At 37.8% G+C, this 72,089-nt stretch overlaps 4 protein-coding genes across 9 annotated transcripts in view; 1 reads left to right on the top strand and 3 right to left on the bottom strand.

The window, feature by feature from the left end:
- Nucleotides 1-786, bottom strand: part of LOC121809874 (WD repeat-containing protein PCN-like) — a 5,976-nt gene extending 5,190 nt beyond the window's left edge. For all 6 annotated transcript variants that reach the window (XR_006052318.1, XR_006052320.1, XR_006052317.1 and 3 more), the window contains exons 1-2: nucleotides 541-786; nucleotides 307-450 (exon numbers count right to left, since the gene is read on the bottom strand). Coding sequence is in view for 2 of the 6 variants with exons in the window: in XM_042210706.1 (XP_042066640.1) it covers nucleotides 307-450; nucleotides 541-702 (306 nt within the window). In the remaining 4 variants the exon portion in view is untranslated. The remainder of the gene's footprint in view (nucleotides 1-306; nucleotides 451-540) is intronic.
- Nucleotides 787-20,624: 19,838 nt separating this feature from the next.
- On the bottom strand, nucleotides 20,625-21,457 carry LOC121806815. The gene has a single exon (XM_042206967.1). The coding sequence runs from the start codon at nucleotides 21,234-21,236 to the stop codon at nucleotides 20,721-20,723; it is 516 nt and encodes a 171-aa protein (XP_042062901.1). The 5' UTR covers nucleotides 21,237-21,457; the 3' UTR covers nucleotides 20,625-20,720.
- Nucleotides 21,458-55,411: 33,954 nt separating this feature from the next.
- Nucleotides 55,412-58,352, top strand: LOC121809141. Its single transcript, XM_042209682.1, has 4 exons — nucleotides 55,412-55,451; nucleotides 55,707-55,993; nucleotides 57,595-57,715; nucleotides 57,783-58,352. The coding sequence occupies exons 1-4, from the start codon at nucleotides 55,412-55,414 to the stop codon at nucleotides 58,079-58,081; spliced, it is 747 nt and encodes a 248-aa protein (XP_042065616.1). The 3' UTR covers nucleotides 58,082-58,352.
- Nucleotides 58,353-58,483: 131 nt separating this feature from the next.
- LOC121808025 (pre-mRNA-processing protein 40A-like) lies at nucleotides 58,484-71,257 on the bottom strand. The gene is made up of 29 exons (XM_042208364.1): nucleotides 71,132-71,257; nucleotides 70,916-70,974; nucleotides 70,615-70,683; nucleotides 70,223-70,504; nucleotides 69,944-70,138; nucleotides 69,228-69,301; nucleotides 68,889-68,958; nucleotides 66,810-66,862; nucleotides 66,618-66,675; nucleotides 66,208-66,545; nucleotides 66,050-66,122; nucleotides 65,633-65,731; nucleotides 65,490-65,558; nucleotides 65,336-65,413; nucleotides 65,159-65,245; nucleotides 64,643-64,677; nucleotides 64,451-64,556; nucleotides 63,741-63,821; nucleotides 63,582-63,674; nucleotides 63,348-63,401; nucleotides 63,153-63,269; nucleotides 62,905-63,003; nucleotides 62,046-62,093; nucleotides 61,867-61,959; nucleotides 60,382-60,489; nucleotides 60,199-60,263; nucleotides 60,003-60,105; nucleotides 58,984-59,292; nucleotides 58,484-58,879 (listed from the first exon to the last, which is right to left on the bottom strand). The coding sequence occupies exons 2-29, from the start codon at nucleotides 70,946-70,948 to the stop codon at nucleotides 58,745-58,747; spliced, it is 3,024 nt and encodes a 1,007-aa protein (XP_042064298.1). The 5' UTR covers nucleotides 70,949-70,974; nucleotides 71,132-71,257; the 3' UTR covers nucleotides 58,484-58,744.
- Nucleotides 71,258-72,089: the final 832 nt, after the last annotated feature.

Here is a 72,089-nt window from a genome sequence, read left to right as displayed (position 1 = left end):
TGCACTAGGAATCCGGGATAGAATAAACTAAGCTATTTGGAGTTGTTAGCAGAATCCAAAATCCTAGCCATTAGCTCTCTATAGGAACAATCATGCTACTTTATAGTATCGTGCAATTGTTCGATAAAAATGGTAGTAAATGCATCCTAATAGCAAACATTAGCACTTTTTCATGTTATACATGCATCTAATTCTCCCAATTTGTAAAACTAAGCTCCTAAACAAGGCAGCTGATACATGTATTTCCTTATTTGAGAGGATAAATCAAATGAAGAAGAATAGCATAATTTTAGGTGCGGCACAAACCATTTGTCTCAAATCGAACAAATCCCACTCGGAAATGGACCCGTCAATGCTGGAAGACAGCAATCGGCCCAACGGTCCACCCCTCGGCCCGGACTGACACCAAACCAGCGAAGACACTCTAGAATTAGGGTCCCCGTGTATTGTCTACACCATACCCAAAAAACAAAATTTTCATAAAAATATGATTGATCAAAACAGAAACAAGAAAAATCATAGGGGTATGGTGTGGCATACGAGCTGACAGTGCCAGCCGACGGAACCCGGAGAGACAAGCCAAATCTCGAGCGAGCCGTCGGCACGAGCGGCGGCGACCTGTGAGCTATCAGCGCTGGTAGCTAGAGCTACAACCGGCGACGGGGTCCACTCCACCGAATTGATTCGGTGAACTTTTAGCATCTTCACAGAATCCTCCAGATTTAGGGAAATTTTAGGAAAAATGTGCGACGACTGAAGAGAAGCATCAGAAAGAAAATGAAGCGGGGACGAAGTAGGGTTTAAGAGCCTATCATATATCCCGGGTCGGATTCCATTCGATTTATTTCCGGGTCTGCATCAGTCCACTTAGGCCTATCTTATGAAAATCCATTTGTTTGTGTTTTAGGCCCAATCATACATTTTTCTAACTAGCAATAGTAATAATGCTAAATTTTAATATTCTAATATATTCTTCCTTTGTCCCATAATAGGAGTCACTCCCTTATTATGGGCACGGATTTTAAGACATACAAATAATTGTGGATTGGAAAAATTAGTGTTATATGTGACCCACTTTTGTATATTAGTTTTATAATAAAATGTGAGTGAAGTGAGTTAATGGAATGTGAGACCTACTTAACATTTATGGTAAAAATGAAGTATGACTCTTATTATGTGACGGATCAAAACTGCAAAGTGTGACTCTTAATGTGGGACAAAAGGGAGTAGATATTTAGATTTATTATATTGCTTGAAACAAAGTATTACTCGTTCAGACTAATTGTACTAAAGTATAGTCAAGAATCCGAAGCTACTTGCAATTTTTCCTAGAATCCCAAAGAAAATTGTGGATCATTGACGAAGATTACCGAAATAAGTAGTCCATGTGGTCTCATGATTTAATTTATTTATAATTCAACCGATTTTTTTAATGAATATCAATTCTCATTGCAATGAAATGAGCTAACTTGATCAACAGATTAACAATCACCTATATTAAAATTTTCTTCCGAGATGATAAGGCAATCACACCACAAAGTCCATCGTAATTCTATCTCATTTCCACTTGAGTATACTATTGGTTGCAACAAACCTGATGGGATTTGATGTTGATTTTAACTTAAAGAATTGTTAAGCATTTTTATGCAAATTCTATGACATATCTCTTCATACTAAACTACCAATAAAATTCCATTGTCACAATATATTTTAGTACTTCCGTGAAGTGTTGAATATGCATTATTGTGAACTTCATGTAGTATTTCATTTTTCAGCTCTTTATCATCTAACACACAAATTTCTTTTAGATATAAGTATCCATTGAGACTTTGTTCAAATCTTCTCCTGTAAACTTTGTTCTAAATTAATCCTTAGATTATCACAAGCCTTCTGAGAATGTTTAATCCGCTAAGTAAAAGTTGACCTCACTCTTAAGCAGCCATCATTTGATAATTGATATTTCCAATCATGCATTCATCGCTCTCAAATATGTAATGGTTTTTTTGTTGATGGACAAAAGCAAACAAAACAAAATTTAAGTGCAATATGCAAATGAGGAATCTATGTATTATGTTCTCCTAGGGATGTCAATCTAGCCCGAAACTCATGGGTCGACCCGAATAACTCGATTAAATCATAGGGTGATACGATCTCATATCTTAGGAAATCACAATTATTTAGTTATCTTTTATTTCACTAAATCTTTTCCATATCTTAGTTTTCTTATTCAATAAGTTAGGGTAGTATTCTACTATTATAAATAGGAGAGCTTGTTATCATATTTAAGCATCCAACAATGAATCAATGAATATATTATTTTGGCCAAATGCCTCGAGTTATGCTTTGAATCCGTAATTCCCTACGCTACCCGCTGCCCGACAGAAGGTCTCCGCGCACAGCCGGAACGTATATCTGATCTGTAGCCATTGCCCGACGGGTTGGAACCCGCGCACAGCCGCCCAGATCTTTATCTCCGCCGACCCTCACGGGCGCCGGATTATCTTTATCTCGTTATTGTCCGTTTTATCGGATCGTTAGGGATTTAGGTCCTTAACAACTGGTGCTTTCATCCAGTACTCATGAGACGATACAACAACAGCGGTAGGCAAGGTTGGGGCGCAAACCGACCCGACTACTTTCCGAATGGCTCGTCGCGCCGTGATAACGCAATTGGCCTCCGAGACAACGTCGGTTTCAACCGACAGCAGACCGACGAGGGGGACCGTGAGGGTCGCCCAACGGAGGATGCGGACCACGATGATTCCGTGGGTTATAAATTGGATCGCTTGATAGATAGACTCGACAGATGGGATTCTTGGAGGGATGAAATGGATCGCCGGTTCGATAATCTTGAATCAAACCCCTACCGCAGGTATGATCAGCGAACATGGTATGACGACGACGATTCTGATGGTGACGGGGCACGACGGAGACGTAATTGGGAGAGGGGGCCTCGCCCCAGAAACCCTAATTTTGGCACGTGTGACAGCCCGCAGAGAGATCGATATCGTCGCGATGGGAGAAATCACTGGGGTTCATGTTGGGACCCACCAAGATATCAACAACAGCGTCAACAAATAGGCGGGTATGATCAGCAGTTTAGTCGGCCAGCCACTTGTTACGACCCATCACAGTCGTGGCAGCCCTCTTGTTGGGAACCATCGCGAGGATATTCGGATTATGATCAGCCACCACTGGGTCCGCCTGGTCGTTGGGATCCGCCCGACTATCGCTGCCCGCAGACCTTGCAGCCTACGAAGTATGACCGACCGCTGAGTCACCGCACAACTCCGTTGTCTACCGTTGCCACGCACCTGCCTCAACAGTCCAGCAGGTTTATTGATTCGGGGAAGCAGCGTGGTCTGCCCAATATTCCCAGCCTCAAGGTTTGTTCTCCTTACCCAGCCCACCTAGCTACAGTAAGTGATTACAAAGAGAAGTTGTGTATTTATAGATTGAAGCATTCCTCCCTCCTCGCTGAGTTGAATGCAGCGTTTGAGGAAAATATAGATGACGAAAATCTAGTTGAGGATGTTCCCAACAACACCGCTCACAATGGGGACGCTAATCCTGATGTTGATTTTCCAATCGACGAGTCCCTAGAAGAGATCGTCAAGACCGGCAATACGCCGCGGCAAGTGCTCGTCGGGGCATATGATGAGAAGATTGATGATCTTAGTGTTCCAACACATAAGGAATTGGAGATGAGAGAAGATACAGAGACTTTGCTAGAGAAAGAAAATAAAGCCGACGCCCTTCGATCTAGTTTAGAGCCGAAAGAGAAAGATTTTAGTGTGTTGATGGAGAAGCCGAGCGAGAGAGAGAGAGAGAGAGCATGGAGAATCAGAGCCTTGTTAATGACATCCTGACTGGATTTGATATGAAAAAACATGACAATCAAGAGGAAATGCAGGAGAAGCGAAGGTTGTGTGAGGATGAGCTTAAATTAAACGCCCACTCCGGTTCGCATGCACTTGCTTGTGTCTATGTGGATTTGAATGTCGGTGATGTTCCAAGTATGAATCATCGATCAACATCGCTCGACACCGATGCAAGGTTGATCCCTCCGCGGAATGACACGCCATGTTTGAGCATTGTTGGAGGTGTGAACAGGTTTTCATTTTGGCACGGAATTTTGGTGGCCACATTAGGTCTCCTTGGTTGATTTTTTATGGAAGTGATCGAGGGATACATTCAACTATTCAGTATGTGTTTGATCCAGGAGGAGACTCCTCACCAAAGCTTTTGCTTACGGCTATCGTCGTTGCTTCATAGTTTCCACCTTGAGGACAAGGCGGATTTCAACTGTGGGGAGTTGATACGATCCCATATCTTAGGAAATCACAATTATTTAGTTATCTTTTATTTCACTAAATCTTTTCCATATCTTAGTTTTCTTATTCAATAAGTTAGGGTAGTATTCTACTATTATAAATAGGAGGGCTTGTTATCATATTTAAGCATCCAACAATGAATCAATGAATATATTATTTTGGCCAAATGCCTCGAGTTATGCTTTGAATCCGTAATTCCCTACGCTATCTGCTGCCCGACGGAAGGTCTCCGCGCACAGCCGAAACGTATATCTGATCTGTAGCCGTTGCCCGACGGGTTGGAACCCGCGCACAGCCGCCCAGATCTTTATCTCCGCCGACCCTCACGGGCGCCGGATTATCTTTATCTCGTTATTGTCCGTTTTATCGGATCGTTGGGGATTTAGGTCCTTAACATAGGGTTAGGGTTAGAAAATCGTAACCCAAATGCAGAACCGGGTTACACTGGTTGACCCGTTTGGGTCGACAGGTTATGCGGGCCGACCCAAGTGGATTGCGGGTTAGTCCATGGGTTGAGCATTTAAAATAGAAATATAATTAAAATTTTTGGTTATATACTTATATGAATGAAGTATGAATGGTAATATCAATTTTGAACGCAACATTGATATAAAATATATATGATAATTATGTCTTCTCTTTCAAATTGAAAGTTAGGGTTATATGGAATGCATGATTTCCACTTAACTGCACTCAGATTCACGTGTGGAACTAATTAAGTAATATTTTTATGTATTTTGTTTCAAGTTTCAATTGCTATTATTTTCTTTCTCTTGATCACTTTGATAATACTTTACTATTTGTGACAATCTATTTTTTTTATAACTTAGAATATTGGATTGGAGAGAAAATAACACATAGATCACTTTTGATCCGAATAGCCCGTGGGTTAGCTCGAAACTTGAAGATTTAGGGTTAGGGCTAAAAATTTATAGCCCGAGAAATTCACAACCCGAATAACCCACACCCAAATAGCCTAACAACCCAAGTGGATTGGCCCGAACCCGAGCAGGTTAGCCCAAATTAAGTAACGCAATAGTGGTATATGTGAGGTGTAAATTAAGTAACGCAATAGTGGTATATCACGTGCAAATTTACAATTTCTCTAATACATGTAATGTAATTTTTTTTGGAGTATGCAAATCAACTTTTCTAATTACCTCAAATTGGAAATTTTTTGGGATAACTTCTTGCAACTCTAGGCTAAAACTACATATTTTATGTAGTATGAACATTCAAAATTTTCAACATTGAGCATCCTTCATTTTTAAAGATTTATCAAAACCCTTGTGATTACATTTAATCTTTGTCAGGCTAAAATTAAATGTTAAGGTATGATATACTAGTCCAACTAGATAGGCGTACCGATGCATTATTAATTGCGTAATAAATATGTTTCCTTTATTTAGAAATTATAATTATAACAGTATTTAATATTTTGCTTTTAAAATTAAAGTATATCCGAAATAATACTTTGCTTTTAAAACTAAAGTATATTCAATTTATTTCATGAAAGGGAAATAGAGCTATATTTAGGGAGGGGGATAGTAATATTAAAAAAATACTACTATGAGGTATTGTTGAGTAAAATTATTTGTTTAAATAAATACCCATGTATGATACACACAAAAAACATGATTTCTTGATTTGAGATTTGGATAGAGATGGCCAAGGTTTACGGTACGGGCTGTTAGCCGTGAAATCGTAAGCGGCGGCTACAGTTCCGAACCGGAACCATGAGATTTAAAAAGAATAGTGGATCGATTTAGGTTCCAAATTTTCGGAACGGAAACCGTGTTAGAACTTTAGGCATGTCTAGATTTGGATACTATGAGAGAGAAAGAGAGAGGAGGCAAGTTGGCGGGGAACTAGTGATGGTGGCAGTACACCTAATCATACGGTGGTTGTGATACATTAATGAAATATTTTTTTCACGTATTTTGAGAAGTTTCATCTACATTATTATCTCTCTTACTTTACTTGTTCTTCACTTTTACTATTTACTCCATCCATCCCTCTGTAGTAGAGGCGTTTCATTTTCAGCACCAGTTTTGGAAAAATGATAATATATAATTAAAATAGAGAAAATGTAAAATAAGAGAAAGATTAATATAGAGAAGACTCTTAATTATATTATTCTCTTTTTTTACCTTACTTTCTTTGCACTTTAACTATTTATTATATTTTTTTCAAAATGAATGCTCAAAATGAAACGCCTCTACTACAGAGGGATGAAATGAGTATATTATTTTAAAAATACGTGCAAAAATAAATGTTTCATTTCTAATTGGACACATGGAGTATATAATAAATATAAGAGAAAACATCTTTTTAGGTCCACGAACTTTGCCAAAGTATCATTTTAGGTCCGCAAACTTTGAAAATATCATTTTAGGTCCATCAACTACAATTTAATATCATTTGAGGTATTTTGAACTTTTTTCGGACGAAAATACCCTTAAGACCTTCAAAGGTCAATTTGTACAATTCTTTCGCCACTCATCCTGAGTCAGAGACCTAGAGTCCAACAATTTATAACGGCAAATTTCTATATTTAAATTCAATTTGGATGTTAATTGATCTCCACTCTGAAACTCATACAAATAATACTCCGAATGACAATCCAAATTAATAGCTATCTAATTTCAAAACAAATAAACTAAATATAATTCACAAATCAGCTATAGTAAGTTGTTAAAATGCAGTTTACATTGAAAAAATAAATAAAGTATCAAGTCTCAATTCACTATCCCTAAATAATTGGTCATCTAATAATTGAAAAATTAACATATTTTTCACGGCAATATTTAATTATATTTAAATTCAATTTGGATGGTAATTGAATTAAATAGTAGTAAAAAATATTATTGGACTCTAGGTCTTTGACGCAAGATGAGTGACGAAAGAATCGTCCAAAGTGCCCTTTGAAGGCGTTAAGGGCATTTTTCGTTCGAAAAAAGTTTAAAATACTTCAAATGATATTAACTTGTAGTTGACGGACCTAAAATGATATTTTCAAAGTTCACAGACCTAAAATGATACTTTGCCAAAGTTCGTGGACTTAAAAAGATGTTCCCCTAAATATAATATATTAGGTACAAACAAAGAAAGTATATACCTATTCATGTTTGTGAAATTCGCAATAGTTGCTAATTGTTTTAATTTAGTTAGGTTTATGTTTTATTATCTCACTCTATTATTGAAAAGAATAGTACTCCATCTGCTCTAATAGTAATAGTGTTTGACACTTTTTTTTCGCATTCATTTTGAAAAAATGATAATAAATAATTAAAGTGGAGAGAGAGTAGAGTAAGAGAGAGAATAATGTAGTGAAGACTCTTCTCAACGTTATTATGTCTCTTACTTTACTCTCTCTCCACTTTAACTATATATTATAATTATTTCAAAAGGAGTGCGAAAAATAAATGTGTCAACACTAATGGAACGAATGAAGTTTTTTTTATTGATATGTGTTGCAATCGATATGTAGTGGATGGTAGCTACTTGCCTCCGGTTAAAATGGTGCTTCACGATGGATCATGAGGTCTTTTATCTATTATGGACAATATTTGCAATGATTTCATCCTAATATTTTTCTTTGATTATGTGGACGAAAATCTGCATATCATATTGTGGGCAATCACATGAAGATTGCAACCAAGTACGTCATTTATTGGTTGGCTCTAGATATCATTTCACAATCGCTACTAATAGTTATTTGGTTTATTTCACCGATGACTCTAAATGAATATGCCTTCATCTTGATTCGTCTGTGGCGTCTCAAATGAATTTTGAACATGTTTAACAAGTAAAACCCCAATTTGTTATCTCATAATACAAAATACATGTATTGTATGGCTTGTTTTATTTATATCAGATTAAACTATAATTGGCTGAGGTGTGCCAAATTTGTATCAATAAGTATATTACTATAATTTACAAACTCATGATTAGTTTATTGATTAAAAATAATTTAATGATTGAATCATTTGGTGTTGTGTACAACTTGGTATTTATATTGTTAATCGTGTTGCATGCTTCTTTTGTATGCTTTACAACGATGATCCAAACAATACTTCGACCAGTCAAGTTATGCCTCTAGTGGTTGATTTTCACCAACAAAATCTTTGGTCTCCATACATTATATGGATGTACTAGTCCATCACGGCACTTTCCACCAATTGGGTCTGGGGATTTGCATCTCATCAATTCAAAGATAAAGGTGGCGTGCATTATTTATAAGTTCTTGAACTTCGGAGCCACATCATATGTGATTGGTAATATCACATAATTGATCAGTTGATCAATGTAATTATGAAAATCAAAAAATATGTAAGTAGTATATCAAGTTTGTTTTTATAAATAATTTTTTGATTCAATAATAAAGAGAAACGATTCAATCTTCTATGAGTTTTGCACTAAGAAACTGATTGTCTTATCATCTTGAAAAATAGATTTATCGCATCTGACTTAAAACTTTTCAAGATTTATCGTATCTGACTTTAAACTTTAGAACCAATTTGGAGGGGCTGCAACTACAAGTGATACTCGATTCACTTTCTAATGTCATTAAGATGGGTATCTCACACCATCTATTTCACTAACTGATTGACAATATTTATTTGTTTCATGGAGTCTCAAACGAGTTACTCTTCCAGCTGGTAAGTCAAAATAACTAACATTTTTTTCCCTGTTACCACGTTCCGTCAATCACATGTATCACACTATTGTGCAAGTTCGTGTGATGAGGGAAGAGTATTTCTCTCTCAACAAAGACGTGATCTTGCAAAATAAAAAATCAACCGTTTTTTATATTATTGTCTCTAGGGCAGTGGTGAAATCTGGACCCTAAACCTTCTTCCATCTCTTTCATCAATATAAACTATGTTGAGTTTTCTAATGTATTAAATGCTTTGGTTTTTTATGAGCTATTGCTTATGAAAAATAAGCTCAAGTGGCAAGTTTATTTCGTATACATCTTTTAGAGGACTAATGTTTATAGCTAGGGATGTCAGTGTAGCTCACAACCCATACACTGATCCAAATAGCCCACTAAAGTTAGAGTGGTTAAGGTTGAAAATTTCCAAATCCGATAAAAGGACAACCGGATTAGCCCGCATCCGGTTAGCTTGTAAACCAAGTAGGCAAGACTCAAAACCCGATGGGTTGCCCCGGAGGATTGACCTGGTGGGTTGGGCCGGTGGATTGGACCTAGGTACAACTATTGTTTGTTATCGTTCCATACTTAACCTCTAATTCACACTTCATTAATTATTTTTATAATATAAATAACTATTAAAATTTTGTTAATTTTATATTTATATCAAATTAATATAGTTATATGTATTTAGAGTTTTGAGATATTTTTTGAAGTTAGTTATAACTAATTTGTTGTTAATTGACATAAAAATCCTAATTAACATTTTTTTCACTGTATTGATATTTGGAGTTATGATCATGGGTGACGATTGATTTGAAGATCTACAGTATATCATTTAGTTGTAGTTAGCAATTTAAGGGTATTAGCAATATAACGCACCCCTATAAACAAATAAAATGAGAAGAAAAAAAATCGATATTCCTTAAATTAATTAACGTAATAATTAATGATAAAAAGATATTATCAGTTAATAAATTTCTTCACCAATAATTTATTACTCCCCCCTCCCACTGCAGAGGAGGATCGTCTGTTGTGTTAAAAATCACAGCAGTGGTTGCTGTGGTTGAAACGACAAGCATTTACAAATGAAATGCAGAGTAAAGGGATAAGAGAGAGAATATATAACACATACTTCTAATTCTGCTTGTGTACTCTTTTTTACCCATTTCTTTATTTTATTGAAAATGCAATCGGACAGGTTAACTTTTTTTTTCAGTAGCTATTAAAAAATATTATGGAAGACTTTTTTAGTATTTTGTTTTACAATCATGATATACCAATGCCACTTTTACGTACCTATTAAAAAATAAAAATATTAAGTACTATGTTGCAGATTTGCATTTTTTTTGTTATTGATGCATCAATGTTCAGCACACAATTTTTTTGTTATTGATGCATCAATGTTCAGCACACAATTACTAATGGAATATCAATTAATTGATCTAACGACAACTTAATTCATTAATGGTAGGATCTAGTTATCTACCAGATATATTGTAGGTGGGGTTCAATTTCCTAGATAAAATAGTATCAAGATATAATTTAGGATTGAGTTGTGAGATTATTTTAGTTGGAGGGGTTTAGCTAAGACTAATTATTTCATGATTATTCATCCAGAATTGAGCTGTGAGATCGAATCTCATGAATCAAACACATTATATATTTACATCTTGCAAATCGAACACCGTCGTAATAAATTATTTGTATATCTTCTAAAATAAATGATGAGCTTTGAATAAGTAAAGAATAAAAAGTTTAAATGTAATCCTCCCTCCATTTCTTAAAAATATAAAATATTTTCCTTTTAAGTTTATTCCTTAAAATTATATTCCCTCCGTTCATAAAAAATAAACAACTTTGTAACAAGAAATTTAATGCGCAATTAATAAAATAGAAAAGAAGGAGAAAAAATATGGTGAAAATAGTGTTAGTGGATTGTGAGGTCTATTAATAGGTACGTAAAAGTGGCATTGTTATGATTGTAAAACAAAATACTAACAAAATCTTCCACAATATTTTTAATAGCTACTCAATGAAAAAAAAGTTAACTTGCCGATCACATTTTTAATTAAATAAAGAAATGGGTAAAAAAGAGTGTAAAAGAGATTTGTATGTGTTTTATATTCTTCCACCCACAATTTCTCTCTCTTATACCTCTCCTTTGTGTTTCATCGGTAAATGCTTGTCGTTTCAATCACAGTAGCCCCTGCTGTAATTTTTAACACAGCAGTGGATCCTCCCTCCATTACATTTGACATATTTCTCTTGGGCACAAATTTTTAGGTAATCGTGTTTAGTAGTTAATGAAAAGAGAATAAAGTAGAAGTGAGAAAAAAGTAGAGAGAAAAACTAGGAGTAAGATAAAGTAAGAGAAAGATATATTGTTGATTTTTGTCATAAAAGGAAATATCTCATTCATACGAGACTGATCCAAAAAGGAATAAGCCTGTTTACAATCAGGAGTAATGGAGTATCAATGTTTTAAAAATATCTTAATCATGTTTAATACTGATTTTTTAAATATTAAAAACATTTTTAGTAAGAACTAAATAAATTCAATGTCTCTCTCTCATCTGGATTTTACGTTTCATGCGTTTTCCCCCCTCTTCTCTTGCTTACTTAACCTAACGAAATTAGGCTGTTTTCGAGCACTATCTCATCGGAGGAACGGTTGATCACAATTTGAATAAAAATACTGGAGCAGCAATGGAAGATCCATATGCCATATCATTCGTCGAGGTTGAGTTTATTGATGCTGGATCATCTTAATTAGCTTCTTGCTGCTGTTGATTTTTCTTTAAAACCATTGTATATGTTAAAAAATCTTAAATCTTGTCCCACCTCAACTTGGAGTGATGATCCTAGCTCATCTATATAAGTGTGAATAACCCTCATTCTTATAAAACTTTTTAAGGGATGAGTGACCCATTTCTAATATGGTATCAGAGCGGGCCAAAGTCGATGATAGATTTTATCTCTTCTCTTGCCTACCCACATGATGGAAGTCCGATGTGTCATTCCGAGGTGTTAAAAACTCTAGATTTTATCTCTTCTCTTGCCTACCTGATGGAAGTCCGATGTGTCATTCCGAAGTGTTAAAAACTCTTAAATCTTGTCGGGCTTTTAAGGGGTGAGTGACCCATTTCTAATAGTATACTCGTTCCCCTCTCAGATTAATTAAGCAATGCAGACTAGTGTAGTGGAATGCAGTTTAAGTTTCGGATATGAAATTGTTTATTTATTTTGAAGTTTTACCAATCTTCACAATTAGTGTGAATTGAATCCGTTTCGTCTGTTTTCTGCTATTCATTGAGAATTTGAGATGATGGTGGGATTGTTTGAACAGGTTTTGGATTAATTTTTTCTGTGTACCCAACCACAGGCTTGACGGACTTCCAGGTAACACTTTCTTTGTAACTACTATAGCATGATATGATCGATGTAATATTACATAGAATATGCTGTTCTACAAAATCGAGAAGATATGTGATTCACTCTTTGATGTATTCGGTGTTATGGGGAGTTGTCTACCTGGATGAATTAGGCATTAGAGGGATCTGAGTGGAAACAGAAAATGTGGTTGCATGCTAGTGAAATTATCAAATGACTCAGAGCTGTATGCCTTCTCAACATGGGGCTTCCACGCAATCGGATTTTAGCCTTTTGTTTATCAAGCAACATTGTTGAATTCTCTAGATAATAACTTTGATGAGTGATATGGAATTTTGGGCAGGGGATGGATGTAGGGACTACTAAGTTAGGTGGTGATGCTGGGGAGAAGATAAGAAGATCATGTGATATATGAGAATATCTGGATTCATTTTTGAGTGATGAGTATAACCAATCACTCCTGTCTGTAACTTAATAGCATTAATGTTAGGTGTATACATACACACACACCGGAACTTTATTCTGCTCCGCACCTAATTGAGTTGATATGTTTAAGCCATGTTGCATATTGTTTGTTTGCTTCTTAAAGCTAGCCTATAAGAATGCTGAATCTATAATATCTTCCTTTTTGATAGCTCTCTTCCTCTTTTATGAGCATAGTAACCCAAACATGCTCTAGCAACCACTAGAGTGCTCAAGAACTGCGTGCCAGAAACCTTTTTGATCGACAGATTTGCTTCTGCTAGTGACTGTTTCCGTAATCAGTCACTAAAAAAATGTACAGAAGGAAACATTTGTAGAGATATATACATAGAGGTAAAAGGGAGATCATTACAATACTATTTAAAATAATGAAAATTTTTGTTTCTATTTTGATACAAATTTTTGTTTATTACATTTTGTGGGATTTAATTCATATTTTTTTCTGCAATTCTAATGACTCTTGAACATATGTATTAATCAACTCATTGGAGTATTTGTTTAGATTAGTACTCCTTATAAATTATCTTAATTATATCATTACATAAATTATCTTAATTTGATGAGCAATATATAACGTTATTAAATTACCTTAAATCAGAAACTGGTTTAAATTAGATATTCACAGTTACATATACAATTACAAAGAAAAGGACAAATAACCATTTAAATAACGAAATTTGTCCTATTTTCAAATCACAAAGTTTCAAAGCTTTTTAAATGGATTGCTTAATTTCAAGTTGTCATTATATGATTCAAACATTCTCCGTCAGATCAATCTATTAACTATACAACTACAACATTAATACTAGATAGTATAATCATTAACAACGATTTAATTTGGAATTAAGGAATTCATTCATACTCCTACCGAAAAACACAAATCTAACACACACTAATATTGCAACCTACCTATATTATTTCCATAAATGAAAAAAAGACGACCATATATGTAGACATGCACAAACCGAACCGGACCGCCGGTTCATGAACCGGCACCGGCATCGGCGGTTCGACGGTTCAAGCGGGCCGGTTCAGGTTCGGGAATATCGTGAACCGTGCCGGTTCAAACCGGCGGTTCAACGGTACCAACGGTGGGATTCCGGCTAGGTGTGCAGAAAAACCGGCGGTTTCTGACGGTTCATGTGCTTTTTCAGGTGGCAGTGTATAGGCCTGAAAACCGGTCAGAAACCGCCGGTTTCCGTCAGAAACTGTGGACTGAACCGCCGGTTTAGGCGGTAAACCGGCCGAATTTGAAATTGATTTTTTTTTATTTCATCCAATTTTACTCCTATAAATACCCTACTTCCCCCATCATTTTTACTCACCCCATTCTTGTGTTAACAAGGATTTCCTTCTCTCAATCTCAATTTCTCTATTCTCTCCTCATTCCCTCTAATGGCTCAAGTTATTTACCAGTTACTACTTACTACTATATTTGTTGTTGTGTTCGTAATTTACCATTTATTCAATACTTCATATTCCATACTACTTTCATTTTGCACTATGTCTTTTTCTTGTGGTGGACCGGGATGTGGTGGTCGGGGCAAAGGAATTTTCCAAGATCAAAGTAGTCGTCCCTCAAAATCAAGGCGACCTAGTCGTCGAGAAGTTATGGAAGAGGTTTCCCGAGTGGCGGCTGAATGCATGCAACTAAGTTCTAAAAAATAAAATTATTTTTACAATTCATAATTTCATAAGATTGAGTTTTTTTATTTTTTTTTTGTGTTTCTAATTAAACTTCAACTTATATAATATTTATAGATAGAAGAAGATCATAGGACCGCCATGCTACTCGCTGAAATGCATCAAGGTGGGGCGGGGGCGTGGTTCCTAACAAGATGCCGAGTACGACGTGTCTATATCGTCGGACTCGGACAACAATGATGATAGATCTCATTCTCGTATTCCGTCTAGCACCGGCGGAAATGAGGACATGCATCCTCCCCCTCCACTCACTAACACTACAAAAGCTTTGAAATCTGATATTTTTGTTAAACACTATAAGAAGGTCCTGGTGGTGACTCCAAGCCCTCATGATCCGCACTCTCAAGAAGAGACATCGGCGTTTCATGCATATTGTAACTATTGTGATAAAGTCTACAAATTTGCGAGTGGTGGGGGATATGGCACCCTCCATCGTCATTTGGTGACAAAGCATCCGGGAGAATGTGGCACTACCTCTACCCAAACCTGTTAGAAATCAGCAAGAATTATGGGAAGATTATGAGAAGATTGTGGAATCAATTTAGAATGATACTTTCCAGATTTAAAGCTAGGGTAAATCATTGTGAAATCTTACCATATGTACATAACATCCTAGCCTATTTAGGCATATATCTTCAGTTCATTGTATAGACACATTGAAATAAATCAAAGAGCTTTCTTCAACATGGCATCAGAGCCAAATAATCAAAGGCTCAGGCTCAGGCTCAAAATATAACCTCATCATCGCCCGAATACCTGTCCCGACCAGAAGGCGGCGACGGACGACCAAACCTGAAAATGGCAGAAGAAGATGATATCAAAACCGGTGATCTCAGACTCAAAGCAAGCAAGAATGTTACAATAGCATTCAAGCTAAATGGAAGGAATTATGCACTATGGGCACAACTCATGAGAGTAGCCATCGGAAGCCGAAGGGCATTGCGGCACATCACAGGAGTGCCAACACCCCCAAAACCAACCGACAAAGAGTATCTGGAGTGGGAGGAGACCGATTTAGTGGTCTTCTCCAGGATTGTGGACAACATGGAGATCGAAATCGTCGCAGATTTCGCACACCACCAAAGTGCAAAGGCGATTTGGGATAGCTTGGCAGTGACGTATCAGAGTACGTCGGATTCGTACTTGATATAGAACTGGAGGATAAAGCCAGCCGGATTGTCCAAGGGGACATGGATCTGGAGACTTACTGGAGAACATTACATGGAGTATGGATCGAAATCGATCGGTGCCAGACAAAAACCATCACCTGCTGCGACAAAGGAATCGATGAGTACCGTAGTATCATAAATCAGAGAAGATTATACAAGTTCTTGGCAGGATTGAACTCCCAATTCGAAGGGACAAGGAGGGATATCCTCAAAGAAAGCCCAACCCCGCCGGTAGACGTCGCTTATGGCTGGATAAAAAGGGAAGTCGTGCGGCTCAAAATAATGCCGCCGGCGAACCCTGATTCATCCACAACCACCGCAACAAATGGGGTGAGGCTCGGATTCGGAGCCTGAAACACACGATTCCAGACCCAGCAGCCGCCGATCCGTCCCGGACAACTCCACGCCGCCACCAACAACCGCCGCGGAGCAACCAAACCCGACAAAACCAAGCTATGGTGTTCAAATTGCGTATGAACAAACACACCCAGGAAACTTGCTTCAAATTGGTTGGTTTTCCGAATTGGTGGGAGGAAAATCAAAAGGGAAAGGCAAAATTGGCCATCGGAGTTGAGGAGACTGGAGGAACGGAAAATACCGTTCGTGGGTGAGGCGGCGCCGAGGGTGGAACTCCAGGCGGCGGCGGCGGCAGGCGTGGAGAGGAGGTGGGGCAGGCAGCCTTTGCTGGACGCGTCGGAGGATCAGACGGCTCATTTGGGGAAGGAGGTAATGGGTTAGGGTTTGTCAAACCCTACCCATATTACTTGTTTTCAAAAAATCCCCCAGTTCTAATAAATCGCATAAAACACCCCATATTTTGCAGAATAAACCCCACATTTCTGATAAATTACATAAAATACCCCACACTTTGCAGACTGACCCCCCACTCTGAATAATTTGAAAATTGACCCCACAGTGTGTGCTAATACCTTAGTCAGTCCTAATAGTTTTAGGATATTGCACGATCAGCCCATTGCATGTACTGTCAAACGTAAATTTGGTGATAAAGATGAACGGTGGATTTTTGATTGTGGAGCCACTGACACAATGACTCATGATAGGAAGGATTTTGTAAATTTTTGTGATACTATGAAAAGTCAGATACAGACTGCAGATGGGGAATTAACTTCGGTAGAAGGGAGTGGGACAATTGAGATTTCGCCAACATTAAGATTGTCAAATTGCTTATATGTTCCCAAATTGTCTCACAAGTTGATGTCTATTAGCCACGTGACGAAGGAATTAAATTGTACTTTATTAATGCATCCTAATTTCTGTGTATTACATGATATCAGGACGAGGAGGATAATTGGGCGTGGCACTGAGCGTCAAGACCTCTACTATGTTGATGAGATGGCTCACCAAGGCAGTGCCGCAATGATGGCTCACGGATCTGCGACTCGGGATGCTTGGTTGTTGCACGGACGTCTAGGTCATCCATCTCTTGGTTATTTCAAATTACTTTTTCCTAATTTTTCCCACCTCAAGGATTTTGAGTATGAATCTTGTGTTTTGGCGAAAAGCCACAGACAGTCTTTTAAATCTTCTGAAACTCGTGTTAAGAGTCTGTTTTCTTTAGTGCATGCTGACGTTTGGGGCCCTGCGCCCGTTAATGGTGATCATGGTTTTCGATATTTTTTTATATTTGTTGATGATTGTTCAAGAATGACGTGGGTATATTTTCTAAAAAATAAATCCGAGGTTTATTATAAATTTGTCCTTTTTTACAAACTAATTCAAACTCAATTTCAGACGATCATTAAAGTCCTTAGGTCTGATAATGGGTGGGAGTTCGTCAATAAGGAAATGACAAATTTTTTCATGGAAAACGGGTTAGTTCACCAAACCTTATGCCCCTATACACCTGAACAGAATGGAGTAGCCGAGAGGAAAAATAGGATAATTATGGAAATAACTCGTGCTTTGTTTTTTGATTCGAATGTTCCAAAATTTCTTTTGCCCGAGGCCGTTGCGACATCTGTTTATTTGGTGAACCGTCTCCCTACAAAAATTTTGAACATGAAAACCCCGTTACAGGTCTTATCGTCTCTAGCCGACGTACCTGAACCTCTTACCCTGCCACTTAAAATCTTTGGTTGTTTTGTGTATGTTCATGTTCCCAAACAAGAGAGAACGAAATTTTCCGCATGCGCAATAAAATGTGTCTTTTTGGGGTATGGGATCAATCAAAAGGGTTATAGGTGCTTTGACCCATCGTCTAGAAAGATAATTACAACTATGAATTGCAATTTTTTGGAGTGTGAATATTACTACACCAGTCTTCGTGGTCAGGGGGAGAGTAGTCATAGTAATGTTAATAGGTCAAGTGGACCCCTAAACTGGTTTGTGCCATCACCAAGTGACTCTGTCGTGGAACCAACCGAGACAGCTAGTACTGTCGCCGAGCCTGTCTTGTCGGCTGTAGAGCCTCCTCAATCACCGCGTCCCAACAGTTCTCCTCCAGTGATATCTGAGGTAATCCCTGAAACTGGAATCAATAGTACAAATGTTCCTAATAACTCGACTGCAGAACCAACAGAACATATAGAGTCTACTGACAGTGCAGTGATCGATGGAGATACCGGGCAGTACACACTTCCATATCGAAGCACGAGGGGCGTTCCACCCAAGCGATGCAGTCCAGAACGCATCTCGAAGAAGAGTAGATATTCGGTGGCAAAGCTGGCTAAAGCGAACCTGACGGAAACAGCAGGGGCCTTTATGACGGCCATGTATAGAGAAGAAGAGCTCCCTAGATCGGCAGAGGAAGCAATGCAGATTCCACATTGGAGGGAGGCAATGCTTGTTGAAATGAATGCACTATTGAAGAGCAAAACGTGGGAGGTGTGTGTGAGACCAGAAGGGTCTAGACTAGTGGGATGTCGATGGGTGTTTACAATCAAGAGGAAGCCAGACGGGTCTATTGAATGCTACAAAGCAAGGTTGGTAGCAAAAGGCTATACTCAGACTTATGGAGTGGATTATGCAGAAACCTTCTCACCAGTGGCCAAGATGAACACCATTCGTGTATTGTTCTCTATTGCTGCGACAAAAGACTGGCCACTACATCAGTTTGATGTAACCAACGCCTTCTTACATGGCGAATTGACTAAGCCAATCTATATGGAAGCTCCACCAGGCTTCAAGGGAGAACTTAAGACAGGAGAGGTATGTAAGCTCAAGAAGACTCTTTATGGTTTGAAGCAGTCACCAAGGGCGTGGTTTGGCAGATTTACTGAAGTCATGAAGAAATATGGATACAAACAGAGTAACTCAGATCATACTCTGTTTCTGAAGAAGAAAGAAGGGAAAATCACCTGCCTTATTATTTACGTGGATGATATGATCCTGACTGGAGACGATGAGGAAGAAATAAGACAGCTAAGGAAGAATCTATTTGCCGAGTTTGAGATGAAAGATTTGGGTCTCTTGAAATACTTTCTGGGTATTGAGGAAATGCGATCCAAGAAGGGAATATTCATAAGCCAACGGAAGTATGTTTTGGATCTCCTAACAGAAACAGGAATGCTAGATTGCAAACCCGCAGAAACACCAATGATGCAGAACCATGGTCTTCGACTAACTGAAGGGGCAGAACTTATGCACCAAACAAGATATCAACATCTGGTAGGTAAACTTATCTATCTTGCTCACACGAGGCCAGATATTGCATATGTTGTGGGGATAGTGAGTCAATTCATGCATAAACCGCAAGTCGATCATTGGGAAACAGCGTTAAGAATCGTGCGCTACTTGAAGGGAACTCCAGGACACGGGATATTGTTCGAGAACCATGGGAACTTAGAAGTACATGGATTCACCGATGCAGATTGGGCAGGGAATCCAAATGACTGAAGATCTACCGCAGGGTATTTCACCTTCGTGGGAGGAAACCTTGTGACCTGGCGAAGCAAGAAGCAAAATGTGGTAGCTTTATCAAGCGCAGAAACAGAGTTTCGTGGAATCAAGAGTGGCTTGACAGAAATCCTATGGATAAAGAAGTTAATGACAGAACTTAGATTGATGCCAAACGAGCCGTGTAGGCTCTTCTGTGATAACAAAGCAGCGATCAGCATATCTGAAAATCCAGTTCAACATGATCGGACCAAACATGTTGAGGTTGACCGTCATTTCATCAAGGAGAATATCGAGGCAAAGGTGATAGACCTCCCATTTGTTCGCTCAAAAGATCAGTTAGCGGATATCCTTACAAAGGCAGTGGATGCAAGGAGTTTCAGTGAAGCATTGGGCAAGTTAAAAATAGGAGATCCCATTGTTCAACATGAGAGGGAGTGTTAGAAATCAGCAAGAATTATGGGAAGATTGTGGAATCAATTTTGAATGATATCTTCTGGATTTAAAACTAGGGTAAATCATTGTGAAATCTTACCATATGTACATAACATCCTAGCCTATTTAGGCATGTATCTTCCGTTCATTGTATAGACACATTGAAATAAATCAAAGAGCTTTCTTCAACAAAACCCAACTAAACTTCCAACCCGGTGGCTCAGGTTCGTCAGGTACGCCTCTTTTTAAATATGATAAAAAAAATTTGCTGACGTTATGACTAGATGGGCTGCAATGAAGCATTTCCCTTTTAATGTTTATGATGACAAAAAATTTGAGGTTACTATGCAAAGTGGTTTGAACGTAGCTATCAAAAGAGTAGGTCGAATGACCGTTCAACGATCTACCGTTAGACAATGTTTGGAGAAAAAAGTTAAATTATTACGTTATTTACTAAACTTGGGACACAAAGTGAACATTTGCTCAGATGTATGGACTGATTATTTTAACCGGCATTCATACATGGGCATTACGGTTCACTTTGTGGACAATAGTTGGACTTTGAACAAACGTTTAATTGGTTATATGAGCTGCTACATTGAAGTAGGAGTATATTAATTTATCGCAAAAAAAGAAATAAAAAAAAGAGGATAAATGGTTCCACTTCCACACGGGTAAGTAAACAAAATATCAAAGCAATGCCGTTCTCACCGCGGCATGACTTTTGCTTCTTGGATACTTCAATTCACTCTTCCTATCAACAATTCTACCATTATCAAATTTATTAATATTACCAATTTTAATATCTTCACCAAAATATCCAGTTGGCCTCTCCTCATCAATTCTCCCCATTGCCACGCTGGCGCTTCTAGACGGCAAGGCACGCGGGCCGGGCTTCGCCTTCCGCTCCTGCTTCACGTAGGCATCGAGATCGACCCTGCTGCCGATGGTGCGGGCAGAAGCAGCCCGCACCAGCTCGCGGTAGTCCGCGTCGTCGTCGCGGCGAGACCGTGACGAAATTGTCGCGCTGAAGCTCCGAGGCAGGGCTGGGCCGGGCTGCACGGAGCTATGCAGCCCGATGGCGTTTGAATTCGCGCAGTTTAGCATGCTTTTCACGTAGAAGTCGCGGGCCTTGCAGAGGGCTCGGTATGGAGTGGTGATTATGAACACAAACAGGCTTTGTTGTTGGCTCGCTTTTTTGCTCATCTTGGCGCCTCTCTTTTTCTCTCTCTCTAAAGACTAGAAATGGTTGTTTATTTTGTATAGCAAAAAAAGAAGAATGGAGAATGAAGAAAGTAGTTGTTTTGGGACCTATCTTTTGGTTTGATAATAATGAAGTCAAATCAAAAAATATAGATTGGGGATAACCTTGAATGCCAACTGACTCTACTATTAAATACTCCTACTACCAAAATAGTATTCTCTAAATTACCCTAAATCACTGGCATAAAATAAGAGTAGTAGTAGCACACATGTTTTATGCTTATTTTCATTTAAAACCCTTTAAATATTGATTGATATAATTATATTTTGTTGACTCAGTATCAAAGATTATAGTAAGTGTATCAGTTACCGATAATAGGACTGAATAAGCAATCCTCTAACATTAATTTCATAAATGAATATTTAATTTCGAAGAAGCAAGAACTAACAGTTTTATCACTCAATATGTGAAACATAATCGAAAGTTCATATTTTTTTTTAAAAAAAATGAAAGTTCAGATATTATTCAAATAGTATTAGTTGAATAAAATATTTTGAAATACAAACGTATTTGACCGCGTATATATAATTTTCTAAATACATGTACACACGCATAACAATATTTGTTGAATGCGTTTATATATTTATTTAGGAAAATTGGTCTCTAAAACCATAAATTTGCCTAAAATTTAGTATTTTTTATAAACTTTGAAATTGGTCTATAATATCACAAACTTTGCATTTTGTTTAGTATTTCCCGCGGCATATCTATTACTCCCTCCCCTCTAATAATTCGTCACCATTTGACCCGACACGGGTTTTAAGAAATGTAATAGAAAGTGAATTGAAAAAATTGGTGGTATGTGAGTCCTACTTTTATATATTAGTTTTATAATAAAATGTGAGTGTGAATGAGTTAGTGAAATGTAGGGTCCACTACAAAAAATGGTAAAAGTGAAATGTGACAAATTTTTAGGGATGGACGAAAAAGTAAATAGGTGACAAATTTTCAGGGATAGAGGGAGTACTATATTTGACTAACTTACGAGGCTTTTTTTATCATACTTGACACAATTAAATCAACGTGGTTTTCAATGTGACTTTTATCCTACATGTTATGAACTTAAAGTGGTTTAAAATATCATAAAATGTATCTCAGTTGTCTACGTAAAATAAGATTTTGATGAAAATATCTTATTTGAGTGAGTTTGAGAAATACCAAACAAAATGCAAAGTTTGTGATATTATAGACCAATTTCAGAGTTTAAGGTAAATACCGAATTCCAGGCCGTGTGATTGTGATATTATAGATCAATTTTTAGAGACTAATATTCCATTTATTTATTACTATTTGTTTGCCTTTATTTTCTAGGTAGTGTGATTGTGATCTATACACTATAAATTAATTATGAAAATAGGAATATGAAAAGAAGGAAAATTAATAGGCCGCCGAATAATTAGGAATTAGTCAGCTTGGTGTGGAGTGGCCAAAATTGAATGAATTAATAACAATAAATAGGAATTTAATTATTTAATTAAATAGTACCAGTTCATGACAGATCCCTCACCCATACATCAGCAGATGGAACTTGTAAGCTTCAATTTGACCTTTTATTGGCATCATTTATTACTCCCACATAACCATCCAAAAAGAGGTCATGTACTACTCTCTCGTTCTTTGAAAAATTGACAAATAAAATTCGTAATTGATAAAATAAAAAAGAAAATAAATATTTATATTATTAATAGTTTATAAATGATTAAAAATTTTACATATTTAGACTTGGTCTAATTTTAATAGACGAACTAAAATAGTAAAACTGCTTACATATTTTTTGAAGATGGAAGGAGTATGATTAAGAGAGAAGAAGCATTAAAATTTAAACTGCATGTAAATACATGAATCAAATTTTAATTCATTTCATTGTTCAGGTGAATAAAAGCCTTTTTGGCAAAAAAAATAAAATAAAAATATATATGGTACAGCATACCAAACTCAATATTATGAATATCAATAGTTGAAAATTATGTCTTTTGATAAAATCTACAAATTGCTCATCAAATTTCAAAATTTGAGTTATTGACTGATCAATTGACTCATGTCAAATTACAAAAATTTAAAAGTTTACACGTCGGACCAAAAAAAAAAACAGAATAAGCTAGAAACTAAAATTTAGGTATAATTCATGTATTTGTAAATAATTGAGATATTTCACCTAATATTTAAGATTGGACAAAATAGAAGTATTTTTCAGAAAAAGACGGAATAGAAGTATTATTTTTAAGGGCTTAAGAGTCTTAAGACAATTATGGAATAAATTAAATAAATGAACTAACTAACTGATTGAGGAGGTTAGGAATTGCATTTAAGTTGAATTAGGCAGGTTTGAAAATTAAGGTGAGTTGATGTAATGTTACGTGACACGAACTAATTATATCATTAGTCTCTGAAATTATTATTGCGTGACAGAAACGTAATATTAACTGTATTATGCTTTACATACGTGTGACTTTGTCTGGTCCTAATCGCTAATGTATTAATATATGACAAAATTAGGTGCAAGATTGTAGGAAGTTTAATAGAGTATTGGAAAAACACGTTACTTTATGGAGTAGTAGTAATTAATGTACTATGTTACTGTATGTTTTAATTAATGAGACGAAATTTTAGTTAGTCTAATATGAAAAAGTAAAAACAAATAATTGTTGGTTTTAGTTGTTTTGATAAACATCATTATTTTTGGACTCTATTCGCTACTATTCCTGACTTTATACCTTTTGCTAAATAAGATAGATGGACTATATAGGGCAGGGTAAATATACCGAAAAAATGGTATATCGATCGTATCGTATCGAAAAATATCGAATTTTTGGTTTACCGAAATTTTCAGCACGATACAATACCGTATCGTAAATTTTCGATACGATAACGGTATGAATTTTCTTATACCGCGGTGTACCGTTTATATCGAATATTTGATATATGTCGATATTATCGGTATACCGAAATATATCGAAAATCAATAAGTATTGAATTATTGATACATACCGTTTATACTAATTATAATAATATTATAATTTATTTTTTAAAGATTAAAAGTTTAAAATCATAAATAGATATCCATTTAATTTATTTATATATTCAAAAAATATTTATTAGAAATCCTAAAATCATAAATAGATATCCATTTAATTTCGATATACCGTTCAGAACGGTATATAGAAGTTTGGTACGATATACCGAAATTTCGATACGGTAACGGTATAGATATTATCCATACCGAAATTTCGGTATACCGAAACTTTCGATACGGTAACGATATGAAAGTCTTTCATATCAATATTTTTGATACAATAACGATACAAAATTTTCGATACGATATATCGTATCGACCCATCCCTAAGATGGACATGTCGTTATTGTTGATTGATTTTATTGATTGCAAGTTGGATTTTATATTTTTTAGTGTATTGTCTTATTGGTATGCAAAGGTGGTGTTCGGTTTTCTAGATAAAATAATATCAAGATATAATCTAGGATTGAGTTGTGAGATTATTTTAGTCATATGAGGTTAGCTATGACTAATTATCTTATGATTATTCATTTAGGATTGGGTTGGGGGATTAAATCTAATGAATCAAACACACTACTAATTTAATCCCGGGATACAATCTTGCAAACCGAACACACTAAAAGTTGATTTTGTATAATTTGGATTTTCACCATTTTTATGGATTTTGTTCCTGAGTTTTCGATTTTAATCATTTTAATTTACACTCATCGTGAAAAACTGAACAAAAAAAGAAGTACTTCTATACGAAAAATTAAGTATTGAATAATTCATAGTTTAGCACAGTACGCGAACAATAACAAGCTCTTTAAAATGATTTTCTTTTTAAGGTATTAATAACAGTCTTTACATTATTGAATTTTGCCATGTGTTCCTGCAATTTCATTTTTCATTTTAAGAATGGGAAATAACAATATCGTTACTTTGTGATAGTATCAAGATAGTGTTTTTATGCAGATGGGATATAAAAGCAAAAATATTTTTAATGCAAATGTATACCATATTTTTGTGTTAAAATATTTTACATATATTTTTTTATTATGTTAGCGTAGCTAATTAATGTTTCGTGTCGGCTATCATGTAATTAAAAGCACTAATCAAATACCGATAGTCAATCAGTGAAGAATTTCGACAAGGGACAAGAACTAATTCCGATACAAATTTTTTCAAAAACCCAATAGAAAATTTGAAAGAAAAATTGGCCACAAAAAGCCAGCTTCATCTCCAAATTTCTGAGGCCTCGAGCGACAACTTCTTGCATATATCATATATGTGATGATCTTCATCAAGCTCAATGTACAAGGGAACAAGTAGAATCTCTACATCACATGATTCAATATATTGTATCAAAATTTTTGATGTGGAGTTGGTTAGTGTACGTGTATGTTATGATGAATAAAGTGAATTTTGTTTTAATATGGGTCGCTTTAATAAAAGAAATTAGGACTGGCCTTGTCTAAACACAATTCATTTTACCTCGACTTTCGAGGCAAGTTTATTTGATTATAGCCACTACGAGCTAGTCTATTGTATAATGTATATTACTGTATGTACTTATATAATACTCCTCCATCCGTCCCACATGAACTTTTTCCTTTGTAGTCCGTCCCATAAGAATATGTACTTTCTAATTTTGAAAAAATTTTCTCTCTAGACCCATTATTCACACTAACAATAGTTTAATTACTTTTTCGTTTTATCTTTCTCTTACTTTACCAATCGTACAGTAAAACTTGTGTAGTCAAATTGTGTTGACGGGACACAATTCCAGCAACCTTCGCATTCAAATGTGATTAGGTTTTAATTTTATGAAATACTGTATCTTCTAAGATTTTCAGTTATATAGAATTACTATATATTACATCATTGGATTTTTTTCAGTTATATAGAATTACTATATATTACATCGTTGACCAATTTATATAGAATCACAATATATAAAGTACATTATTGGAATTTTTTCAGATTTCCTTTGAGGTGGATGAGATCATCAGTCTCGGCCTAAAATTGTTTCTTAAATTTGTACGCTACTATATCAAGTAGTGAGTCCATTTTTTTCTTTTGAGATTTACACATTTGTGCACATGATAATTGGAACCTCCAACTTTATTAGTTAAAAGGAAAACGTTATGTAACTAAGTTGAATTCGGAAACGAGGACTTCTATTCTGACATTATAATTCATAACTATAACATTAACATTTTGACATTTTATGTCATAATTCATCCGTCCCAATATAAGTGTCTATAGTTGACTTGACACGTGTTCTAAGAAATATAGAGAAAAATGATGAAAAAAGTTAGTGAAATATAAGTTTCGTTTTTTTATAGTTTTATAGGAGTAATAAAATATGAGTAAAATGAGTTGTGTAATATAGGGCCTACTTCTATTTATTGTAAAAAGTAAAAGGAGGATTTTAATGTGTGACGAACCAAAATAGCAAAGATGACTTTTATTATGGAATGAGGGGAGTATATTATTATTATTTTGAAAAAAATATGTTACAATTATATTATACACTGTATTATCTGATCTCTTTGTTGGATGAATATAATATTATTGGCTTGAATTTCATAGGCAAACCGAACCTTACCTATACTTCTTGCTAATTTGCGCTGTTTTGAAAATCAATGTGCAGATAGAGCTTTTATTTTATCTATATACTGTATTACTTTTATTGTATATTATTGAATTTGTTCCATAGTAGTGGAGACGTTTCTTCAGTATGTGATTTAAGAAAAATTGTGTTAATTAAGTTAAGTAAAAGAACAATGAAGTAAGAAATGAAAAAGGTAGATAAATGAAGAGGGAATAAAGTAAGAGAGAAAAAATGTGTTGACTTTTGCTAGAAAAAGAAATGACTCTAATATCATGGAACGTACCAAAATGACAAAATGACTCTATTACTGTAGAACAGAGAGAGTACTAATAAGTGTTTTAATACAAATATTAAAGATCATTGTACATAGTCAAGATCTAAAAATGGTTCTAACAATTTCTTACATGCACAAATAGTGAACACTTCGAATGCCATTAGGTGAGAAAAATTTTATGTTTATTCGTTTATACTCCCTCCGTCTCAAGTTACTTGAGTTGGATTATCCCAAATTACTTAAATAATTTCTTTTTTTGGCTAAAAACAAGACATATAATCTCACCTACTTTATTCTTTCTTTTACTTCACTCTCTTCTTTCTCTTACTTTAGTTTCTCCTCTACTTTGTTTAACTCACTAAATACAACTTTCTTAAATTCGGGGCCGAAAAGAAACGCCTCAAGTAACGTGGGACGGATGGAGTATATAATACTTGTAGGGTTTGGAATTAATTAGTACTATTCACGCGCATAACTTTCTATAAAATTAAAAAAAATGACATTCCTAGACTATGTGAAAAGATCGAATTAATGCATGCATGTTACTGCTACTGTCTTCATTAATTCAAATATATACTTATATCTCTAATATAATAAATTAAGTAACGCGAATAAACGAATACAACCCAACTGCCGATCTATTGATTATAATAAATAGAAAATCTGATGAGGAATATGCTCTTTGAATGTGTGGCACAAAAAGATAGACAAGACATGCACATTTAACTGAGGAAAAAAACAAGAAATTGGGATCTAGGTTAATAATGCGTCCAAAATCATAGATTTTTGGTTAGTTGTAGAATTTTTTTTGGGGCATTTGAGACTTAATATGTGTACTAATGACATGAAATTAGAAAAATAAATTTGCATTTTTATGTATGATATATAGTTTACAAATATAGTTACACTCTCAAGCACCATTCTTTGTTGGCATGATGAAAGAAAATCGTCATGAGAAAGAAGATTCATTCTTAGGTATATATATTTTCTTGTATTAAAGATTATTATTATATAAGTGTAATGGAATTAATGATCATTCCATATTATAACACCGATGAATTACCAACCGAGTGCATGAATAAGAAAAAAAGTGTGAAAATCAATAGTTTGAAAATTGGAATCGCCATACGTATAATACAAAATGGAATAGTTAAATTAAATTGAGCAAAGAAAGTAATTAGAAATTAACGAATTAAATAAGTTAATGAGTTTATAGCTATTTCGTGCCTAAAAATGAGATGTTCCAAAAGAGACGGAGGCATCAATTCTTAATTAATTTAGTCATCATATTTTACGGCTAATATTTAGTACTACATGTGATAAAACATTAGCATTGCCCTCTCTCGTCTATAAAGATTAATTTTAGTTGTTTAGAATTCGATCATCATATAGGAGTAAAAAATTAGGACCGGATCATCTATTTAAAACAAATTTATTGACTTTGAAATACAAATCAATTAGTGATATACTCTCTCAACTTAATAGATCTAGAATTCGGATCATCTATTTAAAAAACATGTTAGTAATTAGCTATAGGTCTTTCGTTGCTTAAGTGTCTAAGAATATTGTACTACTATCAAACAATGTGAGTAATTAGCTAGAGGTCTTCCATATCTCAAGTATCTAATCATATTAGACTACCATTGATAATAATTAAGTATTACTATAACAAATATACATATATGTTGGAAAAAGCCCTAACTTACATGTGAAATTAAATATCTCGTTACTTTAACTTTTGTTTTATTATCAACGTGACTTTGTCGTTCTCATCGATATTTTACTTTTATATTCTATTTATATATAGATTTCTAAACACACCACTTTTTTTTAATCTATGTTCTACTCTTAAAATTTTTCGATTTTAATCTAGAGTTCTAGACACACTCCTAAACAATCCCGTAGTATGTATTGAAGTCCCCCAAAGCATAATTTACGTGAATATTAATATATATATAGGGATGTATTCATTATTTTTTTTATCTTTTGTTCTATTGTTCTTTTTAATCTCAGCCCCACGATTTTATCATCCGACGGTTAGATTGATGCCACGTGTCATTTAATAATGCAGATTTTCAGTTAAATAATGCACACCGACTAATAATGCATCATTATAGTGTAATAATGCAGATTTTCAGTTGAATAATGCACACCGACTAATAATGCAAATTTTTCATCAAATAATGCAGATCATCACAACCATCCAATTCAAGAATTCAAGGGCTGTGATTAAAAAGAACATTGGACTGAAAAGCTGCGAAAGACCTTAACACACCCATATATATATATATAGAGAGTTGTATTATATACCAAACTAGTTTTAAACACTAAACGTCAAACACAACACTAAATAATACTAATGCGGAGTTCATTACAACTTTATTTGTAGTTCATTATAGGGAATTCTAAGATTTAAAACAATGACATCATCATGCATAATCTAGAAATCTGAAGTTCATTATATGTTTGTTATTAGTTCATTATAATGAACTCCATGTTATCATATAATGATGTTGTTCGGCGTTTAAGGTTTAAGAGTGGTTCGGTATTGATCACAACCCTATATATATATATATATATATATATATATATATATATATATATATATATATATATATATATGGTTTGATCTATGCAAAACTAGATTTAAATACAGAAACGCAGAACAATATCATACGTAGGGCACTTTTAGGCCATAGTTAGTTAATTTTTAGGTCATGCTACCAAAACATGACCTAAAATGATTTTAGCATGACATTAAACCTAAATATTATAATATGACCTAAAATTGCTTAATTATGACCTTCCGTGTTTTTGGTTAATTATTGATCATTAAATCATCTAATTCTAGGGCCAAGATTTGGGCTGCATTTCTAGATTTAAATGCATTTTTATTTTGATCATCTCCCATATATACTCATGAAATATCTGAAATACTATTGATTTTCTGTCCAAATATAATTAATAGGCAGTGTTAATGAAGTTGAATAAATCCTTAAAAGTTGGAGGAAAAAGTGTAAATTTTGTTAAAACACAAAAATAAAAGGCAATGGCAATAGTAGTATTCCACATGGCTTTTTATCCTCATAATTAGAAAAAAGAAAAGAGAGTGGTTGCATATTTTGTTAATCTGATTTGTGAAATGAATCTTAGTGATTAAGCTAATTCTCACAAACAGAGAGACCCCACCTGAATAAAGCCGACTCTGACCCTCCAACCCCCACCAATACACACATGCATGCCTTAGTATATTAATTATACGTGTGCATGTAACATATATATACTCCACTACTTAAATATTTTCAATAGTTTTCACTGTGGTATACTTGTGTCTAGTAGCTTATAATGTTAAAGGTTCTATAAAGTCATTACACTTATTTATTATTTAGGAACTTCAAACAAGTAGTGTTATGCATGTTTCAAAGACAATATACTTCAACAAATTCTTATTTCAAAATTTTATGTAAAAATTATGTCAAACCATCAAAATTTCCATTGTTCACTATTTGAACACTATTATAATATTCAAGACCCTATTTCTTATTTAGTAAAAATTCAGTAGTCCGAGCATATATATTGTCAGATAGGGTGTCCAATTAATCTCAATTTGCCTTTTTAATATATGTCTTGAAACACTTACACTTAACTAAGAAAAGATAACTACTCCTATTTCGTTCTATAAAACTAAAAGGTATACAAATCGTCTAGAAATCGATGAGAAAAGTAACATCTAGATCTAGTAAAAAATAAAGATGTGCAAGAACAAGGACGAAGAAGAGCTAAATCAAGCAGGACATAACCATAACAAAACCAACATGTATATTGTCTATTTATTTTAATTTGATTTATTTAGCAATATTTTATTAGTGTATGAGGTGACCAACAACTCCACTCTTCAACATATCATTGTATTATTCCCTCAACAAGGTAATCCATCTATTACCTCTTTTCAAAAATATTTTATTAATCACCTTATAAGTTATAACTCATATCTTTGTCGCCTTTCCTAACCCCTTTTCATAAAGATTTCAACTTTAATTATTCCACTTTTTTCCTATTGTGAAAATCATCTTCTTTTTGAAAGTTCAAAATTTTGTAGGCCAATTTGTCACCCTTCATCCCTCCATAAATACCCCTTCCCTTCTCCTCACTTCTTCCCTTTTCCCCTTCTTTCCCCTCTCCGGTTTTAAAAAAAATATATATATATATATTTATATCGAAAACCATGATGGCTACTGAAAACCCGGTTCTTTACCAACTCCCGGTTCTCGAAGAAACCATTTCTCCTTCCGAAATTCACCAACTCTTATCCCTACTCGACTCCAAACCTAAGACCGGTCCAACATCCAGCTCGGAAACAAACCGGTCGGTTTACTCCTCCGAGGAGCGGAGGCGCAGGCGGATGATCTCGAACCGGGAATCGGCCCGGCGGTCGCGCTGGCGAAAGAAGAAGCACCAAGAGGACCTTGCGAGCGAGGCGAACCGGCTTAAACTTACTAACCGGGAACTCGAAAACCGGCTATCCATGCTCACTCAGCAATGCCATTGGGTCCAACGAGACTCGAACCGGCTATTATCCGAATCGATTTATCTTCAGGACAGACTCGCCGGTTTACACGAAATCTTGGCAACAACCATGCCTCTACAATAATTACCAACGTGATTAACGTTAAACAACAACAAATTACGGCTCAAACTAATCCTTAATTGTTTTTCTCTTTTTTTTCTTCTTTGATAAAATCTTCTCTTAATCGTGCATGCATTATATGTGGTTTTCATTATTTTGATTAACCACTTTTTGCTCCGTGATTATGTAAAAATCGAGTCTTGTTTTTTTTTTCATTTTGGTAGGATTCTTATAGTTAGGTGAAGTGATTAGTTTGAGGCCAGGATGTGAGATTGTCTACCACATGGGACGGCTCTCTTTAGAATTACTATTTGCTTTGCTTTCTAATTATCTATTGTATATAATCATAAGTTATGTCATTATTGAGGAGAATCCAATTAACAGCTTGACGTAAGAATTAAAAGTTTAATTCAACTCAGACAAATCGAAGGAACACTTCGAATCTTTCCGCATATGTCCGAAAACAATAATTAAGGATATTAATTTGATTAATTATTAATTGATAGTATAAATTAAATTAAATTAAATTAATATTATGGCAGCGTTTTGAACAAGATGACAATTGAGGGGTGTTTGTTTACTTGAAACTAATTTAGATATGAGATTAATTGATAATTGTGCGACATTAATTGATAATTGTGCGAGATTAATTTTGTAATATGAGGAAGACCAGGACTATAAATCTCGACTAATTCCATAATTAAATTTTGTGGCATATGTAGACTTCAGAAGAAGTTACTTTAAAATATTATGATAATCTGTCATATACCTTTGAAATTATTATTATTATTATTATTATTATTATTATTATTATTATTATTATTATTATGATTTTTTAAAATTTAAGTTTTATAAACTCTTAACTGTTGCGTCCTTTTCAGCCTTTTTTTAGAGTTACTTTTTCGGTTTCGTTTTGTTTTGTTTAATTGCCCTTAATTTTACACAAAAATAATATCTACATGCCTATATAGAATCAGTATTTTTATCGAAGTGATTGGGTTCGTATATTTATGAATGGGATTTATTAAAATATTGTAGATATCTTCCTGAAATTATATCTGAATTATTGGTTGTCGTTCATGTGAAAGTGTGTCCATGCAAACTACTGATTTGATCGAGTGGTGGAGCCTCTGCAGCTCAAAGAAGAGATCAAGAAATGAAGCTCGGCTTTGAGCTAGCCGAGAAAGGGAGTTCGGTTTTTGAGCCGAGAAGGGAGTTCGGTTTTGAGCCGAGAAGGGAGTTCGGTTTTGAGCCGAGTAGCGGTTATAACTAACTTTGGGAAATAGAGTTAGTTGGATTTTATTTCTTGATTGTATCTTGTATAAATAGCTCGATAGAGCTCAGTAGTGAAGTAGCAGAATTACACCATATACACACACACCCAGAGAGATTAATTCTCAAGATAGCGAGCGGTTGTGAGCGGTAGAGTGTGAGTGTGAGTTCATTGTAATTGTAAAGAGTTCATCAATAAGATTCCGGTCATCTTCTCCGTGGACGTAGGTGGTTTATCACCGAACCACGTTATATCGTTTGCGTGCTTTATTTTCTCGATTACGTGTATGAGATCAGCGGCATCGCAACCCAACAGGTGGCGCCGTCTGTGGGAATTTCCCAAAGGAGTTCTTGATTGCTTTCTGGGATAGTTAGGGTCCAAGAATTCCGGTACTTGAGCTGATCTTGGCGATTGCCCACCGTCTGTTTGAGAAATGTCTACAGCTAAGTTTGAGGTGGAGAAGTTCACCGGGAAAAATGACTTTGGGCTGTGGAGGTTGAAGATAAAGGCCATCTTGATGCAGCAGGGCCTATGGAATATCTTGAAGAATGAAGTCGATGCCGAGAAAGAAGCGGAGGTCGATGAAAAAGAGAAAGGAAAGCTTCAGGATATGCAATATAGAGCCTACAGCACCCTAATCTTGAATTTGTCAGATAGGGTTCTGAGGGAAGTCTCCAAAGAGGAGACAGCTGCGGGAGTATGGACAAAACTTGAGTCATTGTACATGACCAAGTCCATTACAAATCGTTTACACCTGAAGCAGAAGCTCCTTGCATTCAGATTCTCAGATGCGAGAGGAATTACAGAGCAACTTGAAGAATTTGGTAAGTGTGTAGATGATTTGGAAAATATCGATGAAATGATCAAGGATGAAGATAAAGCCTTGATGCTGCTGAATTCGCTTCCTAAGAGTTTTGAACACTTCAAGGATGCGGTGTTACTTGGAAGAGAGTCCAAGGTTACATATGAAGAAATTCATTCTGCTCTGAAAATGAAGGAATCGCAGAAGAATGATTATTCCACTTCTACTAGACAAAATGATCCAGTGGCTGAGAGTCTTTTCTTGAAGAAGGGTCAGAACAAGAAAGTTTTCAACAAGAAGAAACAAAACAAAGATAAGGCTGAGGGAGAGAGGGAGACTAGAAGCTGCTACTATTGCAGAAAGCCGGGTCACTTGAAGAAGGCATGTTTTGCTTGGAAAAGGAAGCAAGAACAAGCGATCAATGCAGGTTCAAATACTGCAGATCTTGCTCAGGAAGTGGAGGCCAATGAGGCCTTGAATATACTCTCAGGGGCAAGAATTGAAGAATGTTGGATCATGGACTCGGGTTGCTCCTTTCATATATGCTCCCACAGATCCTGGTTTCAAAAGTTGACAGCACACACAGGATCAGTAATGTTGGGGAATGATCAGACATGTGATGTTAGAGGGATTGGAGAAATCAAGCTGAAGGTGAGTGATGGTAGTGTAAAAACTCTCACAGAAGTGAGGTTCATACCTCAGATCAAGAGAAACTTGATTTCTTTAGGGCTGCTGGAGTCCAAGGGCTACAGGTTTGAGTCCAGTAACGGAGTGCTCAGGGTGACAAAGGGTCCCAGAATAGTCATGGAGGCCAAAAGAAAGAATAGCCTGTATTACTTGGTGGGTGAAACCGTGATCAATGCAGCAAATGTTACTCAGTCAGAGAGCCTAGATCTGTGGCATGCTAGACTTGGGCATGTGGGGGAAAAAGGCATCAAGGAGCTTGCTAAGCTGGGTGTAATGAGGCTGGGGACATCAGAGAGGCTCAACAAATGTGAGTCTTGTATTCTTGGAAAGGCAAAAAGGCTACCATTCTCTGGTGGAAAGCACACTACAACAGCTCCCTTTGTATATGCTCACAGTGACTTATGGGGGCCTTCTCCAGCAGAATCCATAGGTGGAGGTAAGTATTTCATATCTATTATAGATGACTATTCAAGAAAGGTATGGGTTTACATCCTCAAAGAGAAGTCTCAAGCATTTGAGAGGTTTAGAGAATGGCATACTAGATATGAAAATGAGAGAGGGTCAGTGCTGAAGTACTTAAGAACTGATAATGGGATGGAGTTCTTATCTACTGAGTTTGATAGCTTCTGTAAAATGAAAGGGATAAGAAGGCATAGGACCGTGCCAAGGAACCCTCAACAGAACGGGCTGGCAGAGAGGATGAACAGGACGTTGCTAGAAAGAGTGAGATGCATGTTGTTCTACTCTGGAATGCCAAAGAAATTTTGGGCAGAGGCTGTTTCTACTGCAGCTGATCTGATTAATAAATGCCCCTCTTCATCAATTTCTAATGAGACTCCTGATCAGAGATGGTATGGAACTTTGGGAGACTACTCAGGCTTGAAGATTTTTGGGTGTGCGGCTTATGCACATATCAAGCAGAATAAGTTGGAACCAAGAGCAAGAAAATGTGTGATGTTGGGATACCAAGATGGAGTGAAGGGGTATAGGTTATGGAATATGGATGAAGGGGGTCAGAATATCATTGTGAGTAAAGATGTAGTGTTCAATGAAGGAGAAATGCCATTCAAGAAAAGTAGAGCACCCCCTGGTGGTGACAGTAGCTCTAGCATACAAGAGTTTGAGTTTGATGAGAAATCTGCTTGGTCTGATGCTGATGAGGATGTTGAAATCTCTGAACACCAAGAAGAAGGTGGAGCTTCCAGTTCTCAGTCAGATGAAAACACAAGAGGTGGAGATCCATCAAATCAAGGAAACAGAAGAAATCCAAGGAGGAATGCAGGCTTGCCCAGCAGGTTTTCAGATTATGATATGAGCTTCTTTGCTCTTTGTGTAGCAGAGGTGCTCATGTTCTCAGAGCCTTCAACCTATGAAGAAGCCATAAATTGCAAGGAAAGTCAGAAGTGGATCAGAGCCATGGAAGAAGAAATAGAGTCCTTGTTGAGAAATGGGACTTGGATTTTGGTGAATGACCCAGGGACTCAGAAACTCATAAGTTGCAAGTGGCTATTTAAGAAGAAGGTTGAAGTTGGGGAAGTTGAAAGCATACGTTTTAAGGCAAGGTTGGTAGCTAGAGGATTCACACAAGTAGAAGGTATTGACTACACTGAGGTGTTCTCTCCAGTGGTAAAACACACCTCCATTCGGATCTTATTGGCCTTGACAGCTCATTTTGATTGGGAGCTGCATCAACTCGATGTAAAAACAGCTTTTTTACATGGGGATCTAGAGGAGACGATCTATATGATGCAGCCTAAGGGTTTTGAAAGGTCTGGAGAAGAAAAGAAGGTTTGCTTACTTAAGAAAAGCCTATACGGGCTCAAGCAGAGCAGTAGGCAGTGGAACAAGAAGTTCCATGAGCAAATGGAGCTGATGGAGTTTGAGAGATCCAGCTTTGATAGCTGTGTATATGTCAAGAGAAGTGGAGATTTGATAATAGCCTACCTGTTACTGTATGTAGATGATATTCTACTAGCTGGATCAAGCTTGAGTGAATTGCAGATTGTAAAAGATGAGCTTAAACAAAAGTTTGAGATGAAGGATCTTGGGGAGGCAAAACGAATCCTAGGCATGGACATTGTCAGAAATAGGAAGAAGAAGGAACTGAGGCTTGTGCAAGCTGAGTACATCAAGAAAGTGATAAGGAAATATCAGGTGACAAATGCAAAGGCAGTCTCTACTCCATTAGCAGGCCATTTTAAGTTGAGCAAAGAACAGGCGCCTAAAACCGATGAAATCAGAAGGGAAATGAGTGCGATACCATATGCGAATATAGTGGGAAGCATAATGTACTTGATGATATGTACAAGGCCGGATGTGGCTCATGCTATAAGCGTGGCTAGCAGGTACATGGCTGATCCGGGTAGAGAACACTGGATGGCTCTGAAATGGATCTTGAAATATTTGGGAGGATCTGTTATGATTGGTTTGAGATTTGGTGGAAAAGCATGGTCTGAGAAAGATGAGATTCTTGTAGGCTACTGTGATTCTGATTATGCGGCCAACTTGGATAATAGGAAGTCCCAAAGCGGCTACATATTCACTTTGTTTGGTACAGCCATTAGTTGGAAGTCGAATCTACAACCGGTGGTCGCATTGTCCACAACTGAGGCAGAATATATTGCACTAACAGAGGCCGCAAAGGAGGGAAAATGGCTACAAGGAATCTTACAAGATCTGGGGATAGAGCTGGGAGCAGTAATGATTAATTGTGACAGCAATTCAGCCATATGCTTAGCCAAGCACCAAATGTTCCATGAGAGATCTAAACATATCGATGTAAGGAGGCACTTCATCAGAGACGAAATTCAGAGTGGGAAGATCAATGTGGTGAAGGTTCCCACTGAAGAAAATGCCTCAGACATGTTAACCAAGTCACTGCCAACTTTGAAGTTCAAGCATTGCTTGAAGTTGGTGGAAATTGTGGAATGTTGAAGTATGGAACAGGATTGAGAAGGGAATCTAGATATTGATGGAGTTTTGCAAGGACAAGGTGGAGATTTGTGAAAGTGTGTCCATGCAAACTACTGATTTGATCGAGTGGTGGAGCCTCTGCAGCTCAAAGAAGAGATCAAGAAATGAAGCTCGGCTTTGAGCTAGCCGAGAAAGGGAGTTCGGTTTTTGAGCCGAGAAGGGAGTTCGGTTTTGAGCCGAGAAGGGAGTTCGGTTTTGAGCCGAGTAGCGGTTATAACTAACTTTGGGAAATAGAGTTAGTTGGATTTTATTTCTTGATTGTATCTTGTATAAATAGCTCGATAGAGCTCAGTAGTGAAGTAGCAGAATTACACCATATACACACACACCCAGAGAGATTAATTCTCAAGATAGCGAGCGGTTGTGAGCGGTAGAGTGTGAGTGTGAGTTCATTGTAATTGTAAAGAGTTCATCAATAAGATTCCGGTCATCTTCTCCGTGGACGTAGGTGGTTTATCACCGAACCACGTTATATCGTTTGCGTGCTTTATTTTCTCGATTACGTGTGTGAGATCAGCGGCATCGCAACCCAATAGTTCATACTAATATTTTGGAGTCCACTTGTATAATATCCATCTCAAGATAAATGTCACACTTTCATTCTTAGTTTATCCCAAAAAAATATCACATTTCATATTATTTGGAAAAGTTTTCTCTATTCACTTAATACACAAAACAACATCTCCTAAAATCTAGTGGCATCATTCAAGTGTGACGTCTACCTCGGGACAGAGTACTATTTTATGTCAATAAAAGTTCTTTTCTGAAACGTCCTATAAAATTAGTCCATTTCTGTTGCAATAGAATGTGGATAGAAGTTTCAATAACTTTAAATACACTTTCTTAAAACAATGCTAACATTTTCTGTGTTTGGGTATATGGTAGCATAACTTTAAATCCTTCAGTCAGTTGTCTCACCCTTCGAGATACCTACAAATCAGCACGGAGAATAGTAATTGTATCCACCGACAGATACTCTTACTCTAACAACCAAAAGAAATGTTTATAATATAAGCATGTTAATGATATTAATGTTAGAAATAATATGCTTGATATGGCGTGAGATCACACAACTTGCAACACAATACAAAATTTTTTCTCAAAAAAAGAGATAAAGCGTACTGGAGTTACAAGGATTAATTTTAACAACCTATATAGCTTGAGTCGAGTTAATACTCTTTCCCATTGAAACTTGGTTGTGTTACAAACCTATCCTGTATCGGACGGATGAATGAGGAAAGTTGGAAGCTATATATAAGTGTTGTCCAACTCTAATTAGTTTGAGGTCTTTTGGGAGTGACCCAAAAACAACCAGTGCGATGGACTTATTTCCAAAGTCGGCAATATCCAACTATTGTGCAGTCGACTGTCCTCTTATGTTAATTGAAGGTGAAATGTGTAGGGTTATTGTCGGTCTTTGGTATGATTTGCTGGGGATTCGGAAGAAGGGCATGCCATTGGTCTGGCAACAGATGGTTTGGAATTTAGTGATTGAGAGTGATGATTTTGGTTGTAATTTATTGTATCCACACCTTTGCATCATTTAATTTCCCAAAATCACAATTTTATTTATATAAGCTCATATATATGAATTGTTCTTAAAGCAAATATTTTGACACGTCGTCAGTTAAAATAAAGTTTTCCACGAAAACCATAAAAGTCCGAAAAATGGCCAAAACTTTACCAAACAATTATGCATTTGTCACCTCAAACAAAGGCTAGTAAAACCTAAACTTATGAAGATTCTACACAAAATCTTGAAACACGAATAAAAATCAACATAGTGCTAGTTGAATATTATCCACATATCTTAATCAGCTTTTCATGTGAATCGCTGTTCTATATAAACCATATGTGAATCTTGAATGGACGTGCATGAAAATGAAAATAAAGGAATTTTAGATAAGTACTTGAAAAAAAAAATATTCTTACGTGTTGGAATAAGTTTTTTGTATGCGAGGAACATATAATAGGCAAGTGAATATATGTTGCAGAACTTGTGTTCGAAATTAAAATTGCTCAAACCCATAGGTAAATTTTGTTTGCATTCGGGTTAATGATTCACTCTGCATCCTTATAAAACTAGTTTAAATTAGAATTTATTGTATCAGTAAAAAATTATTAGTTCTACTTTATAATTTATTTAATTAACTACGATAAATAAATTAATCAATTAAAAGGGGATGGGCGACTTGAAAGGAGAGAGAAAGATGTGTGTAAACAAGTAAAGAAACGAAGAAGGAAAAAAATGAAGTATAAAAAAGGCATAAGCCCTCAAATAGTATTACATTTAGATATGTACTAATGGTGTGGAAAAATATAAGGATTATTTATATACTTCCCTTTAACTAAAAACAAGAAATAGTAATAAAAAAATTCCTTCGTAAATCAACTAATGCTCCACCAACTTTTCCATTAAATTGAAATTTAAGTTTAGAGATCATAATTGCAACAAAACGTTCATCCAAGTTACAGGGGTCAAAAGAAGATTATAGGATATGATTGAAAATCATATTCATGCATGCATGATTTTTTTTTTATCTAGGATATCCAATTTGCTTTATTCAAAGATCTAAAGTTTGTATTATCATTTCAAAATCAACTTTTACACTTTTTTAGTACCTAGAGTGCATTGTCATGGTGTGGAAAAATCGTTGCATGTCACTATACATATCAGATGTGTTAAATTTTAAATAGGACTAGAAGAAAAAAAAAAGATTTTGGCATCAATGGGGAATGGATATGCAGTCCCATCAAATCAATGAAAATTTAAAGTTGTGACCAAACATAGATTATAAAAAATAAAAGACAAACGGTTGGTGGAGATCATCTTTTTTAACTTTTACTTTCCCATTGTGACTAACGCGTGTTTTATAATTTCTTTATTTAAAAACAAAAGCAATTGGACAAGAAAATTCTATATGAAAATTCCAGTCCTGTGTATTTTGTTACTTATAATAATTCAACTAGATAATATTTTTGATATGTTGTATGGAGATTATGATGTTGAACTTGATAGGTAGAGAATAACTTTTACTATTTCAATTTCAACATTTATCTTTAATTGTATTTTAGTTTTACAGGAACTTGGATGATTGTTGAGTTCGCATATAACTACAACCAATTAACGCACCTCCACGACAGAGGAAAAGAAGAAAGTCGAGAAATTCTTTTTTTTTTCTAGGGAATTTTAATTATTTCATAAAAGGGATAGTTTTTTTTTTAATTCCCACAAAGGGAGTGACGCATGTCCGTGATGAGTCTCTGTAATTGAAACGCATGACCTAAGTACGTTTTACAATAAGAGGCATGTGACTTATGCATCGCTTAAAAAACACGTTTTTTTGAAAGACACATTTAGCTTATGCGTTATTATGGGGCCATCCACACCTTTGTCTCAGTACCGTCTCTTAACCGTCTCATCCCTTAACTATTCATGGGCCCCACTGCACCTTTTACCTCATCTCTTAACTAAGAGACAACATTTGCATCCCTCCATCTCTTAAGGCCACCCGCAACGCGTTACGCGGGTGGCCCGTATTTCGTTCCTCCGTGACGGAACGATGGCGGGACGCGTTGCAGCGTCTCGTCCCGTCACCATCCTGCCGAATCGCCCGTCCCTCCGAGACCCGTTGCGAGACGTCTTGCCACGCGCTCCCGCGACGTGGCGAGCTCCCAGGCCATGCGTGACGCCCACTCACCGGCCCGCGAGTGGGATTCGTCGCGCTGACGCAATAAATCATTTTTAAAAAATTTTGAATTAAAATGAAATATTAAAACTTAAAAATTGGCAAACGATAATATTACCGTTTTATAGCCGTTTTCATTTTTTTATTATTTTTATTTTTTTACTCTATAAATATTCTTAATTCATCCTCATTTCACACACAACTACACATCTATTCTTCTCAAATCATCTCCATTTCCTCTCCAATTTTCATCTCAAATCATCTTTCTTTTATTATTCCCCCAAATTTAATCGATCTCATAGATTCGTATGAGCAAATGCGTCGAATAATGGAAGAATCACTTGTAGAAGATCGACGCCGGGAGGCGGAGGAAGCCGCGCCGCCCCAAAGACGCTCCCGGACATACATCCATCGTAACCGGGAGGAAGTCGCCGCAAGGTTAGTCCGCGACTACTTCTGCGATAACCCGGTGTGGGGAGATACCTACTTTCGTCGCCATTTCCGCATGCGGCGACCACTATTTCTCCACATCGCAAATACATTGGCGGCCCGGGAAGAGTTCTTCCAAGAAAGTTTCGACGCCATCGGTCGTCCCACCACGCGACGCTGCAGAAATGTACTGCAGCAATCCGTCAGCTTGCGACTGGACAAACGGCGGATGTGTTCGACGAATACCTTCACATTGGAGACAACACAGGGAGAATGTGCTTGCTCCAATTCTGCAAAGGCGTCCGGGCAGCCTTCACCGACGAATTTCTCCGGAAGCCAAGCACGACAGATTGCCAATTTCTGCTCCGCCTTCACGAAGAAGTGCACGGATTCCCCGGGATGCTTGGCAGCGTCGATTGCATGCACTGGCAATGGAAGAATTGCCCGGTGGCGTGGAGGGGGTCGTACACGAGCGGCCACAAAGGCACCCACCCCACCCTTATACTCGAGGTCGTCGCCGACTACCGGCTATGGATCTGGCATGCGTACTTCGGAGTCCCTCGAACAACGACATAAACGTGCTCCACCAATCCGACCTCTTCGCCGAAGTTTTGGATGGTAAAGCGCCGGCCATCAACTTCACCGCTAACAACCGACGCTATAAAATGGGGTACTATCTTGCCGACGACATCTACCCGAAGTGGCCAACCTTCGTGAATACGTGCACTAGGCCTGTGAACGCAAAGCAGGTGCTTTTTGAGCGGAAGGCTGCTCGGGCGTTCGGGGTTCTCCAAGCGCGCTTCAACATTATCAAAGTCTCGGCTCGTACGTGGTTCATGGAGAGCATGGTCGACATCATGTATACGTGCATAATCTTGCACAACATGATTGTCCAAGACGAAGGACCCGAGGCGGGAAATAAGTTCGACCCTGAAGCCCCCGGAAGCTCAACCGCAAGTAGTCCGCCTCGAAGTGGAGTGCATCTGTCTATACAAGAACGGTTGTATATTCGGGCAAGGACACGTGACTCTACCGCCCACGCCCAACTCCAAGATGATCTAGTGGAGCACATCTGGGCAAACTTTGGCGGAGGAAATTAAATTATGTATTTTAAATTTTTTTAGGATTTTTAATTCTGTTTTTTTTATTTTTTTGAATTTTATATTGTAATGTTATTTTATTTTTAATGAAGTGTGTTTTTTATTAATTGAATATGTTGGGAAAAACTTAAAAAATGAAATTGAATGAATAGTAATTTAAGGGACGGATAAGTGACGGAGGGTTGCAGGTTTTGTCCCTTAGTTAAGGGATTGAGTAAAAAAGTACAGTGGGGCCCGCGAATAGTAATTCAAGGGACAGTTAAGTGACGGCTTAGTGACAGTGTTGTTGTCACGACCCAATTCTCGTTAAGGATAACGAGATTGAGTAATTCGCGACTAATGGGGGATTAAAGAAGCGGGGATAGAAAGGGGGTAGAATCTGAAGAACTTGCCGAAGCCAAATGATGGATATCACAAAATAAGAACCAAGTATTCGGTTACAATTTCTCAAAACAGAGTAATTCAACAAGTCAAATGAATCAGAGTTCGATGATGAGACATTTCTATTCTCATTTAACAAAACACAGCGGACTAGGTCCCTACTGAACGACTTCGTGTATGAGGACACGAATCGCCTGGGAATCCACACGATTATTTACTAGCATCGACTCCGATCAATTCTCCTCTCTCTGGGCGTTCAACCTGCACATTTATAAATACATGCAGGGCTGAGTACAGGAGTACTCAGTGGACACGTGCCGAAAACAAAACATACAATATAAGTTGTCATCCATCCACAGTATCACGCGGGGTTTTCTCAAAAGGCCCGAGCATACTAAATTCTTGTGTGATCTTACAAGTCCGACTGCAGTCTAAGTTCTTTCGTATTCTACCATGTCTGAGAAACTAGTGTGTCGTGAAGGTGGCCACCTTCAACGAACACCCTCGCCGGCCAACCTCTCTAGGATGGCTCACAGCTCTTGTGCACTTAAATTCCGAATAGGATTTGCGGTCCTATTGGGAACCGAATTCGTTACTAACCTTTTGGCATCGCCAAAAGTCTCGGCATATAGCCCTATCAGACAGGTCTCAACAACAAATATTTTATGGCATGACAACAACTTTAAAAGAGATGATCACATTTTCATTTTTCAGAAAAGATATTTCATACTTCAAAACATTTGCTTTATATCCACACTATAGTGCTGGATATTAAAAGAAAGCCCACCTGTTATGCTTATCTCCAATTAACAATTCCTCGTTCGGCCTCTCTTGCCTCTTGAACAATCTCTCCTTTAGAAATAAATAGCGTAACACGCTAATTAGTACTCAAACTATTCTTTTTGAGAAAAGAATGCATGCATCCTATTGGATAGCAACTATCTTTGTCTCGGTTTATAGGATTCTCTTAATCCTACACCGGCTTCACTACTCCGCAGAGTTTATTTATTCACTTTACTAACTTTGGAGAAATTCTATTTTCTCTAAAATAATTCTTTGGGCGCTTATTTAATAAAATATGGATTCTCGGAAAATCCCTTTCTTAGATCTTTTCTTAAGATTTTTCTTAAGGCCGCCCATGGCGTCGCGGGGCGACGCCGGTCGGCCCTTCGCATCTCCGCTTAACCTTTCACGTCTTTGGGACACTTAATTTATGCGGGAATTAATTAATTAAGCTCCAAGCTTAATTCCTTAAATTAATTCCACTCCAACAAATTAATTTCCCAAGTCCACTAAAATAATTTCCGGCCCAAACAATTAAAAGGTTGGCAGCCCATTTCCTATTCTCCTTTTTCTTTTATTCAAATTTTTGGGCCCAATTCTTCAAGAAGCCCAATTCAATTTCATATACTCCCTACCCCCATCGTATTCCTCCAGAATCCCTCCCCAAATTCCATTCTGAAATTCAAAAGAGGAAGACTCAAATTGGGAAGTGAATAGCGGCGCCCATCTCTCTCCCTCGCGGTTTCCGGCGAAATCGCCGCTCCACGGCGTCGTCGCCGGCTCTTTCTCGCTCCCTTCCCCGACGGTCAGTGGAGAGGAGGCGTCGCTCCCTCCTTCCTTCCCTTGCCGCGGCCCGCAGCTGCCCCGCGGAAGTTTCCGGAGCTCCGCCGTCGTCCAACCTTCGCCGGCAGCCCCTTCGTCCTAAAGCTAAGTCCCCTCTCCACTCCCCCTTTTACTCGTTTATCATCGAGTTAAGCATCAGCTTGGTAATCGTTGAGTGTTCTGTTCGTTCCTTGTGGTTAAAGCTGTGATTCTTGGTGGGGAGTTCAATTCCTGGAATTGATCCTTGGCTACTATTGTTATGATTTTGCATATGCATTTGGGAGCATTTAGCTCACTGTAACTCTATTCTTGCATATGCTTATGTTGGGGAGGCTTGATGGATTTGCTACTGTTCTATTCTCATGAGGTTCTTATGAGGAGTTCTATGTTCTTGTGCTACCCGATCATTCTATATGATGCAAAAGGGTGTTGTTGAGGGGTTACCTTGCTTTGTGATCCCCTCTCGGTCTGCCCTCCTCACTGCCACTGCTCCGCACCGCTGCTCCTTACTCCGCTGCACTCTCTTGCCGTGAGAAATTGGCAGAATGCAGTTGTGGAGTGGGGAAGGAGATGGTGGTATTTATAGGCAAAAGCCTTGGCTAGTGAGGGCTGATCCTTGGGAGGCTTCCATGCCTAGATTAGTGAATTTCTTGAGGGGAGGGAGTCCTTTGGCGGTTGCTTGAGTTAGCTTCTAAAATGATGAAAAGCTGGGAAGGGAGTCATTTGGGGCTGCCCTTATTGTCAAATCTGCCGCCTTTCTTGCTGCTGTGAAATGTCCATTGTTCACTTTCCAAAATTAGTTGTGCTCCTTATTTTTCTCATGTGTGCAAAGTATTGACCTCCCCCTTTTTGGGTGTTTTCTTTGCAGGTAAGTAAGCTGCTTTCTTGGAGCTTGGTGGAGGGGACTTTTGAGAGATGGAGGGGAGAAGAGATGAGATTTGCTTACACTCAACTCCCTACTCCCCTACTCATCCTAGTTTAGTAGAGAGAAATTGTATATCCATTCTTGTGAAACTCTTGGATTTGGAGCTCAAAAGTGGTGTAGTATTTTCTTCATTGGACATTTGAATGTAGAGATATTTGGGGCACTCAATTTTTCTTAATAAAAGTATCACAATTACTTTTATTCTTGCAATCTTTTCTTTTGTACTCCAAATACTCCATGAAATTGTATTTGCTTTTCTTCAACAAATTCCAATAATCTCTTATTTCAAATCTTGCCATTTAAATAGAAATCCTTGTTGCACTTAAACTTTCCTCCTCAACAAAATGCTTAATTTGATTCCACGTCGGAGATTACAACAAGATATCCTTCGTTCATACGGACATTAATCGCGCTAAAAGAATCTGATAAAACGATTAAAAATCCGGGGCGTCACAGTTGTGGATGGCCTAACCATCTCATCCCTTAACTATTCATTCAATTTCATTTTTTTATTTTTATTTCCAATAAATTCAATTTATATTTCATTGAAATATTAAATTAATACTAATAGTTCATAAAATCATTAAAAACCACGAAAATTACAACATCCGAAAATATGAAAAATACATAATTGAAATCTTAATATTACAATTTATTGAAATCCGCTTCTAGCGATTCTTCCATCATTCGACGCATTTGCTCAAATGGATCCATGAATGGATTAAATTTGGGAGAAGAATAATGTTTTGAGATGAAGAATGTAGAGTGTTTGAGTGATGAAAATAGAGAGTTTTTTTTTATGGTGGATAATTTGTGGGAATGATTTGATATTTATAGAAGTGATTGTTGGGCTAAAAAAATAAGAAAAAAAATTAAAATATTGAAAAAACGGCTAGTATTTTGGGGGGGGGGGAATTACTTTTTTTCGATTTTTTTTAGAATTTAAAAAAAACAAAAAAAAATATTTTTCAACGGATATAAACGACACCCACTCGCGGACGGCGAGTGGGCGTCACGGCCGCACGGGAGCTCGCCACGTGGCCAACGCGCGTGGCGAGCCAGCTCACCAACCGCCTCTTGGCGGAGGGGCACCGGACGAGACGGAGCACCCGCATCGCCCTCTCGATGCCGTCTCGTCTCGTAGAGACGAGACCGAGCCCGCGATGCGGATGCTCTCATGCGTCTCTCTCTCACGCGTTCTATTTCTATTTTGTATAAGGGTGATTTATTTCGTTAAGAGACACATGTGCTACATGCGTCTTTCAAAACATGTTTTTTTTAGCAACGCGTATGTCACATGCGTCTTTAGAGATGCATCACGGACATGCGTCACTCCCTTTGTGGGAATTAAAAAAAAAACTACCTCTTTTATTGAATGATTAAAGTTTCCTATAACAAAAAAAGAATTTTCTCGAAGAAAGTCAGATAGATTTGCAAAAGAAGTCGAGAGTCACAAAACCTTCAAGATTTATTTCCTTTGATCTAACACGCTGCATCGGCCAATTCCTAGCATCATGTAGTTTATCGAGACACCAAATTTAAGGCCATATTTGTGCCTGTTACGTATGATTGCTTTTCCAAATTTAAAATTTATGCTGTAAATAACATATAGCCTGGTGCATGGCCGTGTGTTTATATCAAATCTCATAATAATATGCAACCAAATAATATATTATTTTTACTTATATCAAACTCAAACTAAAATTAAGTTTGTATTCGGGCCTTTGACCGCTTCTTTTTACCAAAAAAAAAATAAAAATTTAAGTAGCTAGATAAAGTCATTTTGTACTAGGATTACGCGTTATGATATTTTGTTTATATTTAAGTACCTGGCGTGTGATTTATTTAAGATATGGGAAATATACAAAATGTACTTCATGAGTATGAGGGTATTTTAGTTCAAAAGAATAGTAATTACTTCGTTTAACCCATAAAAATAGACCATTTTTTTCATTATCGTCCTATAAAAATAACAACTTCTGTTTTAGAAAAAAAATTCTTTAATAAGGTGAGTCTCTATGTCTTTTATATTACTAACTGCACATCAAAACTCATGCTATTTAAAAAATAGTCTATTTTTATGGGACGGATAAAGTATAAAAACTAGTATGTAAAGTGCAAAGTCAGTGGACTTTTTGTAATCTTTTCCATAGATCGTAAATAAGTTAACAATAAAATTCAGATAAAATTCGATGATTGTAATTTTATATGATATCATGGGATGAGTCGTCCCCTACCACAACATGTGATGGGGTACGGACTAAACAAGCCCAACAGCAATGACGGCCCATCAGCCCGAAGCCCAAGGAAGAGTATGAGTTCGGCATGACCAAAGAGTTCGGATGAGTTCGGCATTACCAAAGAGTTCGGCCTCAGCCTACAGCTCGGTAAAAGCCAACCAATCAAGCTCTGCTCTCAGGTCGGCATCAAGCTCTACTCTCAGATCGGCAACCAAAGCAGTTCGGTCTCAGTATTCGACCGAACAAGGAGTTAGTGGACCCATGCAGGATTTCCACAACTTCCAACACACCCACTACCACGTGGCGTCAACTCAGGCCACGATCTTAGGCCATGACCTACACGACATCCACGACCTAGAGTGATGATGTAAGCCACGATCTTAGTTCAATGTATAAATAGAACTTAGATCTGGTAGAAAAGGGTTAGAATCTCTCTAGAGAAATAATCATATCGCAAGTCTGTGTTGTAAGCTGTAATTCGCAGATCAAGCAATACAAACCTGCCCCCATTTCTCCCCGTGGACGTAGATTTACCTCTGTAAATCGAACCACGTAAAATTCTCTGTGTCGTAATTTATTTTTACGAGCATTCATCATCATCAAAAATTCGCCGATTCATCACTGGCGCCGTCTGTGGGAAACAGAGAACCAAATTTGTGATAAAGCGAATTTTTGACCATTTTTTCAACCCAAAAAATGCATACCAGATCGCAGAGTACCCGTATTCCTGCCCGTGAGAACCAGGAGGAAGCCAATCCATCCCATAGGTCTGGAAAACAGCCTAGGGATAAATCCACCACCAGTTCTCATGGCGGAGGAACAAGCCGCTCCAAAAGCCGTCACACCGAGTCTTCCCAGCAGCCCGATTTGAACGGGGCTGTCAAGCTGTTTTTGGCTGAAAAGCAGGAGGAATTCTTAACCTTCCTGCAGAGAAGCCAAAAGCAGCCGGAGGCGAAAACGGCGGATTCTCTCTCTCCCTCCATACGAGACAGTCACTACCGCAGTAGTGTCGTGTCTTCCAGAAGAAAGAATCCTCGGTACCGGAATCACAGGAGAACTCCATCTCCTCCATACCGAAGAAATGTCGGGTTCGCCATGTACGGAGCATTGAGGACTCCGTTCTCGGACGATATTACCCGAACTTCCCTACCACAGAACTACCGAACTCCGTCGATAACCTATGACGGACTCGTGGATCCTCATGATTTCTTGGGACGCTATCAATATAACATGGCGAACCAGGGTCTCAACGAGGTCCACATGTGCAAGCTGTTTCCCGAGCTGCTAATCGGGAACGCAAGAAGGTGGTTCGATAGCCTCCCTCAAGGCAGCATTAGATCCTACCGAGATCTAATGGATGCTTTCCACAGGAGGTTCTTTCAGAAAGCGGAAGCCAGAAGCACTTCGGCTCAGCTGCTTTCTATACGTCAAGGTCGCGACGAAAAGATCAGCGATTTTATGACGAGATTCCACAAGGAATGCCTACAAGTAGATAATCTCAATGATCTACTTGTCATTTCGGCATTCCAAAATGGAATCCTGCCCGGAGCTCTCTACAGAAAGCTCGTGGAGTGCGGTCCGCAAACAGCTCAAGAGATGTGGGACATTGCGGACAAGTTTTCTCGTGCCGATGAGGCAGACCGTCGAAAACGGTCTTTAGACAGCTCATCCAGAGAAGACAAAAAGAAGCCCGGTCATAGCGATCAGAGGCATCCTCGCCGAACACCTTCTTCACTAAAGGAGAGATAGCGGTCATCCGAGGTGATCGAAAAAGAGCAAGTGTGTTCGCAGATTACGCTTAAAAGTGCCGAGCAATCAGTTCGGCACCATCAAGCATAGCAATCACAGCAGCCGGAATCAGAGGCCGGCGAAATGACCGAAGTCACACCGGAGCCGAACTCGATGGTGTACGGCACTGAAGCCGTGATTCGGTTGAGATCGGCATATCCAGTCCCCGAACTCAATTTCTCCTCAGAAATGAATGGTGATGGACTGAGAGCCGAACTAGATCTTGCCGAAGAAAGAAGAGAATTGGCCTGCCTAAAAGCAGCCAAGTACAAGGAGCAAGTAGCCCGGTATTACAACCAAAGGGTGAAGAAGCTGCAATTTCAAGTGGGAGATCTCGTCTTGAGAAACAACGAAGTAAGCCGAGCAGAAAAGCTGGGCGAACTCGAGCCCACATAGGAAGGTCCATATCGGGTGTCAGAAGTCCTCGGCAAAGGGTCTTAAAAATTGACTCACGCGTCAGGAGCACAAGTACCCCGAACATGGTACGTTTCCAACCTCAAGAAGTTCCATTTGTAAGAGACAGTCCGGTCAGTCAGTCTTATGTGTTTTCTTTGTTTTTTACTTGTTCTTGTCTCTACGTGCGTTGTGTCTGTCTATGTGAGTGTCGTCTCTTACAAATAAAACTGAGGTATCTCGTTCTTCAAAGGCTGATCCCCTTTTTAGAACATACAAGCCAACGATTGTGCGTCAAAGCTTCTAAAGAGGATACAAGACCACAATTCAGCTTAAACAAGCAGTTCGTCTGAAACGAGCTGCAACAAGCCCACGATTGTGTGTCAAAGCTTCTAAAGAGGATACAAGACCACAATTCTGCTTAAGAATCAAGCACTTCGTCTGAAACGAACTGCAACAAAAGTCTGATTCTCGCGATAAAACTTGCCTGAATTACGACTAGGGAAAGTCCGATCCACGCGATAAAACTCGCCGAATTAGGACGACCAAGTTCGGTCAAAGCAGTTTACCTCATAAGACCGAGGACGACCATGTCTAGTCAAAGAGGTTTACCGCATAAGACCACTTCGGTTAACTGGGAAAGTCCGATCCACGCGATAAAACTCGCCGAATTAGGACAAGGGAAAGTTCGATCCCGGCGACGAAAATCGCCAAATTAGAACACAAAGACGAGTCCGGTCAAAGATGTTTATTTCATCAGACCAAAGACGAGTCCGGTCAAAGATGTTTATTTCATCAGACCAAAGACGAGTCCGGTCAAAGATGTTTATTTCATCAGACCAAAGACGAGTCCGGTCAAAAGATGTTTATTTCATCAGACCAAAGACGAGTCCGGTCAAAGATGTTTATTTCATCAGACCAAAGACGAGTCCGGTCAAAGATGTTTATTTCATCAGACCAAAGACGAGTCCGGTCAAAGATGTTTATTTCATCAGACCAAAGACGAGTCCGGTCAAAGATGTTTATTTCATCAGACCAAAGACGAGTCCGGTCAAAGATGTTTGTTTCATCAGACCAAAGACAAGTCCGGTCAAAGAAGTTTACTTCGTAAGACCTAGGACAAGTACGATGAAATTTCTTCGCTAAGCTGTAAATACAGTGTTAGAAGCGAAAACAAAATTTCATTTTCAAATCTTGTTCGGCATACAACTCCGCTACCCTACAAAATGGCGTTACGCTATTACAAAGGACTATTCTACTGTCCAGGGTTGCTAAAGTTGAGCCATCTATTCACAAAATCCTCGTGAAGCTGAGTTCGGGCGTTCCAGGCAGCTGCAGAATAAGCAGGTCGACGAGATGCTCTAATCGACCTGCCACCTCTTCTCTGAGCCCGGGAAGCCCTAGCACCTCGGCGGCGAAGAGTCTCTTCACGAAGCATTTGTTGATCTTGCTCACTCATAATCACAGCTCCTCTACGAACTTCAGCCTGTTCTCGTCTTGACGTTTCCGGCTGTTCCAGAGTTCGTTGCTGACTTGGAGTACGGTTTTGAGCAAGTGAATCAAAGGTTTGATCTGGAGTGCGAGCATCTGTTGGCACGATATGCCGAAGGAATCTTTCTATGGAGGGGCGCCGAGAAAGAACAATGTTGTACCGAGAAGCCCAGCGCCGCAATGATGTCACGACTTGTTGGCAAGCCGAGCTCTCCAGCGCATTGTTCCTCCGGAGTACATTATATTCCTCCCACAGTTCGTCAACTCGACTCTGAACATCTGATATGGTCATTCCCCCGCGCACACGGATGTAATCCTCGTACGCAGTCCTCTCAGCAATGGTCGTATTCAGCTCGGCCTCCAGATCATTCTTATCGGACTCTAAGTCCTTATTATCGGCATCCAGCTTCACTAAACGAGCCAGAAGCTCGTCATTCTTCGTCTGATCGGCTATAGCTCTTTTCTCAGCTTCGTCTAAAGCCGAAGAGTACAGCCGCTTCCAGTGAAGTACCTCCAGCTCCTTGAGAGTTAAGAATACAAAGCAGCTACGTCAGTTCGGCATTTCAGCTTACCGAGCAGGTAGTAAACCACAACAGAAGTAAGAGAGTACGAAAGGCTATACGAAGACACAAGAGCAGAAAGAAGAATTTTTTCATTCATAAGAAAAAAATTTTTCTATACAAGGAGGGCTTCAAGGCCATTTTACATAAAGGAAGAAACTAAACTAAGAGAAGGGAGACGAAATCATACTTCGCTAGCTTCGTCTCCACCTTCTCGGTGAGGTTCAGCTTCCTTCTCATCTGCTTCAGCTTCAGCCTCTGCCTCCTTGCTCTCCTCAGCCTGCTCGGCGCCACCGTAGCCGATCTGCTGCGTCTCCTGATCGGCTTCCTTCTCCGGATGCCCGGCTCGCTCGACTTCGGCCTCCCGCTCCAGCGGCTCGGCCTCACCCTCTCCGTTGTAAGTCGAAGCGGGTGAAACGGGTCCCACGGAGGCAAAGATAGCCTCCAGGTTCTCGTCCCGATCAGCTCGACAACTCCGGACTCGGTCTGCAGAAAGCAGGACCGAGGATGAAGCGAGCTCCTCAAGGAGCGGCAGATTCTGAAGCCGAGCTGCTATCTCTCGGCTGTACAGAGGCAGCACGACATCGGCCCCCTGCTCGCCCTTATCGGCAATTAGCCTTACCAGGCTACCGACAAAGGCCGAGAACTGGCTGCTCAAAAAGAGTTTCTCCGTGTAAACACGGAGAGCCTCCCCTTGGGCAACCACGGCAGCAGCATCGCTCCGCTTCGCCTGCTCTCGCTGGATGACGAGCTGGTTTTTTGGCAAACTGAGCTTCATCCTGGGCCGAAATCCTAGCAGCTCTGGCCTTCTCAAATTTAGCCTCAGCCTGTTCGGCCCGATGACAAGCAGCCGCCAACTTCCTCTGCATCTCGGCATAGTCATTGGACGCTTTGGAGAGTTCGACGGCGACGAGTTTGGAGAGCATATCGTTCCTCTGAAAATGGATAAGGAAAAAAGTCAACAGAGGGCACCAAAAATACAGGACAGAAGCCAGGCCAAAGAATCAAGAAGACAATTCACCTCGGCGAAGTCCGTGGGCCATAAAAATGGCTCACAGATATGCTCCGAAGGAGGCGCCAAGACCACGTCTTTCTCTGGCGCTCTCGGGGGCTTCTGGGTCCTCCCCTTCCTACTTGCCGAAGTCGACTCCGGCTTCTTTGGACCCGAAGAGGTCTTTTGCCTCTTCGGATTCTTCTCGGCATCAGGCGCCGAGCTGGTAGCCTTCTCTTTCTCCGGCTCCTCAAGCTCGGAGGACTTTCGGATAGCCTTATTCAGCATGAACACTGCCAAAAAGCAAGAAAACAAGGTTAGTTTTCTTCGTTAAAGCAGTAGAGCATAAAGATAAAGAGAAATCCTCACCCTCGGCCTCTTCGTCCGAAGACGAGATATTGAACACGAGGTCGCCCTTGACGAGCTCAGTTTCCGAATACTGTTTCCTAATCATAGGAATCTTATTGAGCTCGCCCTCGAGCTCGGCCAACGGTTCTAACCGAGGATGGGGAATCACGGACTTCGGCCTTCTCCAAGGAAAGCCCGGAGCCGAAGTCCTATTATAAAAAAAGAAACGGTTTTGCCATTTCGGCCACTTGGTTTTGCAGAAGGCCCTAAAAGGCTGTAAGGGGATCAAGTAAAACCAAGATCCCTTCCTTTTAAACTGGAAAAAATTAAGGATTGCCCTCAGAGACAGATCCTTATCTAGCCTACGCAGTTCGGCAGCAAAAGCCGATAAGTGCCTCCAAGAGTTCGGAGTCACCTGACCTAAAGGGAGTTGAAAAAAATCAAGAAGCTCTACAAAAGGTGGGGGAAGAGGAAAACGAAGCCCGCATTCTAAGCAGGCTTCGTAAACGGTGGCATAACCCTCCGGCGGGTCGTTAGCCCTATGATCATCGTCGGGAACCACCGCCTTCCCCCCAGGTAAAAAATATTTCTCGTGAAGGGATATCACAGTATCCTTACTCAAGATACTGTGAAAATACTCTACGGTCTTCTCCCCGGATTCTTTCCGGCTAGAAGACCCCTTATCCCCTTTCCTACCGCTACCCGACACCGAAGAAGAAGAAGAAGACATTTTTCTTACTTTTTGAAAGTGAAGAAAGTCTGAAGAAGCTCTTGAAAGCGGAAGAAAATTTCTCGAGAAAGAGAGAGTATAGAAGACGCAACAGCAAAGGTGTTCAAATGAGGAAGAAAGAGCATATTTATCAGATTCGGCGAAGATTTCAAAATCGTCGCACCGTTTCGAATCCCACCTTTTCAGGATTCAACGGCCGGATTTTACTGTCGCATTTAATGCAGTCACATGCAAGGCACGTCCCCTGACGTCAGCCTCCCCCGTACCTTTATCCAGAATGCCGAAGTGACTCGCTTCGCCGAAGTGATTCACTTCGTCTTTCGGGGGGGGTAGTGATGGGGTACGGACTAAACAAGCCCAACAGCAATGACGGCCCATCAGCCCGAAGCCCAAGGAAGAGTATGAGTTCGGCATGACCAAAGAGTTCGGATGAGTTCGGCATTACCAAAGAGTTCGGCCTCAGCCTACAGCTCGGTAAAAGCCAACCAATCAAGCTCTGCTCTCAGGTCGGCATCAAGCTCTACTCTCAGATCGGCAACCAAAGCAGTTCGGTCTCAGTATTCGACCGAACAAGGAGTTAGTGGACCCATGCAGGATTTCCACAACTTCCAACACACCCACTACCACGTGGCGTCAACTCAGGCCACGATCTTAGGCCATGACCTACACGACATCCACGACCTAGAGTGATGATGTAAGCCACGATCTTAGTTCAATGTATAAATAGAACTTAGATCTGGTAGAAAAGGGTTAGAATCTCTCTAGAGAAATAATCATATCGCAAGTCTGTGTTGTAAGCTGTAATTCGCAGATCAAGCAATACAAACCTGCCCCCATTTCTCCCCGTGGACGTAGATTTACCTCTGTAAATCGAACCACGTAAAATTCTCTGTGTCGTAATTTATTTTTACGAGCATTCATCATCATCAAAAATTCGCCGATTCATCAACATGCATGCAGAATTGGGATTGGGAGCTATATGAAATTAATGCCGTCTTAATTACTTCTTCTTGTGAAGATTGTTAGGTGAAACCTATATATAGTTGAGCTGATTTTTGCAGTTTCACTGTTCATTTATCTCGTATGCTACTATATTAAAGCTATATCTAGCTAGCTTGATAATTACTTACATAATACTCCTAATTAATAACTAAAGAGGCACATTAAAAAAGAAATCTTGGTCTGTTGAAATTTAGAGATGAATGAGTCCCCTACCACAGCAGACAGATTTGGAATTCTATAGTAAGTCTTATACACAAATTGACATATGTTTGTCACATTTAATGAATATCCAAAAATGTATCTTGTCAAGGCCCATCCCTCCAAATTTGAATCTTTTGGCATCACTATCTAACTCCATCCTCCTTGTATTCATCAACCAACTACAATCATCTTCTTATCTCTTTATTTGTTCTTCAAAAATGGTTCCATTTCTCTCAAATTGTAGCTAAATGAAATAGTAGCATTTTCCATTGACCATGCCTAAATTGCTTGCAGATTTTCTCCAAGAGCAGCAAGAGCCATTTGCCTTACAAGTTTACCTTGTCGAAAGAGGCCTTACCTTTCACAATTCTGCTAAATATGTGGCGCCAAACTGCTCATACTTTGTTCGAGCTGCATTCAGCCGCCTCGTCATGGCTAATGCCAATGGGGGCCGGAGAAATTTCCTTAGCGCGAAGAAGGAGAGCGCCTCTTGCTCGGAATCTGATGCCGGTGGCTCACATTGTTCCGAGTCAGCTATTAGACTGTTCGTTAAATGTGGGAATTGCTTCTTCGATAGAGAGGTACGAGCAATCTTATTTTATACTACTACATAAATCATTGTGTAAATAATACTATAGGGTATGAAGGTCGGCAATATCACTATTGATGAGTTATTTGAAATTCAAGCACACTATTATTCATCATAAACATATTGTGAAATTCCATTTGTAATATATATGGGATATGATCAATTGCTAACTAATTAGCAATCCAAAATTAAGACCAATTTTTAATCATTAGATTAGGAGATCGAGTGGTTGATATAATGTCAAGTAAATTATATTTTAAATTTAAATAATTATTAAATAAAATTAAAAGGTATTAATGTCAATTCTCTCTTATTAAAATTATCCCAAAACTATAAATTTACGTAACTCACTCGATTTAAATTATTTTTTGCAAAAAATATATCAATTTAAAGGTAATTTTATAAGGATTCTAACGAGATTTCAATTGCATATGTTCCGACGACGTTCGGATGATGGAATTTGATGATTTTTATTTCCGTTTTCTTATATGTTGATAAGCATATTTTTATCAAATACATAAAAAATCTCAATATAATGTATGTAAAATCTCAATATAATTCATGTAAAATCTCAACATAATGCATGTAAAATCTCAATAAAATTGTGTTGATATTTTCGTGTACTTGTGTTGAAATACTCATGTCATTGTGTTGATATTTGTAATACACTATGTTGATATAAAAAAGCATGAAAATTATGTTATGGTAATAGAATGACGATCTTACCCTTTTGTTGATATTTTGTCTACTATTTATTGAAATTTGTAAGATTTAATCTCATCCACTCATTTTGAAATCTAATAGCAGAAAATTAGTCTTGATTTTAAATTATGATGCTATAAGCAATAGAAGATAATCCTGCATGAATTAACTTACATGTAAATTTATTCACATCATATGGAGTACCAACTTTTTTAATCTTGATGAGTGGAGAACTTTTTTTAGTTTGACCTATGAATGTAGTCATCGGACTTTCTCCCTAGCTAGTGAGTAATGACTCAATTCTTTTTTTGAACTTCGTCAGGCGCAAATATACATTCAATTTTTTCTCGCTCCACTTTAGTCGACTATGATTTAATTATCAAGTATTTATTTTTCATGAATTTTGTCTCTTAATATTTGTGATTATTAGATCCATCTCGCGGTAACACATGAATTAGCGAATAAAGTCACAATATATGCTATCCATTACTTCTATTTTCTTGTATTAGTTCAATGTTTTCTCACGTAAAGATCATAACCACCTAGGATGAGTTGGTAAATAAAGTCACAGTATGTGCTACCCATTTCCTTCTATTTTCTTATATACATCCAGTAATTTTAGTGATTTTGTTGACTTTTATTAATGTTCTTTTTTTGAACTAATGCTCTATATACTCCATCTGTATTGTTTAATTTTTTGTATAAACTTTATTCTTTTTGACTTTCCACTTCTTTCTCTTTCTTATTATATTCTCTGCTTTAGTTCGTTTAGACTTTTCATTTTCTCATCTTCGTAACTTGTCCTTTTGCAATGTCGTGAGAAGAAATGCGCTTCGCAACTGATTTTGAATGAGGCAAAAGTATATGGTTACTAATGAAGCTCCAACACAGGTTGAAGATGCAGACACAAATTCCAAATCGAGAGCTGAGGAAGAAGACAGCAAGCAGCAACTGAGTCCAGTCTCCGTCTTGAGAGAAACAGATTTAGATCAAGATTCACCAATTTATTACAGTAAGATGTCATTCTTAAAAAAATCTCAAATTTATAATCAAGAACTAATGGCTCAATCTTTCGACAGAGCAATGCAGCATCAAAACCTTAAGCTCAACAACACAATGCAAATTGAAGCAACCACAACTTTATGTTGTCAGAAAATCAAGAGGACCAGAGCGATGCAACAAATACATTATAAACAAGATGGCATTGGACCAAATAGTGCGGCAAGAATTGATAGAAAAGAACAAGGAAAAAGGAGAGAATGCTGTTGTTGAGCAGCAAAAATGGGAGATTTCCATGGAGATTGAGAACGATATACTTGAAAATGTTATACAAGATATTGTAATAACATGGCCGGATTGGAAGTATTTCGTGGCATAAATTTCGTGATGTCAAAGTTAAGAATTTAAATAATGCAATTACTTATGTTTCGAGCGCATCGAGCAAAGAATGAAATCCAGAAAAATATACAAATACTAAGAAAGAATATTTAACTTAAACTTCGTCAGCCTCAAAATCAATAAAAAAACATAAGCAACATATAAATGGTAGGAGTATATCTTCAGTGACTGCGTCAAATATATACACAATCAAGGAAGCTTAGTATAAACTCCACCCATTTAAACCGACCTCCCCTTCTAAGAGTGAGATGAGACCAGTCATCGTTTCCTAACCCGACTCTGAAAAACGATGCAGTGAAGCTTCGGTTGGAAGGTGAAGCTGATAAAACACAAACACTACCTACTACGAGACCCTAAAAACTAGCTCAATAATTCATCATGCTTTAGACATAGAATAGGGGAATATATTTTCATCGCAAATCTCGAAGTGTATTGGCTAACAAAAAGCATATTAATAGACACAAACTAAAACTACCCCAGAGGTTAAAAATCCTGAAACAAAAGAAATTTGGAAACAGGGGATATTCAGGTATGGGGTAAGCATATAGAAACAAGCGTTACCATGTTAGTGGTGTTCTCAATACCGTAGCTTTAGTGATGTGACAAAAACTACTAGCCCGATGAACAAAATGGACAAAAGTGTCTATTGGATCTCCCCATCCTCACCCAATTCGCCATCTTCCAGCTCCTCGTCGCCACTCCGTTTCGATCCATCACGGTGATCTTTTCTGTGTCTTTTATGCCGGCTTTCGCTGTCTGATTCGGGTGAATATGCATGCTAAAGGATAGATAGAATAACAAGTGTATCAGATTATTGCATTGATACGCCATTCAAATACAGAGGTGAATATGCCTGCTGAAGGGTCAAGGTGATTGTTTTACCTTTCTTGACTTTCTACGGTCACTGCCATGCCTGCGGGACTTCTTTGTCTCCTCTTTATCTGAACTCACATCATCAGCCGTGCTCTGGTGCCGCTTCCTATGCTTCTTCTCTTTCTCCTTTTCCCGTTTTCTGTCATCTTTGTATCCATGAGATTCCACAGAATCCATATTTTCAGTAGTCTCTTCATCCTTTCTTGAATTATCTTTCCCCTTCTCCTTTTCTCTGTCACAGTCCCTATCTTTATCTTTCTCCTTTCTTTCTTTATCTTTTCTCTTGTCTTTCTCCTCCCGCTCTTTCTCCTTTTTCGTCTGCAAAGAAGCATATATGGGAAACATTTAGTGGGAATCCATTAAAGTGGTCGATTAATTAGTTGAAAATCCCAGACAATATTCCAGCTAAATTCCCTGCGAACAATTTTTATATCAGACTCAGTATGTTCGGCACTACATTATCAGCAACAGTACAGTACAAATCATGATTTTGAAATGATTCCACTACTTATGTGGAAGGTATCATTTATACCAGCTATATGTATTTACTCCCACTAGATGTGGAAGGCGCTCTACAATTTAGACACAATGCCGGATCACGCAAGTACTTCGATAAAAAGCACATCGCAAGACAACTAAATGACATTTAAAGTTTAAACCAATCTGGGACGTGCTGAAACATAGACTGGCTTCCGTTAACAAATGGAACAGGCCAGCAAAATCTAAAGGATGTCATTTGACAAACGCTCATATAATTGAGATTATTATGGTGACATTTGTACAACATATAGATAGATAGAAGGTTTACCATCAGCATCTATCCATTCCCAGATGTAACAAGAGAACCCAAGGAAAAATCAACAGGATGCCAAGGAATAGTTGCTATTATATATGCAATTACTCCCCAAAGTTCAGTTTAATTACTGATCAAAAATATTTCCAGCAGGTACATAAATTTTAGTTTAAGTAATCTGCAATTAGAATAATTTAAGCAAGATGAACTCGTGTTGTATCTAGATTTTAATTACCTTTTCTTCCTCTCGCTTTCGCTCCTTTTCCTTCATTTTCTCTTGTAAACGAGAGATATATTCATCAAATACTTCTCTGCAGAGGTCTTCTTCTCCCATGGACCTAGAGAACACATAACAAAATCAGATGGAGGAAAATAATTAGTATTCCTAAAAACCGATCAAGGCATTTCCTAACCAATTGAAAAAAGTATACCTGTACTCTGAGCTTTCCTCAATCAGTGATTTACATTCCTCCCACGTAGATAGCACATTTAATTCCTAAGATGAAGTAAATAAATGTAAGAATAAGCTAAATTATGAAAAATTACAGGGACAAGAGTAGATGGAAGTTGGAATAAAGTATAATTCCTTCCACCATCAAGCACATCTCCAATACCTTTATGGTGCTCAATTTATCAGTTAAATCTTTGGCTAGACGTTTACGTTTCTTAACCTCTTTCTCTTCTTTCTCTTTAGCTCGATCAATAAGATCTTTGTATACTAGCTGCAATATCACATGGACGCAATTAGAAATCTCAAATGATATGCAAAGTTGACAGCTAGCTTCAAATGTCCAAGTAAATTCAAAATATCAAAAGTTCAGATAAGGTTGGCACATGGAGAAATAAGCAATCTAAACTTGAAGAACCTAAACTTCTTGAAGAGAACAAGATTTTGCCTACTAAAAACCACATTTTTTTAATTTCAGAGCTCCCATATCATGAGTAAAATAGACAGACAAGCAGACACCACTCATACACAAACAACAGTAGGGAGGCATTGAGTAATACTCCCTCTGTCCAATAACAAAATGCACTAGTCCCTGGGCACGGATTTTAAGTAATCCAACATTGTTTGTAATGTGAGTGGAGAAAGATCCCACTTTAGGGGTATTTGTTAAGATTGTAAAAATGAATTGTAATAGTAAATTAGTAAGGTATTATTGTACTCCCTCCGCCCCGCCATAAGCGATTTAAGAAATTGATATTTAAAGTGTTAGGTGGAGAGAGTAAAATATGAGATAAAAAAAAAGTAGAGTGAAGAGAGAATAAAGTAGGTGAGAGAATAAAGAGAGAGAATATGTATTATTTTTTGCTAAAAAGGGAATGATCCACTGATTGGTGGGACATCCTAAAAAGGAAAGTGACTCGCTTATGGTGGGAAGGAGGGAGTAACAATTTGTGGTGGGGTAGTGTGCAAAAAAGGGGGCAAAATGAAATGTCCATGTGTTTATGGGACAAAAGAAAAAGTGTGCATGTTATTACGGGACAGAGGGAGTGTATTGGTAGTAGCCATTGTGGCTGAATCAATTAGAAGTTAGGATAAGGATGATTAAAAATTCAGGTCTCACATTCTGTAGTATTAGAAATGGGTCACTCACCCCTTAAAAGGCCTTATAAGGGGAAGGGTTATCCACACTTATATAGATTAGATGGGATCTTCACCAAGTCGATGTGGATGTGGGACAGAATTTAGAGAATTTTAACACGCCTCCTCACGTGTGGGCCGGAAAGGACATCGGTCTTCCATCACGTGGGTAGGCAATGCAAGAGATAAAAGAACCATCATCGATGTGGGCCGGAAAGGACATCGGTCTTCCACTTGTGAGGTAGATAAGAGATAAAGAGAAAACCATTATCGACTTGGGCCCACTCTAATACCATATTAGAAATGGGCCACTCACCCCTTAAAAGGCCTTATAAGGGGGAGGGTTATCCACACTTATATAGATTAGATGGGATCTTCACCAAGTCGATGTGGGACAGAATTTAGAGAATTTGAACATATAGCAAACACAATGAGACAATCGAGTTTAACTATCAATGGTAGAAAATGACTGAAACCTTTTGTTAAGGAAAATGAGTAGTGAAAACACTAATACCTGCAAATTAATGTCAGATATGGAGGACAAAACAGTATTATCTCCAAAAGAAGACTTAAAGTCTTCAAATGTCCATGTTGAAGCAACTGTAATCTAAAATTGAGAATAAGCAATAGGTTAAGGTTACTATCAACACATTAATAGGCTGAAAGGAGGTAACAGAAGTCCCACAATTCTACCTTTTCCTGCTTCAAAACATCCTTTACTTGGGTTTTGTCTTCATCATACTGCACACAAGTAAAAGGCACCAGCAGAATACAAGGGGTCGTTAGCCATCAAAAGAAGGATAGCCAATAGTGAGAGAAAGAAGAATATAAAGTGTTTACTCAAGCAATATATGCTGAATTAATATATAAATACCTAATAAAAATTATTAGTTGCTCAATTGAAATATATGCGAGTATAATTAGAATTTCATTGCATAGCATCAAACATTAAAGATTAACACACACATGCATATGCATAGAATGATAGCTGCCAACCTTCCGTCTGAACCAATTGTCAGCACCGCCAATGTTTAGCACCACTCACAAAAAGAATTATGCTAATCGGGGCAACACATAAGTTTAGCTCACAAAAGTTTCTTACGGAAGGTGGATGGCATATATATTCTCTTGTAAACGCAATCATGAGAAACCACAAAAAGGAGAAAAAATCTCATAATGCAGTAGTATTGCTTGAGTAGAACAAAATATGTCTACCAATGAATGAATCAAACTAAAAGAATATAGAATTTATCTAGGAAAATTTGCATTACATTAGAGAAACTGGCACTTGAACTTGTAACATACTAGAAAGTTAGAAAATAAATATAAGAATAATAACAAGTGATATAGAATACAGATGAGATATAAGCACATAAGTCATGCAACATACAGAAATTACAATAATTTATTACGGATCCCGGTAACAGTTCAATAAACAACAGGAAGATAGAATAGAAAGTCCTTCCAAATCCATACTAAAGAACTGTAGGTCCCATGGCCACTCAATTAACTACACAACTAGTTGTAGCCTAGTGACAATAGGTATAAGTACCTTTTTCTCCAATTCTTCTGTTAGATCCTCAAACAAATCTTTGGGGGTGGAACCAGTAGTGTTTGATGCAACTGCCTCATAAGCCTCAGAATCCTTGACCTTTATAGATAATGGTAACATAAACATAAAAAACAAGAATACAAAACATAGTACTAGTAAATAAACATAAAAATAAACAGAAACAGACTAATCGATTCTTGAAAAAAGGTGCTAATATGTATGAATAGGAATGAAGACAATATGTGTACTTTCTGACAATAATCCCGCCAGGAAGTTTTTGCTGTAATAGTGCCAGCAGCAATATGCTCCTCCAACATCATACGAAATGCATCACGGTTTTTACGCTCAGCTCTTCTAAGTTGTTCCTTGAGATGCAAAAAATTATCAGAATCAAAGCAAACATGAGTAGAAAAGATTGAAAAGAAGCATATACATAGAAATACCTTTTGTATCTTCTTCTGCTCTTCCTCCTCCTTCTCCAAATCACGAATATAATCCTGCAAAAGTAACATGCATAGGCAGTAATTATTAATATGGTTGTAGGTTCAGATGCAGGACATGTTTGAAAAACTAATTTTGGAGTACTTGATTAAAAGGGAAAGTGCTTGCAGGCATATTATGGAGACAATAAGGACCCCCTTACATAGAATGATGCCTTATTATCAATCATAACTCACCTGGAAGATGTCGAGCCGATCTATTTTATCTAGGCGGGTACACCGCTCATCATCTTCCAGAAGATCTTGAACCTTCCGCCACTGGCTATCCACCTGACGCAAAAAATAATACTTTAATATGTTAGAAAGGTGAAAAGCTCAATAACGACGCAAAGGCACCTTGATATAATCACATGATTCCAGAAATTGCCTAAATTCCAGCCTGTTTCGACGGGCCTTCTCCTGAGCCTTTGCCTTCTCCTGGAAGATATAGCCACACACATAAATATGGAACTCACGCTCAAGGCCGTTGCAGATGGACTGTCATTGCAGCTTATGTAACATGTGATAAAAGTTGACTAAAACCACACACAACTCAACAGTACAGCTTGCCTTTTATAAATTGATTCTTAGATTCTTAGATATTGAAGAAGTAGGCAGCATGTAGATTGTGTTTTGCAGAACTCAACTCATGCAAGTTATATCAGATATCTGATCAACATTACATCCTCTAAAGTGTATTATCCATACTGAAAACCTAATCTCAATTCTCAAATATAAAGACCACGAGAATACTTCCATAGAAATTCATGATTCATCGCACAGAACAAGAGCTGTCTCTCAATCGCTGATCGAACTCATATTCTTATATTCATAAATTTATAATTCATAAATTACATAAAGGTGAAGAGCAGTATTTAGCCTGATATTCATACATATCCCGGTCGCTGTCTCTAATACCTACCATCCAGCAATAATTTTACATTGGTGTCAACAGTGTCTTCCCTTCTATATTCTAAAATATTACTTCAATATTTGAAGAGATAATAGGATGTAAGCTTCTAGAAGATGTTTCAACACTGAAAAGGACAATAAGATCTATTGCGTACCTTTTTCTGAAGGTCCACAAGATAGTTCCTAAATAGATCCTCGCGATCCACTTCTAGGTCAACAGCCTTGAACCGTGTATCATCTTCAAACATTGTCACTGCTTTGCTGGTTATGGTTATATGGTACAAGAAGTTAGACCAAAGAATTCTTGAATAAAATCAGAGCAAGAAAAAAATAGAATTGTGAATAACCTCCATCGTGTGGATGATGTGAGTTCTTCGGACTCCTGAGTCAAATTAAAAAAACAATAAATAAGTCTCATATAATATAATCCCCCTCCGTCCCACTCTAAGTGGAGCATTTCTAATTTGGCACGGGATTTTATGTAGTGTTGTTTTGTGAGTAAAGTGAAGAGAATAAAGTAAGAGAGAGAGAGTATATAGAGTGATGTTTCTATATTCAGAAATGTGTCATTAGAGTGGGACAATTCCAAATAGGAAAATGTGTCACTTAGAGTGGGACGGAGGGAGTATACTGTAAACCAAAAACAGCAATATACTCAAACAGAAACATGATGTCCATGGGCGAGGCATGTAGAAATATAGAATGATAGAATTAGAAACCAAAGCAAGAACCAAGTGTTATATTCTGAAGATGCAAAAGAAATTGTTCCAAGCCAAGTAGCCAACATGTGTAAGATTATAAAAAGATACATGCTCAAAATCATACAATAATGGAGAAATGTAGAATAAATCTTTAATACTTACTTCCAACATTTTCATAAACTCCTCCTTTGCTTTTCTTTGCCTGAGACGTCTCTCCTCGGCCTCTATCTTTTTCCTTTGCATTAAGTACTATAAAACAATGCAAAACAAATTACACTAAATAAATTATACCTACAACATGCAGGAAGAAGTGAGTAAATTATTCACACGAGCAATTACCTCATTGAATGCTTGCTTTCTTTCACCAAGCGTTTTTAGAGCACCATATCTTTTGTCATTAATTATCACCCTCATAGCCTAATACAGCATTGTATATCAACATATAACAAGTTCAAAGAAATTATAGAAGAACAAAGCAGACAATTCAATCCACCTGGTCCCAGATCCAATCTGCCTCCACATTTGCAGACTCTAGTAGTGCTTTAAAAGCATGTTTCGCCTCCTGGACAGGCAATTATCATAAATACCTGTATAATGGTAGTGGTAAGAATTGATGAAGCATTATAAAGTAAGTACCTGCTTGGTGGCATATACGACAGGTTCATCATCTACTGTTTTCTCTTCAATCGGTGCCACATTTGTTTTAGCTGCAACAGCAATTTCTTTTTTCTCTTCCTGAAAAATGGACGGAAAAACAATTACAGGTACTTTTTGCTAAATAATAAGTATACCAGAAAATTGTATCTCTTATAATCTTATGTCTTCTTCAATAAAAGAAACTTGCATAAACTTGAAGAGGAATGACTACAATTTAAAGACCTTTGTGAGGTAAAATAATACAACAAAAAAGTGGAAAGGGGGGGTTGTGAGAGAAAATGAGTAGTGGTGCAAAGAACGCAAGAGAAATCAATAGAATTAGCGATCTCAACAACTATATAGCACTAGGGTAAGAGAAATGGTTTGCAAATAAATGCCTCAATAAACTAGGCATACCTCTCCATCTCGGACCGAAGCCCCGACCGAGGGACTTGACCCCACTTGTGATGAAGGATTTTCCAAGCTGATCCTGAAACATTTTCAAGCAGAAACCAATAAGGCCTCTAAACACCTGTACAAAGGTCAGCCAAATAGCTTCATACATAGGCCTTAACCTTGAGCTTGACAATTTAACTGGAACATCAGAAGGGGAGGATGACACTGTGTTTCCCACCGACACTCCAGTTGTACTTGCAACAGGTGTCTGCACTACAGGAATGACTCCTGTTTCAGAGGCCATCACATTGGGAGATTTAGCATCAGAAGCAACTGGAGTAGATGGGACGGGACTCGAACCCACTGCAGCTCCTACTGGTGTAGTGGAGCTTGGCAAGTTGTCCGCTGCAAGTGGCTGTTCACCAGAAGCACCACTAACTGTGGGTGGTGCAGAGCTAGCATTCATTTCTGGACGTGATGTCTCAGCAGCAGCTTTTTCAGCCTGTTCACGAGCCAACTGGAAGCACAAGAGCGAGACTTAGTTCAACAGAAGGAAAAGCAATACAAAAGAAATTATTTCCATACAAACCTTCAATTCATCAGGTATCGTCCATTTTGATTGTTTTGTCTCCTTGTTGTAATAATACCTGTGAAGTACCATCGAGATGTGATAACTTTGCATGTATTACAATGACACTGAATACATATTGTAAAGGATATATTCAATTCAGCAAAAAATATTGAAAACTCGTTAAGCCAAAGGGAATCTAGTCAGACTCACTTTCTACCCTCAGGAGTAGTGAATTCCTTCCAAACACTTGATGCATCAGCTCTCTGTCCAAACAGATTTTCTCAATCAGATAGCTTGCCAACCATGTATTAGTTAAAAAGCAGGTAAGAAATATCATTAGAATCTTCTGTTCAAAATGAGGGTTGTTCGTGCATAAAGAAAAGGTAACTTGGGAAATGACATAGTAAAAATACTTAGTAGTAGGGCATAGGATAGGAATCAACCCCTATAAAACCCAAGGCTAGAAGAAACTCCCAACTAAAAGAAACAATGCCGAACGATAGTATTAATTAGTAAAACCAGTGCATTTTAGGAAAATTGAGATAGTCTATAATGTCTTGTGGTTCCTAGTTTTTAAAAAATTAAAAAATGACACATGCGAGGTAAATGAAAATCATTCCCTCATGTCAAATTCAATATTAGTAACCCTTCAATTTACATGCCCATGCATGATATTCACAGCAGAAGCTTTTCTCCATATATTTTCCATGCCCAGGTTCCTATATCTCATCCATATATCAAGGAGAGCAATTGATTTTATAATTCTTCAATTTTTCTTCCCTAGGCAACAAATGTCAAGAGAACTTCTGACAAAACAATGAGGACGGAAAGTTCGCAGCATTTTTTGAACTATTAATACTCATCCTATGATCATCAATCACAACACACTATACAAAAGATCCAACAGCTACACAATCATACAATTCTACCACACCGCCATACTCTCATTCATCATATCAAAGAAAAGCATACAAGGAGTTCTCCTCAAGCAGCTAACACTATCAAAAAACCACCACACTCTTGCCTTGAGATCAATGAAAAAATTATTATTTCCTGTAAGGTCATGAATACTAATAGCCTAATATTAATAGATAAAAATTCTTTAATGTATAACTTTCTAGATTTGAAACCATGGCATGCGTTACACATGTTAATCCAGTTCATTGAACTGGATGACAGATTGACAGTATCTTTTACACCAGGATCTGGATTAAAAATCACCAACCTCATAGTGTTTATTATACTTCACTATGGCAAGAGTAGTATTAAACATTCAACAGTTGGGGATAGATAACATTTGAAATTTTAAATACATCAACTCAAACAAATTTCAAATGAATGAATGATTAAGTATTACTCATTGTAAATGAAAAAAAATGGCCTACATAGCTATTAAATTCTAAAGTTCACGTAGTTGAAGAATCCCAAGTCAGCAAAAGATTTAGTACACTACAGAACTTCTATGGTAGTCAGCTAAAGAAAAACATTCAGAATCAATTCATCAGGCACTAATGTACCGGTCATACATTCAGCCATTAGGTTAAGACCTGGACCTGTAGAGCTCTATGGACGAAAAATGCAGTAATTAGATAAACAGGGTACCACCTGACAGGTATTGCTAAAAAATATATCAATCTATATGAACGTGTAATTAAAAAATTGAAGGAAAAAGAAATATATATCATTGAAGTTATGTTGATATAAAAGATGGATGATAAAAAAGAGCCTAGCATCAAACATAAGTAGAAGTTCTAATTCAATCTACAAAATTTCTCAGTTAATGAGTCAAGCTGTTATAATCAAGACCAAAAGTCATTTAGCAATAAAAAGTATATTCGCACTCCAACTGGAAATCAACAAAGCATATATTCTTCAATCAATATTTGGCAACACCACTCAACCAAACAGGCCTTTTAAATAAGTAATAGACCTTGTACTTTTCAACATAGTTGGGTACTGCTGCAGCCACAGGTCACTATCATGAAAAATTTAAATCCCAACATTACATTTAAATGAAAATAGCAAATTGTTGCCTGCCTTGAGAAAGTGAAACCGTCTTCACATTGAGGACAAAGAGCAGTCGTTATATTCCCCTGACTTGCCATGACATCTACAAACCATTGAAGGACATGCAAATAAACGAGAATACATAAACAAGTCTACAATTTTCAGTGTCCACCACATAGGACACAGTTTGCACGAGATCAGAGCAAAATAATTAATGACTCAGAAATGAGATAAAAAATATCAAGGATCTCTTGGGAATGACAAAACTAGAAATTCACTCACCTCTAGAGGGGTCATCAACTCAAGAGGCTTCTCCCAACTAGACTGCTTTGTAGCCTTGTTGTAATAATACCTGAGCAGATACACATTTGCATATACCAATTAGAGAAATATGGCAGTAAAAAGTGATGAAGCCGCACCCATAAGATACGAAAATGCAGATCCACTAACAATAGAATTAATATTTAACTCTCACAACCCATGAACCCAAAACTAACTTAGGCCTTTTAAAATGTGAAATAGTGGCAGATCAAGCTGCCACAAAAGTCCGACAGAAATGTTTGATAAATTATCAAATCACTGAGAGCAAGTCTCCTTAACAAAATCAAAGAATAAAATTACCTTCTGCCATCAGCAGCATCATATTCTTGCCAATCAGAAGCAGACTGTTGGACAGAACTAGAACCATTAACAGCCTTCAAAAGATAACAGAGTAAGGTTAAACCCATGCCAGGGGTAGCATAAAGGAATAAAGATAAGGATTATGCTAGTTCAAATTGAACAGTCGTCAAGAACTTCCGTGGAAATTTTAAATTGTGCATCAATGGCACTGTGGAAACAGCATTGCAGGCAACTAAAAATTGAAGATGAGAAGGTGAATGAATCCACTACTTGTTAACACCGAAGGTTCTGTTAATCATCACAATATTCATTAGCCTCCAAATTTAGATGCTAGGGACATTAAATATACCCCCTGGCCTCTCCCCCATGGAAAAAATAAGTAATAACCTCCAATGCGTAAACCAAACTATTACAAACTAGAAAATCATGAACAAAAGGTCCAATAACGTATCTAGTTTTCTACAACAAATGCAGAATAGAAAGACCACAGGTGCACAGTGCTCGTACATAGAATATTAAAATTAAAACCATCTGTCATGTGCAACAGTCAATATGAGGTTTTGACTAACTCCTTACTAGCTAAAAACAGTTAGAATGGAAAACTCCAGCTCCTTAATTTATACTATGTGTTTGACGAAAAAGAGGAGAGAGAAAAACAAGAGAAAGGATCCCTTTGAGGGTTTAATGTGAAACAGAAACAAGATAAAGACACTCACTGGTACAGTTGCAGTGGTGGGTAAGGATTCCAAGCTGCCTTGCTGCAGTGGTGCAACAACAGGAGTACCTTGGTTTGAGTGCATCCACGGTTGTGCCCCAGTAGAACCAACAGGCATAGGCATTTGGGAGGAAGGTTGGAACTGGGGTGGCATGTTGATGCCTGTCTGGGGCAAGCCAAACGAAGATGGAGCATACTAGAAGAGGAATAAAATAAATAAGATGAAGACAATATAGTATTCCTGAGACAGATTCAAGAATATATTGGCATATTTTCTTACAGTATGTGATGACAAATATGGAACTCCCTGGCCTGGAGGAGTTGACTGAGGCTGTGCCATGCCTGATGGCAAAGGCATACTTTGAGGATACGAGGATGGAGCAACGTGGCCAGGTTGTGGAGGCCGTGACATAAACTGTTGCATTGGTTGAGAAAATTGAGGTGGTTGACCTTGACCTGGAGGCATCCCCATATTTTGTGGTTGTCCTGATGGATGGAACTGTGAAGTAGTTTGTTGCGGCATAAAATGTTGGCCTTGTGATGCCTGTGCAGCAGGACGGAACTGTAGCATATATACATGTCAATGATGCAACCGCCTTGACATAAGTCTCACACAGAGAAACAATATAACAAAATATTCTTCTTTACTAAATATATAATTGAATTACATACTTGCATAGGATATGGAGGAGCAAAATTCTGAGGAGCCATGGATCCAGACGCAGGATGTGACCAATGTGGCTATTAAAGAAAGCAAGTGTCCAAAGAGATCAATTTCACAAATGAAAGAAAATGAAATTTCAACAACCTCAAAATGAACATAGTAAACAATTCCCAGATTATCTAGTCACACTTCAAAAGGAAATAACTCAACTCCACAACTAGAGAGTCTCCATATCCTAGTGCTAGCCATACAAAACAGCATTACTACAAGGATTTCCCAAATTTAAGAAGAAATGCTGCGGAAGTGTACCTGTGAACCAGATGGAGGCGGGTTACTCGCCATGCCTGCGGCAAGTTAACTTCACAAACCTGCACGCAAGAACTCCTCAGAAAAATTATCCATAATCCATAATCAAATAATGAGCAACTTAATGCATTTGTTAGTGAAACAACAAGTCATCCTAAACTGAACCAAAAATATTCCATCAATCAACGAACGATAATCAACTGGTTTATGTATATTTACCGGAACAAAAACAAATCGACGAGAATAAAACAGTTTCAGATAAAGAAATCTGTTGCCCAGTGAGATATAAACCCTAGGAGCAAATCGGAAAGATTCGATTCAAAGGGCTATCGTGCGAAATGTTCACTGCATTGGGTGACAGAGCTAAATGGGTCGGGCCAAATATACCCAAAATCCGGTCCAACGCCCATACCCGACTCAAGCAAATTTTAGAGCATCCACAACCGTGCTCTTGCCAGCTGCACGGTTGTGGGTCCGGCCCCACTTTTTCTGTCTGCTCTCTGGCAAGAGCACAACACCCACAGCTGTGCTCTTCCGCAAGGACGAGCACAATTAATTTAAAATTCAATTAAACAAAAACATTTCCATAATACTAAAATTCATTAAAAAAACCTAAATAATTACAAATGACAAATAAAATAAAAACGACATAATTAAAATCCTAAAAATTAAAAATTACATAATTAAAATACTAAAAATTAAAAAAACCACTACTCGTTGCCGAATTTCGCCCACATGTGTTTGATTAGGTTTTCTTGTAGCTGAATGTGGGTTCGGGTATCGCGCATTGTGTGCCTTGTCTCGATCCTCTGGCCAACCGTCGTATGCTCACCTCGGCGTGGGGGAGACCTCGCTGTTGAGCTTCCGGCTTCATCCTCGTCGTAGAAGCTAGCCGCTCTCGGCCCTTCGTCGGCTATAATCATGTTGTGTAAGATAATACACGTGAACATGATGTCGGCGATATTATTCACGTCCCACAGTTGAGCCGGGGCCTTCACAATGTTGAATCGGGCTTGAAGGACCCCGAAGGCTCTTTCGACGTCTTTCCGTGCGGACTCTTGACGCTGCGCAAAAAGAACCCGTCTCGGGTCGTGCGGGTTGTTGAGCGTCTTCACGAAAGTCGACCACCTTGGGTAGATACCATCGGCGAGATAGTAACCCATGTGGTATGTAGTTC

Source organism: Salvia splendens, chromosome 6 (genome assembly GCF_004379255.2).
Source record: "Salvia splendens isolate huo1 chromosome 6, SspV2, whole genome shotgun sequence".
In the NCBI taxonomy this organism is placed as follows: domain Eukaryota; kingdom Viridiplantae; phylum Streptophyta; class Magnoliopsida; order Lamiales; family Lamiaceae; genus Salvia; species Salvia splendens.
Note: the sequence above shows the minus strand (reverse complement) of the source record. Positions and strands in the feature narration are given on the sequence as shown.

Coding starts and splice junctions, on each gene's coding strand:
- LOC121808025 (XM_042208364.1), bottom strand. CDS start 70,948: ATGGCGAGTAACCCGCCTCCATCTGGTTCACAG. Junction 70,139..70,222: donor CATATTTGTCATCACATACT/GTAAGAAAATAT, acceptor TTCCTCTTCTAG/TATGCTCCATCTTCGTTTGG. Junction 65,414..65,489: donor CAGATTGGATCTGGGACCAG/GTGGATTGAATT, acceptor ATGCTGTATTAG/GCTATGAGGGTGATAATTAA.
- LOC121809141 (XM_042209682.1), top strand. CDS start 55,412: ATGAGTCCCCTACCACAGCAGACAGATTTGGAATTCTATA. Junction 55,452..55,706: donor GACAGATTTGGAATTCTATA/GTAAGTCTTATA, acceptor AATTGCTTGCAG/ATTTTCTCCAAGAGCAGCAA. Junction 55,994..57,594: donor ATTGCTTCTTCGATAGAGAG/GTACGAGCAATC, acceptor GCTCCAACACAG/GTTGAAGATGCAGACACAAA.
- LOC121806815 (XM_042206967.1), bottom strand. CDS start 21,236: ATGAGCAAAAAAGCGAGCCAACAACAAAGCCTGTTTGTGTTCATAATC.